This window comes from Cibotium barometz, chromosome 58 (assembly GCF_041138505.1).
Source record: "Cibotium barometz isolate CiBa-2024 chromosome 58, ASM4113850v1, whole genome shotgun sequence".
In the NCBI taxonomy this organism is placed as follows: Eukaryota; Viridiplantae; Streptophyta; class Polypodiopsida; order Cyatheales; family Cibotiaceae; genus Cibotium; species Cibotium barometz.
Genome location: NC_141103.1, coordinates 15,334,306 through 15,406,394, shown reverse-complemented (window position 1 = coordinate 15,406,394; position 72,089 = coordinate 15,334,306). Strand labels below are relative to the sequence as shown.

At 40.2% G+C, this 72,089-nt stretch overlaps 1 protein-coding gene across 3 annotated transcripts; it reads right to left on the bottom strand.

Annotated features, from left to right (window-relative positions):
- Positions 1 to 29,680: 29,680 nt before the first annotated feature.
- Positions 29,681 to 34,631, bottom strand: LOC147605950 (uncharacterized). Of its 3 annotated transcripts, XM_086792492.1 has the most exons (4): positions 34,283 to 34,631; positions 31,434 to 31,511; positions 31,154 to 31,180; positions 29,681 to 31,017 (listed from the first exon to the last, which is right to left on the bottom strand). In XM_086792492.1, the coding sequence occupies exons 2-4, from the start codon at positions 31,505 to 31,507 to the stop codon at positions 30,930 to 30,932; spliced, it is 189 nt and encodes a 62-aa protein (XP_086648618.1). In that variant the 5' UTR covers positions 31,508 to 31,511; positions 34,283 to 34,631; the 3' UTR covers positions 29,681 to 30,929. The 3 variants fall into 3 exon arrangements, with proteins under 3 accessions (XP_086648618.1, XP_086648617.1, XP_086648616.1); XM_086792491.1 differs by lacking the exon at positions 34,283 to 34,631 and having other exon boundaries at positions 31,434 to 33,258; XM_086792490.1 differs by lacking the exon at positions 34,283 to 34,631 and having other exon boundaries at positions 31,154 to 33,258.
- Positions 34,632 to 72,089: the final 37,458 nt, after the last annotated feature.

Sequence of the window (72,089 nt, the reverse complement as noted above, 5' to 3'; positions counted from 1 at the left end):
AAGATGGAATCACTTCCTCTTCGATGGGGTCAGGCATACCCTCACTAAACATTCTTTCAAGCAAAAAGGGTGTTTGCCCACTTCTTGATGTCCTATCCTCACTTTCTTCTCGAATGATACTAGGTATAGCTAACGGTTTATGGTTCCTGTGAGGCTGAACTTGCGTAGGAAACACTGTGTCTGGAATTTTGATTTTTCTCGGGTTTGGCTCCAATTCTCTTTGTGTTTCTTCCACCAAACCCCTTAAGTGTTGCACTTGTTCAATCTCCTCAACTGGGTTTGGGTAAGTTCCAATCTTTTTCTTGAGGGTTTTTGGCCCACGTGGCTTGTCTTGGGGAGTCTCAGTCAGTTTGGGTGGTCGAGAGGGCATTAACTGACTTGGTTGTGGGGCTGAGGAAGTTTCCTTCTGTTTTCCCTTATTTATGTACTCGCTTGATTCTCCTTCATTGTGAGCTCCCGAGTGGGTTCCTCCCTTATTAAGGTAGTGGCTTTGGTCCCCATGGTTTCTATTGAATCAGAATCATCTTTAGGATCATTCATATACACGGGGTCATCTCCTGTCCCTATGTTGGTCTTTGAACTGGGCTTGGAGCTCGTGGCATTAAGCGCTCTCTTCCGCCGTGTTTTCTTTTTCTTTGCCTGAGTGATTGATGCAGTATCCCTCTCTTCAAGAATGTAGTTTTGATTTTGAAGCATTGACCGTGTAACTACATTCGCGGGTACAACGGGTGTGGTTCCTCGTGCTTGGTTGGTGACCTCAACCAAATTCAATGGCGTAATCTTGGGTGCATTAGGATTATGTGGACATTGAGCAATTAAATGATCTATGCCACAACGATTACATGTAAGTACCAGCATTCCCGATGTGCTCCCTTGATTTGGTTGCATCTGAGTAGCGATCTTCTGTAGCCTATTAGGACACTCCGCTACACAATGCGGTCCACCACACTCGTAGCATTGAAGAGGTGGTCTCCTCGCCAAGGAATTAAGGTTTTGCCCTCTTGTGGCGAGAGCAGCCGCTTGATATACAGGCTTGACTTGCCCGAAATGATCCTCCATGTAGTACTGGGAAATCATTTCAAACGTATCAATCCCATATGGAGTAGTGGGGTCTATCTCCTCTTCATAATCCCCACACGTACTATGTGACTCACAACCCATCTGGTTTATTGGGGTAATCCTTGGATGTGGAGGTTGTGGTCCTAGCACTGGCAGTGGTAACGGCATAGACTGGACTACATTCGGATTCCTTAGAACTATGTGCTATGATGGTTGCTCGACAGGTTGTGCAGGCATTAGCGCGGGTACTTGAGGTGTGTTTGACCAGGCTAGTGGTGCCTGATTCGCCAACATTCGCTTAAGTACTAGGTAATCTTTAGATTGATGGCCATACTTATCACATGCATTGTAATTACCATTGAATTTGACTCTGAATGTGGGACATTCACTCGTGCTATGTGGTCCTAAGCACACTGAACACCATTGTTGCTCTCTCCTTGGATACATATGGCTATTTTGAGGAGCTCTCTGAGATCCCTATTCCCACCGAGCAACGGATTCGGGGTACTGGCAGCGGAAGTAGCACTTCTCGTGCGTGACAGGGGTCCCACATTCGGGGCCTCGCCCATGGATATCCGGACAAGAGACTAATCCGTCGGTTGTTCCAAAACCGAACCCGGAAAAACTTCCTTTACTGGAAAGCACGGGTGATTCCACCAGGATAACTTTTTACTCTAACGTAGTCGAGATCATTTCTGATCAAGCTGATCCAATTGCATCTATAAGATACTTGGTCAGATCAAGGAAGAAACTTGCACTTGGATCATTGGGATCAACGCTTTTTTTCCCATTCAAGAGGCACAGCCGTTGATTCCTATCCATAGAACAATTACTGTCCGGGATTTACTTTATCTATCGTAATAACAAAAGTTGAGTCTCGGTTTACGGATCCATCAGTCCAGCCTAACCCCATCCAATCCCATGGGTTAGCCAACTGCCCAACCACTATAGTGATGGGATCCAATTAGAAATTTGGTTAGGTTTTGTCCCGGGTACCAAGGAAAAGAGTTCCAAGGCCTCCTAGCCGGAAGTTCATGCAAAATAAAACTAGTCACACCACTTACACACCCAATATGAAATTGCCTTTTCACAGATTCAACCAATTTTAAAACAATCCTTTAATAAAACCATAGTATCACTGATCACCATCTTCCAATTTATCCGATTGATTCTTAATTTCCCATCATTCCTTCATCAGAGTATCTATGGCATCATTGGCAACTAGAACTCTCACCACTTGTGGGGCCGTTTCAATAGTTCCTAGCCCATAATACTCAGCAATATAATCACTTATCAAGATGGACTCTCGTTGAAGATCAGCAAGATCAACCAACAGATCCATATAAAAAGAGCCATGGACTCATCCGTTGAGGGACCAGCAAGGTCAGTCAACCAGATCCATGCCCGGTTTCAGAAAACAACTCTTACTCCTTGTTCCAATATCTTCCTCGACGCACGCGTGGGTATCCTGGGCAACCCAGAGCCCAAGCACCGTATGGTCAGCACCCTCTAGGATCCTTTGCAGGTGACCTAGCGCTTCACTCATAGGCCGCTTCCTTGGCCCCTTATCCACCGTATCGGAAGCTCACCATTTTAATCGCACCGAGGCTGGTCAAGACCTCGGCCGACCTTGCTACGCGAGACGTCCTCCATTGACTCTCCGTCTCAACAGTTGTAACTTTATCAGTTAGGTCTCCACGACCTTAATCACAAGATGGTCAAAATGCTTTCCCAGCATTCTTGACATAAAACAGTCATTTACAAACAGTATTTACAAACAGTCACAAAATACAGTTTCTATATCGAATTCCGTCTTTCCACATTATCCCTCCTCAATCCACATTACTTATTCCACATTCCCTTCATATGTACTCATTCTCATCCATTCATTCATATCAACGACACATTATTTCCCATACACATTCACCTTCATTATTCTTCATACACATCCATGCATACATCCATTTTCACATCCTTATTTATACATCCACATCCACATACATACATCCATACATACACATCCACATGCATACATTCACATCTACATGCATACATCCATACAAACATACATCCATTTTCTCATTCCCATTCACATAATCCCATACGCCTTCTCATCTATTCTTTTTCATCACATCCATTCTCACCCTATCACAACCCATATTCATCTTATCTCATCACATACACTTCTTATCTCATCCCATACACATCTTATCACATCTTAACTCTTCTTATCACATCCTAACTTATCTCATATGCATCTTATCACATCTTAACTCTTCTTATCACATCCTAACTTATCTCATATACATCTTATCACATCTTATCACATCTCATACACCCCTTATCACATTCTAACTCATCTTATCACATCCTAACTCATCTCATATACATCTTATCACATCCTAACTCATCTTATCACCTCCTAACTCATCTCATATACATCTTATCCCATCACATACACTTCTTACCTCATCTCATACACATCTTAACTCATCTTTTATGCATACCTCTATGCAAGAATTTCAATTGTGATAAAAGTAACACTTTTATGCATACCTCTATGCAAGAATTTCAATTGTGATAAAAGTAACACTTTTATAATAAAATAATCATTATTTTTTTTCTTTATAATTTTATAATAAAATATTTATCTTTTATGCATGCCTCTATGCACAAAATTCAATTATGCTAAAAGTAACACTTTTATAATAAAATATTCATCTTTTATGTATACCTCTTATGCATAAAATTCAATTATGCTAAAAGTAACACTTTTATAATAAAATATTCATCTTTTATGCATACCTCTATGCATAAAATTCAATTATGCTAAAAGTAACACTTTTATAATAAAATATTCATCTTTTATGCATACCTCTATGCATAAAATTCAATTATGTTAAAAGTAACACTTTTATAATAATATATTTATCTTTTATGCATAATATAAAAATTTAATTTTCTCATGATTACTATAAAATTCTTCAATTAATCTAGGATGATAATTCCTAGAATATGGTAGGAAATCCTCTTTTCATGCTTTGAAATGAAATTATTTTATGTGTAAATTTTTATAAAATTTTACCATAGCTCCGCTCCTATAACTAATAAATCTCAATTATTTTAAAAGATAGGTTATCTTTAAGGAAATGATTAGAATGATCCCTAATTGGATCATTAACCCTTAATGGATTAAATCAAAATTATCATAAACTAAAAGCATAGATAAAGAAAACTATTAATTTATTCTCAAGCATAGATTAATCTTGGATTAAGAAAAAGCTTTATGAACAGCTTCATTTGGATTGAGAATGGGTCTTGAGTATGACCATTTCTTAAGTGAGAGAGAGAAAAAACCATTAGAATTAAACATAAATAAAAATTTATGTAATTCTTTACTATCATTAATTAATTAACTTCAATAGCATTTCAAAAACCATACCAATTAAGCTTCTCAAGCTTGAGAGGGGTTGAGAAGAGAGAAACATTGAGAAATTATAGAAAAGATCAAAATTCACCATACTTACCTTACAATTTGCTTGATTCTTTGTTCACGGTAGAGGCCCCCAACCGATCAATTAGTTTATTATCTTTATGGAGCCACCAATGGGGATTGAAGAAAGAGAGAAGTGTCAAAAACTAGTGAATTATTAAAGAATTCACAGTTCTTGGCTTAGGTGGAGTAGAGTAACAAAGCATAAGACAGTATATTTTTTTCAACAAGGGAAGGCTTCTATTTATAGGAAAAATTAAGCTCCTAACCAAACAAACTGATTCTAGAATTTTCCAAATTAGTTTGGTCAATTTTTGACCATTTTTAGGTCAGTTAAGCTAACTTTTTGGAACTAGACTTGAATGAGGAGAGAGGAGAGATGAAATATCTCAATTTTTATGAGTTTAAAACTCATTCAAGCATGTGAAATATGCACCTCCTTTAAAGAACTCCCCTTCCTTACATATGTGTCAAAATGGAATCATTATACTCAAATATCTCATATTTTTAATATTGCTCATAGTTTTTTTTACTAATAAACCTTGTACATTTTTAACTCTTCATCTTATGTGAAATATGCACCTCCTTTAAAGAACTCCCCTTCCTTACATATGTGTCAAAATGGAATCATTATACCTAAAATATCTCATATTTTTAATATTGCTCATAGTTTTTTACTAATAAACCTTGTACATTTTCAACTCTTCATCTTATGTGAGCATTTACTCATTTTTGGATACCCAAAATATCTCATATTTTTAATATTGCTCATAGTTTTTTACTAATAAACCTTGTACATTTTCAACTCTTCATCTTATGTGAGCATTTACTCATTTTTGGGTATCTTCTTTTACAATTTGGATTCATCTCCTCCCTACACATGGATTGATGCTATTGACCCATAGGAACCTTAATTGGACCATAATCCAAAAATTTCTGAAAATCTAGACCCTTAGGCTAAGGTCCTTTATACCCATTTCCAATAAATTCTAATTGCACATTGGAAAGTTCTTTTTGAATTTCTCTCTCTAGATTAAAACAGTTAGAAATAAGGTCTTTATATTTCTGAAGAGGGATTGATTACAGGGGAAGGAATCTTACATTTTACCCCACTTAAAAAACGCGAGATGTCCTCATCTCGCAACTTGGGATAATTTCGCAAGATGCACGAATAAAGATTAACGACCAAGAAAAGTCTCAAAGAGAGTAAGATTCAAGACAAGAACAAGATTTAAACTTTATTCATTCTTGGAACATATACAGTAAAGATAGAAGAACTCTTTACACTTCCATAAGCCCGTCCATCATATGATCACAAAAGCAACACTCACAAGCTGCACATGTATAAGGTAACTCATCTATGGGAATAATTCTGTTGATTATTGCCGCACCTATCTCAGTGGTATGAGGTGATCTAACAAAAGGACCTCTGAGAGGTAAGCCAAAAACGGGGTAAAGGCATATCTTCTCATGAGGAAGAAAACACGCCAGTAAGAAGACCCGCTCAGAAAACCCAAGATGTCTTGATCTCATGACGCAGTAGTATCGGGGACCCAAACCCAAAGCTTCAATAACCATGGCCAAGCGGACATTGTTACGAAAGTGCTGCTGACCCCAGGGTGTTACCCTAGTTTGGCCTGAGCTACAGAAGTTCCCAAGTGAGGGAAAAGTGAGCGCTCATACTGTTCTATAAAATCCTTCTTCACAGACTCGCTTGCGTCTTGAAGGTGAGAAATCATCATGGATAAAACTAATTCTTGTTGCCAAGCCATGAAGGAGATTAAGAAAGAAGGAGATCGATGGGAGTAAGATTACTGTGAGTGACAAGTAAAAGTTACGACTTATATAAAGGAAGAGCTAGCGTAACTTAGAGGCCAACGGTAACTTGCCACCCACTAAAGTTTTACCATCTTTCCATGATTTGGGTTTGGCACAATTTTTTATAGAAGGCATTAAGAACTTTGAGATGAGGAGATAAAAGAAGCTCGTAAGCTAAGTCACTTACTTTCTTTGAATTCAGATAAGGCTCACAATATCTGGGGGATAACTTCTTAAACTCCCCAATAGATAAAGAACTTCTTTTGGGCCGTACTTGCATGAAGACCAAAACCTTGGTATCCAAAACACCGACTTTTACTTCTGAACTCATTGTTCTGAATCCTTAAAATAGGTGGAACTCTTGAGAAGTATTCTAGGGAAAGGGTCTTCCTTTTTTAAACAGAATCTTTCTTTTATTTTAGAGAGGGAATAATTATAAGATCAGAAAGGGAGATTCTTACTCCTGTATACCTCGAAGGCTGGGGAGGAATCTTACAAAGTGCGAGATGTCCTCATCTCGCAAGGTAGAGGACAACTCTTTTTCTTAAGATCCAATTTTATTCTGGGATTCCTTATATTCTGGTCAACCCAACAGAATACTGGGATAAATATCCCTTATATAGAACTCATAATTAAATAACAATTCATTCAGATCTTATCATTCATATCTTTAACATGATAATGGTCCATCAGACCGAAAAATTTCCTTCTGAACATTCCTCCACGGGAATTTCAGTCAAGCAAGTTCTCAATTTGTCATCCCTTAACTTGATCTACCGATCAAGTGTTAACAGTAATAATTTGACAGCACAACCCACTAATCTCATAGTGATTTGCTCAATTCATTATCATCATTCTAGTTATGAATATCATCACAGGGACTCTCCCATTTCTCCTCATTGTGGTTTCATTATATTTCAACTAAATTTCAGAAATCATCATTTTTCAATCAGGATTTTCAATCAGAATCCAAATCAATTCATCAATTCTCAAACAGAATTAAAAATCGTATCAACCACATTCGAAATTATCATCTGGATAGCATTGACGCTTATAATTTCAAGTCTTAGATTTACTCATATATACTGTCAGTAAAGAGCTGCAGTTATACTCTCGGTATATATGGTAGTCACGGCCCTTGGAATTATAAGGTAAATACCATCATGTCTAGGCCTCAAGCAAGTCAGGGATTCTATGTAATTGCGGTACTTCCATCTGAAGACCCAATTACCAAATTACAAATTTCAGTTTGAATATCAAATTGTATGAATTATATCACACAATTATAACCTTTTTGTGTTTCTTGATAAATTTTTGACATATTTGTCTTCTCAGTTGATCTTTATTAACCAAATGCTCTGATACCAACTGTGAGATCCCTATTCCCACACCGAGCAACGGATTCGGGGTACTGGCAGCAGCGGAAGTAGCACTTCTCGCGCGGGACAGGGGTCCCACATTCGGGGCCTCGCCCACGGATATCCGGACAAGAGACTAATCCGTTCAGTTGTTCCAAAATCAAACCCGGAAAAACTTCCTTTAACACCATATTAGTGAATTTGGAAATTTCCCAATTGCCATTTTTGAATACTTAAAAAAGGGGACATGGATAACATGTTTGTAAAATTCTCAAAACCCTATCATATGACCTATCGTTGGAAAGCGCTTGAAAAATGGAATCTAAAGAGCTATAAAGCGCTCATTTTGGATTAGTGGTGTTCAAGTTATGGTTAATCCAAACTTTTGACCACGTGTCCCAAACTTGTGGGAAATTCCCATATTCCCCAATATGGTGTTCTTTACCGGAAAGCACGGGTGATTCCACCAAGATAAGTTTTTACTCTAACGTAGTCAAGATCATTTCCGATCAAGCTGATCCAATTGCATCTATAAGATACTTGGTCAGATCAAGGAAGAAACTTGTACTTGGATCATTGGGATCAACGCTTTTTTTCCCATTCAAGAGGCACAGTCGTTGATTCCTATCCATAGAACAATTACTCTCCGGGATTTACTTTATCTATCGTAATAACAAAAGTTGAGTCTCGGTTTATGGATCCATCAGTCCAGCCTAACCCCATCCGATCCCATGGGTTAGCCAACCGCCCAACCACTGTAGTGATGGGATCCAATTAGGAATTTGGTTAGGTTTTGTCCTGGGTACCAAGGAAAAGAGTTCCAAGGCCCCCTAGCCGGAAGTTCATGCAAAATAAAACTAGTCACACCACTTACACACCCAATATGAAATTGCCTTTTCATAGATTCAACCAATTTTAAAACAATCCTTTAATACTAAACCATAGTATCACTGATCACCATCTTCCAATTTATCCAGTTGATTCTTAATTTCCCATCATTCCTTCATCAGAGTATCTATGGCATCATTGGCAACTAGAACGCTCACCACCTGTCCACTCAGGGGCCGTTTCAATAGTTCCTAGCCCATAATACTCAGCAATATAATCACTTATCAAGGTGGACTCTCGTTGAAGATCAGCAAGATCAACCAACAGATCTATATAAAAAGAGCCATGGACTGATCCGTTGAGGACCAGCAAGGTCAGTCAACCAGATCCATGCCCGGTTTCAGAAAACAACTCTTACTCCTTGTTCCAATATCTTCCTCGACGCACACGTGGGTATCCTGGGCGCGACCCAGAGCCCGAGCACCGTATGGTCAGCACCCTCTAGGATCCTTTGCAGCAGGTGACCTAGCGCTTCACTCATAGGCCGCTTCCTTGGCCCCTCATCCACCGTACCGGAAGCTCAACATTTTAATCGCACCGAGGCTAGTCAAGACCTCGGCCGACCTTGCTACGCGAGACGTCCTTCATTGACTCTCCCTCAGCAGCATGACCTTAATCACAAGATGGTCAAAATGCTTTCCCAGCATTCTTGACATAAAACAGTCATTTACAAACAACATTTACAAACAGTCACAAAATACAGTTTCTATATCGAATTCCGTCTTTCCACATTATCCCTCCTCAATCCACATTACTTATTCCACATTCCCTTCATATGTACTCATTCTCATCCATTCATTCATATCAATGACACATTATTTCCCATACACATTCACCTTCATTATTCTTCATACACATCCATGCATACATCCATTTTCACATCCTTATTTATACATCCACATCCACATACATACATCCATACATACACATCCACATGCATACATTCACATCTACATGCATACATCCATACATACATACATCCATTTTCTCATTCCCATTCACATAACCCCATACGCCTTCTCATTTATTCTTTTTCATCACATCCATTCTCACCCTATCACAACCCATATTCATCTTATCTCATCACATACACTTCTTATCTCATCCCATACACATCTTATCATCCCATACACATCTTATCACATCCTAACTTATCTCATATGCATCTTATTACATCTTATCACATCTCATACACCCCTTATCACATCCTAACTCATCTTATCACATCCTAACTCATCTCATATACATCTTATCACATCCTAACTCATCTTATCACCTCCTAACTCATCTCATATACATCTTATCCCATCACATACACTTCTTACCTCATCCCATACACATCTTAACTCATCTTTTATGCATACCTCTATGCAAGAATTTCAATTGTGATAAAAGTAACACTTTTATAATAAAATAATCATTATTTTTTTTTCTTTACAATTTTATAGTAAAATATTCATCTTTTATGCATGCCTCTATGCATAAAATTCAATTATGCTAAAAGTAACACTTTTATAATAAAATATTCATCTTTTATGTATACCTCTTATGCATAAAATTCAATTATGCTAAAAGTAACACTTTTATAATAAAATAATCATCTTTCATGCATACCTCTATGCATAAAATTCAATTATGCTAAAAGTAACACTTTTATAATAAAATATTCATCTTTTATGCATACCTCTATGCATAAAATTCAATTATGTTAAAAGTAACACTTTTATAATAATATATTTATCTTTTATGCATATTATAAAAATTTAATTTTTCCATGATTACTATAAAATTCTTCAATTAATCTAGGATGATAATTCCTAGAATATGGTAGGAAATCCTCTTTTCATGCTTTGAAATGAAATTAGTTTATGTGTAAATTTTTATAAAATTTTGCCATAGCTCCGCTACTATAACTAATAAATCTCAATTATTTTAAAAGATAGGTTATCTTTAAGGGAATGATTAGAATGATCCCTAATTGGATCATTAACCCTTAATGTATTAAATCAAAATTATCATAAACTAAACGCATAGATAAAAAAACTATTAATTTATTCTCAAGCATAGATTAATCTTGGATTAAGAAAAAGCTTTATGAACAGCTTCATTTGGATTGAGAATGGGTCATGAGTATGACCATTTCTAGTGAGAGAGAGAAAAAACCATTAGAATTAAACATAAATAAAAATTTATGTAATTCTTTACTATCATTAATTAATTAACTTCAATAGCATTTCAAAAACCATACCAATTAAGCTTCTCAAGCTCGAGAGGGGTTGAGAAGAGAGAAACATTGAGAAATTATAGAAAAGATCAAAATTCACCATACTTACCTTACAATTTGCTTGATTCTTTGTTCACGGTAGAGGCCCCCAACCGATCAATTAGTTTAGTATCTTGATGGAGCCACCAATGGGGATTGAAGAAAGAGAGAAGTGTCAAAAACTAGTGAATTATTAAAGAATTCACAGTTCTTGGCTTAGGTGGAGTAGAGTAACAAAGCATAAGACACTATATTTTTTTCAACAAGGGAAGGCTTCTATTTATAGAAAAAATTGAGCTCCTAACTAAACAAACTGATTCTAGAATTTTCCAAATCAGTTTGGTCAATTTTTGACCATTTTTAGGTCAGTTAAGCTAACTTTTTGGAACTAGACTTGAATGAGGAGAGAGGAGAGATGAAATATCTCAATTTTTATGAGTTTAAAACTCATTCAAGCATGTGAAATATGCACCTCCTTTAAAGAACTCCCCTTCCTTACATATGTGTCAAAATGGAATCATTATACCCAAATATCTCATATTTTTAATATTGCTCATAGTTTTTTTACTAATAAACCTTGTACATTTTCAACTCTTCATCTTATGTGAAATATGCACCTCCTTTAAAGAACTCCCCTTCCTTACATATGTGTCAAAATGGAATCATTATACCCAAAATATCTCATATTTTTAATATTGCTCATAGTTTTTTACTAATAAACCTTGTACATTTTCAACTCTTCATCTTATGTGAGCATTTACTCATTTTTGGATACCCAAAATATCTCATATTTTTAATGTTGCTCATAGTTTTTTACTAATAAACCTTGTACATTTTCAACTCTTCATCTTATGTGAGCATTTACTCATTTTTGGGTATCTTCTTTTTTATTTTGGATTTATCTCCTCCCTACACATGGATTGATGCTATTGGCCCATAGGAACCTTAATTGGACCATAATCCATAAATTTCTGAAAATCTAGACCCTTAGGCTAAGGTCCTTTATACCCATTTCCAATAAATTCTAATTGCACATTGGAAAGTTCTTTTTGAATTTCTGTTTCAGGGGAACTTATTTTAATAAGATGAGATAATTTTCTATCCAAAAATATTAAAAATTTGAATATTCTCTATCTAGAATATTTTCTCTCTCTAGATTAAAACAGTTAGAAACAAGGTCTTTATATTTCTGAAGAGGGATTGATTACAGGAGAAGATACTAGACATCAAAAGGGGGTTGGGGGAGGAATCTTACACAATTATAACCTTTTTGTGTTTCTTGATAAATTTTTGACATATTTGTCTTCTCAGTTCTTTATTAACCAAATGCTCTGATATCAACAGTGAGATCCCTATTCCCACCGAGCATCGGATTCGGGGTACTGGCAGCGGAAGTAGCACTTCTCGCGCGAGATAGGGGTCCCACATTCGGGGCCTCGCCCCCACGGATATCCGGACAAGAGACTAATCCGTCGGTTGTTCCAAAACCGAACACGGATATCCGGACAAGAGACTAATCCGTCGGTTGTTCCAAAACCGAACCCGGAAAGACTTCCTTTACCGGAAAGCACGGGTGATTCCACCAGGATAACTTTTTACTCTAACGTAGTCAACATCATTTCTGATCAAGTTGATCCAATTGCATCTATAAGATACTTGGTCAGATCAAGGAAGAAACTTGCACTTGGATCATTGGGATCAACGCTTTTTTCCCCATTCAAGAGGCATAGCCGTTGATTCCTATCCATAGAACAATTACTGTCCGGGATTTACTTTATCTATCGTAATAACAAAAGTTGAGTCTCGGTTTACGGATCCATCAGTCCATCCCATGGGTTAGCCAACCGCCCAACCACTGTAGTGATGGGATCCAATTAGGAATTTGGTTAGGTTTTGTCCCGGGTACCAAGGAAAAGAGTTCCAAGGCTCCCTAGCTGGAAGTTCATGCAAAATAAAACTAGTCACACCACTTACACACCCAATATGAAATTGCCTTTTCATAGATTCAACCAATTTTAAAACAATCCTTTAATACTAAACCATAGTATCACTGATCACCATCTTCCAATTTATCCGGTTGATTCTTAATTTCCCATCATTCCTTCATCAGAGTATCTATGGCATCATTGGCAACTAGAACGCTCACCACCTGTCCACTCAGGGGCCGTTTCAATAGTTCCTAGCCCATAATACTCAGCAATATAATCACTTATCAAGATGGACTCTCATTGAAGATCAGCAAGATCAACCAACAGATCCATATAAAAAGAGCCATGGACTCATCCGTTGAGGACCAGCAAGGTCAGTGAACCAGATCCATGCCCGGTTTCAGAAAACAACTCTTACTCCTTATTCCAATATCTTCCTCGACGCACGCGTGGGTATCCTGGGCGAGACCTAGAGCCCGAGCACCGTATGGTCAGCACCCTCTAGGATCCTTCGCAGGTGACCTAGCGCTTCACTCATAGGCCGCTTCCTTGGCCCCTCATCCACCGTACCGGAAGCTCACCATTTTAATCGCACCGAGCTGGTCAAGACCTCGGCCGACCTTGCTACGCGAGACGTCCTCTATTGACTCTCCGTTTCAGCAGTTGCAACTTTATCAGTTAGGTCTCCACGACCTTAATCACAAGATGGTCAAAATGCTTTCCAAGCATTCTTGACATAAAACAGTCATTTACAAACAACATTTATAAACAGTCACAAAATACAGTTTCTATATCGAATTCCGTCTTTCCACATTATTCCTCCTCAATCCACATTACTTATTCCACATTCCCTTCATATGTACTCATTCTCATCCATTCATTCATATCAATGACACATTATTTTCCATACACATTCACCTTCATTATTCTTCATACACATCCATGCATACATCCATTTTCACATCCTTATTTATACATCCACATCCACATACATACATCCATACATACACATCCACATGCATACATTCACATCTACATGCATACATCCATACATACATACATCCATTTTCTCATTCCCATTCACATAACCCCATACGCCTTCTCATCTATTCTTTTTCATCACATCCATTATCACCCTATCACAACCCATATTCATCTTATCTCATCACATACACTTCTTATCTCATCCCATACACATCTTATCACATCTTAACTCTTCTTATCACATCCTAACTTATCTCATATGCATCTTATCACATCTTATCACATCTCATACACCCCTTATCACATCCTAACTCATCTTATCACATCCTAACTCATCTCATATACATCTTATCACATCCTAACTCATCTTATCACCTCCTAACTCATCTCATCTACATCTTATCCCATCACATACACTTCTTACCTCATCCCATACACATCTTCACTCATCTTTTATGCATACCTCTATGCAAGAATTTCAATTGTGATAAAAGTAACACTTTTATAATAAAATAATCATTATTTTTTTTCTTTATAATTTTATAATAAAATATTTATCTTCTATGCATGCCTCTATGCACAAAATTAAATTATGCTAAAAGTAACACTTTTATAATAAAATATTCATCTTTTATGTATACCTCTTATGCATAAAATTCAATTATGCTAAAAGTAACACTTTTATAATAAAATATTCATCTTTTATGCATACCTCTATGCATAAAATTCAATTATGCTAAAAGTAACACTTTTATAATAAAATATTCATCTTTTATGCATACCTCTATGCATAAAATTCAATTATGTTAAAAGTAACACTTTTATAATAATATATTTATCTTTTATGCATAATATAAAAATTTAATTTTTCCATGATTACTATAAAATTCTTCAATTAATCTAGGATGATAATTCCTAGAATATGGTAGGAAATCCTTTTTTCATGCTTTGAAATGAAATTAGTTTATGTGTAAATTTTTATAAAATTTTGCCATAGCTCCGCTACTATAACTAATAAATCTCAATTATTTTAAAAGATAGGTTATCTTTAAGAGAATGATTAGAATGATCCCTAATTGGATCATTAACCCTTAATGGATTAAATCAAAATTATCATAAACTAAAAGCATAGATAAAAAAAACTATTAATTTATTCTCAAGCATAGATTAATCTTGGATTAAGAAAAAGCTTTATGAACAGCTTCATTTGGATTAAGAATGGGTCATGAGTATGACCATTTCTTAAGTGAGAGAGAGAAAAAACCATTAGAATTAAACATAAATAAAAATTTATGTAATTCTTTACTATCATTAATTAATTAACCTTAATAGCATTTCAAAAACCATACCAATTAAGCTTCTCAAGCTTGAGAGGGGTTGAGAAGAGAGAAACATTGAGAAATTATAGAAAAGATCAAAATTCACCATACTTACCTTACAATTTGCTTGATTCTTTGTTCACGGTAGAGGCCCCCAACCAATCAATTGGTTTAGTATGTTGATGGAGCCACCAATGGGGATTTAAGAAAGAGAGAAGTGTCAAAAACTAGTGAATTATTAAAGAATTCACAGTTCTTGGCTTAGGTGGAGTAGAGTAACAAAGCATAAGACACTATATTTTTTTCAACAAGGGAAGGCTTCTATTTATAGGAAAATTTGAGCTCCTAACCAAACAAACTGATTCTAGAATTTTCCAAATCAGTTTGGTCAATTTTTGACCATTTTTAGGTCAGTTAAGCTAACTTTTTGGAACTAGACTTGAATGAGGAGAGAGGAGAGATAAAATATCTCAATTTTTATGAGTTTAAAACTCATTCAAGCATGTGAAATATGCACCTCCTTTAAAGAACTCCCCTTCCTTACATATGTGTCAAAATGGAATCATTATACCCAAATATCTCATATTTTTAATATTGCTCATAGTTTTTTTACTAATAAACCTTTTACATCTTTAACTCTTCATCTTATGTGAAATATGCACCTCCTTTAAAGAACTCCCCTTCCTTACATATGTGTCAAAATGGAATCATTATACCCAAAATATCTCATATTTTTAATATTGCTCATAGTTTTTTACTAATAAACCTTGTACATTTTCAACTCTTCATCTTATGTGAGCATTTACTCATTTTTGGATACCCAAAATATCTCATATTTTTAATGTTGCTCATAGTTTTTTATTAATAAACCTTGTACATTTTCAACTCTTCATCTTATGTGAGCATTTACTCATTTTTGGGTATCTTATTTTTTAATTTGGATTTATCTCCTCCCTACACATGGATTGATGCTATTGGCCCATAGGAACCTTAATTGGACCATAATCCATAAATTTCTGAAAATCTAGACCCTTAGGCTAAGGTCCTTTATACCCATTTCCAATAAATTCTAATTGCACATTGGAAAGTTCTTTTTGAATTTCTGTTTCAGGGGAACTTATTTTAATAAGATGAGATAATTTTCTATCCAAAAATATTAAAAATCTGAATATTCTCTCTCTAGAATATATTCTCTTTCTAGATTAAAACAGTTAGAAACAAGGTATATATTTCTGAAGAGGGATTGATTAGGAGAAGATACTAGACATCAACAAAAGGGGGTTGGGGGAGGAAACTTACATTCTATCCCACTTAAAAAACGCGAGATGTCCTCATCTCGCAACTTGGGATAATTTCGCAAGATGCACGAATAAAGATTAACGACCAAGAAAAGTCTCAAAGAGAGTAAGATTCAAAACAAGAACAAGATTTAAACTTTATTCATTCTTGGAACATATACAATAAAGATAGAAGAACTCTTTACACTTCCATAAGCCCGTCCATCATATGATCACAAAAGCAGCACTCACAAGCTGCGCATGTATAAGGTAACTCATCTATGGGAATAATTCTGTTGGTTATTGCCGCACCTATCTCAGTGGTATGAGATGATCTAACAAAAGGACCTCTGAGAGGTAAGACAAAAACGGGGTAAAGGCATAACTTCTCATGAGGAAGAAAACACGCCAGTAAGAAGACCCGATCAGAAAATCCAAGATGTCTTGATCTCATGACGCAGTAGTATCGGGGACCCAAACCCAAAGCTTCAATAACCATGGCCAAGCGGACATTGTTACGAAAGTGCTGCTGACCCCAGGGTGTTACCCTAGTTATGTTTTGATAGGTCCACCATTTGGTCTGAGCTACAGAAGTTCCCAAGTGAGGGAAAAGTGAGCGCTCATACTGTTCTATAAAATCCTTCTTCACAGACTCGCGTCTTGAAGGTGAGAAATCATCATGGATAAAACTAATTCTTTTTGCCAAGCCATGAAGGAGATTAAGAAAGAAGGAGATCGATGAGAGTAAGATTACTGTGAGCGATAAGTAAAAGTTACGACTTATATAAAGGAAGGAGCTAACGTAACTTAGAAGCCAACGGTAACTTGCCACTGAAATTTTACCGTCTTTCCATGATTTGGGTTTGGCACAATTTTTTATAGAAGGCATTAAGAACTTTGAGATGAGGAGATAAAAGAAGCTTGTAAGCTAAGTCACTTACTTTCTTTGAATTCAGATAAGGCGGCTCACAATATCTGGGGGATAACTTCTTAAACTCCCCAATAGATAAAGAACTTCTTTTGGGCCGTACTCGAATGAAGACCAAAACCTTGGTATCCAAAACACCGATTTTTACTTCTGAACTCATTGTTCTGAATCCTTAAAATAGGTGGAACTCCTGAGAAGTATTCTAGGGAAAGGGTGTTCCTTTTTTAAACAGAATCTTTCTTTTATTTTAGAGAGGGAATAATTATAAGATCAAAAAGGGAGATTCTTACTCCTGTATACCTCGAAGGCTGGGGAGGAATCTTACAGCTCGATTCCTAAAGTATTCTTGGAGAGCCTTAGTAAGGTCGGTCAATCACACAGACATTTCGGATATCTTGGGCTCCTTGGCAATAGGTTTCACCGTCATTGGCTCGTGCCCAGATACTTGCGAACTAACAGATTTTGTCTCCGAAGACACCTTTTTACCTGCAAATCATCAAGTTGTCTTCTAACTGGATTGCATTGGTAGTGACTGCTTCCCACGTTGTAAGACCTCTAATGACTAGGCCATTGTATATATCCTCGTGGCGCAATCCTCGGATGAATCTATCGAGCAGTTGGTTGTTATTGAAGTGCTCTCATCGGGAGTGCAGCGAGAATTTAAATGCTTCAATCGACTTATAAAGTCTCTCACTGACTCCCCTTCCTCGCGTTCAGCTTTTTGGAGTTGAGATGCTACTCCCTAAAGCACACCCTCACGTATGTATTCTTTCAAGAACAATCTCTTGAGAGTGGGGTAGTGAGTGCGCTCTTCAACCCTTAAGGTTTGATACCAATCTCTTGAGAGTGGGGTAGTGAGTGCGCTCTTCAACCCTTAAGGTTCGATACCAATCTCTTGAGAGTGGGGTAGTGAGTGCGCTCTTCAACCCTTAAGGTTCGATACCAATCTCCAGCCTTCCCACTCAAGGTTAAGCCAAAGGCTTTACACTTATGCAGCTCATTGTGCTCTTCCAAGGAATCACACATGTGTTCAAAGACTTCAATGTGCTTCCTAACATCCTCGTTACCACTGAAGCTTAGCCACTTTTATTGCCTTGCTTCTAGGTTCTCTCTCAAGCATACCCCGCATGTTTTCCGCAATAGATCGTCCGATCGTCTGAGCAAACGCTGCGAGATCACCTAGGTGAGCAGGTATAGTTGGTGGAGGCACTTCTGGGATAGCCTGGCTGATAGGAGTTGGCGTTGGTCTGAGTATGTTGGCAAATGATGTAGGATATGATATGTGGCTAGGCCTAGCTCCTCTTGGATAAGGGTTGTGATAAGGCGATCGTGGAGCATACGCCATTGGCATACTAAGAGGCGTAGGAGCTACATGAGCATGAGTAGCGATAGGTACATAGGGTTGATAGGCACTGGCACGCACTGTTGTAGGTACTGTTCCACTAGGTAGTGATGTCGTACTAACTACAGTGGTAACAGGTGCGCTTTCTGTCATGCTCATCATTGGGGTAGGCATTGTGGATTCCTTAATGGAAAGTTGAGCCAAGGTTGGAAAGCTAAAGTTACTGCTCATGGGCTCAACCTGCATTGAGACTCCAGGCAAAACAACATACGAAGGGTTTATGGGACTCACCGAGGGAGTCTCCACGAGGGAGTCTCCAATTGTGATAGGGTTGGTTGTTTGGCCTTGCCTGTATCCAAAAATCTCATAGGGCCAGTGGAAACTAAGTTCACCCCTATTTTGCCTCTCAATTTGGATAATTCTATGAATAACCTCACATATCATTTGTTGTTGCTCCTCTAGATTAGTGGCGCTAGATGTAGATCGTAGGACTTCTAACCAACCTACATGGTATGTGTAACCCGTGTATAGGTCAGTTAAAGTCTCTGTGTGTAGATCATATTCCCAATTTTCATTGAGAAATATCCCATCCAGACTTGGTGTGCCAAACGGTTCTCTTGAAGTGGATGCAATGTCACTTCTTATGGATTGGCTTCTAGGGACCTCTACTTTAGGAAGAGCATCGGAAGGTGGTAGCTCAGTAGGGCCCTCATTAAATGAAGTGGGTAGAATATCCACATGGACACTCTTTGGGAGGGTAGGGTCTACATAAGATGTGAATGGCGAATCTACTACCCCTCCTTCCTCATTTACTTCGCTTGTCGCATGTGTAGAGTGTGTGGCTCTACTAAAGGTCTCTATTAGACGACTAAACATGCTAGATCAGGGTTGTGGGGCCCAAACTGGCATGTTTTGGCTTGTCTCCTCAGGGTTCTTGGTAGGGTGCCCTTCCATGGCTTTTGAGTCAGAGGACGAGTCACTATCCACTATTCGTGGATCTTGGGTTGCACTCCCTTGGGTTCCAGCCGAAGGCCAAGATGCTAACGTGGAGGGATGGTGTGAGCCTGCGTAGATTGAAACGCTTTCTAGTGGCTCAGGCTCTAGCACCCGACCAGAGCGTAGATGCATATGACGTGGGTACCCTACGGGCATTGGTGACTACCCTTGAAGTCCACATAAGTGGTTTCTTAGGTATTTCGCACCCCGTTTTTACTTGTTTTTAGATTGTTTTTAACTCGTTTTTGATCCCCTTACTTACGATCAAACTTGGACTAAGGCGTGTGATAGCTCAAAATGAGCGTATCGTTCAAAGGGTCCTAGCGTGCTTTACAGCACCATGTTCGCCTATCCAGAGCTCCTGTGGTCCTCAAAACAGTCTGTTTCGGGGCGAAAGCCTATTTGCTTGTTGTGGAGGAAAGGGTGAGGGCTTTATCCCACATGCTCACTTTACTCCTTGGGGAGTGGGCTACATATAGGGCACAACTTTCCATAAGCTCTCACTTGAAAGAAAGCTATGGAGGCTCACTCTCCTATATATATATATCAAGAGACCGAGACCGAGACTTGAGACCGGGGTTGGGGTCAATTGGGGGTTTTTCTTTTCAAAATTTTTTTCTCCAGATAAAAAATCTTTCCTCTCCACACGTTTTCTTTTTTCTTTAAAAATAAAATATTTTTTTAAAATTTTTCTTTGAAATTAATTTTTTCTTTTTTTTTGAGATAAGATTTCTAGGGTTTCTTTCTAGGGTTCAGCCTTGTCCGCGGCGCAATTCGCACACAGCACAGGTCTGGGGATTCAGAAATCCCCCCTCACAAGCAGAAAACCAGATAACAAAACGCACGCCCACACGTGGAGCGAAAAATAACAAAAGAAACAGAAATGCAGAAGACAAATTACAGAAACAGATTGCAAAACACGGAAACACCTCAACAGCAAACACACAGTCGCTTTCCTACAGTGTAAATTAAACTTCACGCAGCAGCCCGAGCTGCAAATTGGAGCTTGGTGCAGGGCAACTCCCCGACAGCGGCGCCAAAAATGTGCGCTTTTACCGCACAGGTCATAGCTGTTGGGGACACCGTATGCGAGCCACGAATGGCTGCAAGCATACAACCAGGGAAGGAAGCTCAAACAGAATGCAAAAGGTGTGTCACTCACCGCTCAACCGCCGCCTTGAAGGATTCTCGCGTCGCAGTGAAGAAGGAGCCGCTGTCGCCGCTCTACCGCCTCTCCGCCGTGCCGTGCCGCTACACAGTGCTTGATCGCTCTCTCACTCTCTCTCTCTCTCACATACGCAGGAGAAGGAAACCAAGGAGATAAGGCAAGAGCACTCTTGTATTCACAACACATGAGAATGAGGGTTTTAGGGTTACATTTGACTCTTATAGGTGACTTGGCCGTTCACATATGGACGCCCATACATGGCCGACCAATCCTAACCCTTACCTTGCTGATATTCAAGGTGTGCCTCTCATCGGCGATCACCCAATCCCTTTATCCTTAACATATGGTGCCGACAAGCCCGGCCCATGACTCACAATATTTAAATTAATGACGTAAAACATAGTACGTCTCAATGTCCGTCATAGGTTAACAGCCTTTCACCTAAATCTGATGAGAAACCTAACCACACAGCTTGCAAGGATTAACTTAAATATGGAAGAAGATGTATGCATTGCATTATTGTTAAAAAGGTTTCCCCATGAGGACTATGGCAATGTAGTCACACCCTCACCAACTTGCCTTCTCCAACACTAGTTAACATCAATGTAGCTCTTTTGGAAGAGGACAAGAAGATCAAAATGCAAAACACCACTAGCACCACTTTGCCTATATTCCAAAATGAAGCCTACTTCACAAAAAGGCACATCAACAAGGGATCTGCATCGAAGCCAACATTTAAAGACAAAGGAGAGAGTAAGTGCCACTTATGTGGTAAGACTAGAAACTTCGAGAAAGATTGCTACACCAAGAAGAGGCTATCTACAAACCTGGTAGAGGTCAAAGATGAAGAAGAACCTGTTGATGTTATGGACTCTCATGAGGCCAATTTTTTTGACATTGATTGGTCCCTCTAAGTGCTCATAAAATTAAGGATCCTAACTCATATATAAATCGCATATGCCAATTGAATCCTCTCATTTTGTAAACCAATAGACCAAATTTGGAGTGATATCATATTGGGGCTACGGTGCCCAAAAGAGTCTACTGCTATGCAACTGGGATGAGTATAAGGTTGGGGTCATATGAGTTAGTGTACAAGTGTGATCAAGCTATGTAGCTTCCCATGGTACTACTGTCAAGTTTGAGGATCATTAATTTGAGGGAGGGATTGTTGGATAAAATTGATGTATACATGGGAATGAGGGATAATATATGAAGCATAACCTTAGGGAAATAGGTGAAAATGTCAAATCTATAATCAACCAGCCAGTAAAACTCTCAAAAGAAAAATTGATGCAACTCGACAGGAAATCAAGTAGGAGAGAAAAATTGATGCAACTCGGCAGGAAATTAAGTAGGAGAGAAATCAGAGTGAGAGAATGTAGCTGATTGATATCTCAATTTACGGGCTAGAATCATGGAGAGAATATGAGAGAATCTCGTTAGTATCTTAAGCAATATTAGCATCACCTAATCAGATGTACTAAAAGCCTATATAATGAGGCTCATATTCATGAATAAAATAATCATCATGCTTCATATTATTATGTTGGTTATCTGTTAATTTCTTTGCTTATCCGGTTAATCACCGAATCATGTGCTTACTTAGGCTTAATCCGTCATGATAATGCTTGTGTTTAATCCACCATGAACTTCAACAATATTTTCCCTCTCAAAATGTATAAAGGGTGCCAACTACAAGAGAATCATTATTTTTCGATGCTTAGTTTCCACGCCTGGTCGTGTCGTCTCGATATGTGCGTCGAAATAGGCATCGAAATATGCATGGAAAAAGGCGTCGAAATAACAGTCAAAATATGCATGGAAAAAGTCATCTGAATAAGCGTCGAAATAATAATCAAAGTTTTTCTTTTTAAAAAAAATTCAATTTATATATAATATTTTCTAGTTCCCATCTTGGGATGTGTTTTTGCCTTCTCTTTCTACCTCTTTGAAAGCATATGTGTCTATGAGAGAGAGAGAGAAAGAGAGGGGGGGAGCCGAGGGAGAGAGGAGGGTATAATTTCCATCATGCTCTTTGAAGGAGAAAAAATGCTAGCTCCTTCTCCTCATCACTAAGGTGCAATTAAGAAAGAGAGGGGGGGAGCCGAGGGAGAGAGGAGGGTATAATTTCCATCATGCTCTTTGAAGGAGAAAAAATGCTAGCTCCTTCTCCTCATCACTAAGGTGCAATTAAAAAAGTGCTCTATTTTACAATGAAATTAAAGTTCATCAAAAAAGATTGTAGCAGGTAAGTTTGGATGACAATCATGACTTAACATAATATGTTAACAAGCTACAGTATTATCTGAGCACTTTTCATAGCCAGGCCAATCATGCATAGTCCACATAAGTATTCCTCTCAATGTTAGTGCACGTTGTTCAAACCTCTTGGAAATATCATGAACTTCAATGCCCTCCCATAGAACACGAAGCTCCTCAACTAAAGGGGCTAAATACACATCCATGTTCTTCACCTTGTAATTTCCAGGAACTATCAAAGACAATAAAAGTTGCCCTTTTTTTTTTATCGCTACCCATGGTGGAAGCTTATAGTTAACTAGACAAACAGGCCATGTACTCCGTGATGAACTTCGTAGACCAAATGGATTCACTCCATCCATTGCTAGTCCGAGTCAAATATGGAGAGCCCCCTCCTCCTGAAAGGCAACCCACTTCTCTTTAATGTGCTTCCATGCAAGGGAATTTGTGGGCACATGCATAACACCATCCGTGGACCTAGTGTTACGGTGCCAAGTCATCAATCCTACAATGGATTTGCACTTGAACATTGTTTTAATCCGAGGGATGATGGGAAAGTGTCGTAAAATTTTTGCTGGTACCATTTCTCCTTGCACATCTTGTCTGTATCTCAATGTACCACAATGTGGACATTGTACTGCGTTGTTATATTCTTGAATACAATCATTTGGACAAGCATGGTGTGTGTTGTAGTCCATTCCAATTGAGTGAAACATTGCTTTTGCTCGAGTACAGTCCACTGGCGTCTCATTATCTTATGGCAATATTTGATGTTTCAATAAGCTGTTACACAAAATAGTCAGGCTAAGAAAATGTATATAAAGGTACATAACTCACTAATTGCATATGATATCATCACTAACGCAAAAAGTTTTGATACGCTCATATCAGACTATCCAAAAAGTTTTGATACGCTCATATCAGACTATCCAAAAATAGATTGCAAGTTCAATATGGATAGGCAAGAGCGTAAAACAGACACATGTGCTCCACGATATAGAGGAAGACGAGCAAGCTTACGTAGCTGTTTCTCTTCTTGGGAAGCGTATTCCACACGTCGTGTGTTTTCTTCTACCCCTTCGTGTTCCAAACCTCGATCTACTGTTCCATCATGTAAGGCATTTATCATGTCATCCATGTCATGTTCTAGTATTTGCTCCGAATCCGCCTTAAGTTCCTCGGGTTGTTGGATCACCTCGTTTGTGGCTACTCTTGTTGGTCTCTATCGTTCAGGCTGGGTATCCACTGGTCCGTCATTGATAAAGCGTGCATTGCCACTAATTAGATGTTCCAGTCGCTCCACCGAAAATATTTCTCATTTTTTTGTATGATCATTGCAAATTCGTTGACGTTGAGCCACTTGGTATTTGCAGCGAGTACATGGGCAAAGTGTCTTCTCCTCTAAATCAACAAAATTTGAGGGTGTGGCGTCATCCATGGTTTCCATATTGATTTGCAAAATGGGAACAAATGCTTATTTTTAAAGGGGAATCCTCCCTTAAGTATTTGTGGAGGGTGGTAGTCGGTGATAGGTAATTTGAAATGTCGGGACTTGGGGGCGTGCAAGATCTAGAAAGATTTTGAATTTGAATGAAAAGTAGCGACTGTCAAAATAAGCATCGAAAAAGCCATTGAAATATACGTTGAAAAGAGCGTGGAAATTTTATTTTTTCAACTCTTCATTTCCACGCTATTTTCCACATATTTTTTGATGCTTTTTCCACTCTTATTTCGACGCATATATCGACGGTGCAGGTTTTTACTGTAAAACAGAACCTCTCTTTTTTTGCATTTTTTTCTTCATGCGCGTGTGTTTTGCTTGCTTCCTCACCAGGTATGCCTCCTTTTCCCTCACTCCCATCTCCTCACATGTACATGTGATGTACATGTGATGTAAAATGTATGTGTGTGTAATCATGAGTAATTTTCTTGTTTTTTTGCTTTCTCATTTGTTTTGCAGGTTCTTTCTCTCTCCCAAGCTCTTCTCCACCTCCTTCTTTGCCCTCCCTCCCCTCCCCTCCCCTCTCCTCTCCTCTCCTCTCCTCTCCTCTTGGTTGTTAAATTGGTGTGTGTGTGTGTTGAAGGATAAACCTCCTTGTGTATCCATGCTATTTACACTTTTAAGGTTTTGTATTACTAATTCTTTTCTTAACTTTTTGTTTTGTTTTGTAGGTCTTCTAATCCTCTCTTTCAACTTCACCAAAAAAAGGTAAATTTTTTTCTTTCTTTCCTCTCTTTTTGATTTTGTATATGTATGCATTAGGTTCTTAGGGCTTTTACAAGTATGTATGCATTACTAATCCTTTCCTCACCCTTTTGTTGGTTTTGTAGGTCTTTTAATCTTCTCTTTCAACATCATCAACAAAAAGAGGTAAGTGCTTTCCTCTCTTTCCTATCTTTTTATCCTCTCTTTCTTCTATTTTTATCTGCCAAAAAGAGGGGTTTTGTTTTGTAGGTCCTCTATGCATGCATTAAGCTCTACGCATAGAACTTAATGCATGCATAGAGCTTAATTCATCCATAGAGCTTAATCTATGCATGCATTAAGCTCTATGCATAGAGCTTAACCTATGCATGCATGCTTAATTCATAGTGTCGGGGTACGGTTCAATTTAGGATAGCGTGGCTTGCATAGTGCTTTATGCATAAGCCTCATGCATAATGCTTTATGTATAAGGCCTCATGCATAGCTTTATGCACAAGGCCTCATGCATGCTTTATGCATAAGCTTTAGCATCGCTTACATAGCGGCATAGTTTGCATAAGGCTTGCATAAGCTTTAGCATAGCTTGCATAAGCTTTTGTATGTATGCATTACTAATCCTTTTTCCTCACCCTTTTGTTGGTTTTGTAGGTCCTCTAATCCTCTCTTTCAACATCACGAAAAAGAGGTAAGTGCTTGTCTATCTTTCGTCTCTTTTCTCTATTATTATTACACCCTTGGATATGCTGTGGATTTGTTTTGTAGATTTGCGCATAACCATTATGCATAATGCTCATTCATGCTTTATGCATAAGCCTCATGCATAGCTTTATGCATAAGGCCTCATGCATAGTTTTATGCATAAGGCCTTATGCATAGTGCTTTATGTATAAGCTTTATGCATAAGCCTCATGAATAGCTTTATGCATAGGCTTTATGCATAAGGCCTCATGCATAAATGAATGAATGTTGAGGGATAATTCATGTGTATGCTCTTATTTTAAAGTGTCCATGTGGGCCTTGTTATGTGTGTGTAAAAACATGTCTCGCACTCCAGATGAGACACCGGCTTACTCTCCATCCTTCTCTCCATATGCCATGTTACCTGACCAATTTCATAGGTTTTTTAGCACAAGCCATGCCCGAGCAAAGAGCGATGGCACAACAATATTTTGGGAGAGGGGCGGGCACTTCGGTTGCACCATCGGGCACCAGCACCGCTAACCCTAGTTCACATGTAGTACAAACCCCATAAAGAGCCGCTAGAACCCCTCTCTCAAGCCCTCGTCCACTCACAGAGGACAACGCTTGAGTAGTGGAGGTGGAGGCGGTTGTTGTCCAAGTGGGAGCACGGATGGGTCTATGCCCCCACGTGAGCGTTCCCATTTAGCGCCAGAAGCACTCCACACTCACGATCATTCTTGACGTTTCGACACACACCCACACTTGCCGATGGAGAAAATTTTTACAGAATTATCAATGGCAATGTGGTTTTGGATAATGTCGAGCAAGAGATGAAGAGCCGTATCCCCGCGAGCTTTGCCACATTGTCTTTGCAAAAGACTTTATGAATTTATGGCCAAATTTGGATAAAGACAAGAAAGATAGAGTCATAAATCAAATCAAGGATGAGTACAAGAGCTGGCCGGCGGTAGTGATGTCGTCCCCATAAGGTGGATAAAGGGCCACATGGGGGACGTCATGAAACATTGGCGGGGAGATGTGACTAGAAGAGTGAAGGCAGGGGGTGAGAAGCCTTGGTACATGAGCACCGAGGATTGGAATGAGAAGAAGCAAAAGCATGCTTGAAATCCCCAACGCTACAAGCAACAAGAGGATGCGGCCGAATGGAGAGCGTAGGAAGCTTTCACCTTGGAAGTGGTGGTTGGGATGCATTCCATGTCTACTTTGTAAGTATCAACATTTATCTTGTATGTTTCATTTGATGTTATGTCTACTTTGTAAGTATCAACACTTATCGTGTTGTTTTGGTACTTTTAGAATTAAGTGGTTGGCCGGTCGACAACGGGAGGAGAAGAGGAGGACATTGCTCATCGCCGCCATAGCAAATACTTTCTTTTGGAGAAGCTTGAGAGAGAAGACACCAACCTCAATTGGGGGTGCATTGTAGATATGGTAAGTGCGGCAAGCCTCAACCTTATGATTTGTATACTTGCTTTGCCTTGTCATGTTAGATCGTTGTTTTGGTATACCAAAAAAAGCATCTTGTATGGTTTTTGCAGGGACCAATGCCTGATCTCCTGAGTGAGGGCTTCGCATAGAGTGGCCTTGCCCATGTCTTTTCCCTTGTACATACACATTTTGGTCAGCTCATATCTTTTTTTGAGCTTGTATAGATTAAATGTAAATTTTGGCTTATCTCGTCAGAGCTTGATATGTAAATTTTAATTTTGGCTTATCTCGTCAGAGCTTGATATGTAAATTTTAATTTTGGCTTATCTCGTCAGAGTTTGATATGTAAATTTCACATCTTGTAATATAATTTGGCCATTGTTTGCACTTGTATGAATTGTGTACCTACTTTGTAATGTCAAAAATGTTATGGCACTCTCTCTAACTTTTTTTAACAAATTTGCTTCGTTCTTCACATCAGAGTACAGTTGCCTTTGGTACTCTATAGATTTGGCATAATGGTGCATCTAGCTACAAGACAGCTGGATGCACCATTATGCCAAAAAAATTTAATACCTGCACGTGTCAAAATAAGCATCGAAACAAGTGTCGAAAGTTTCCTTCATTCGTCGAAAACAACGTCTAAATGATAGTCGAAATGATAGTCGAAATACGTATCAAAGTAGTAGTCGAAATGATAGTCGAAAACAACGTCTAAATGATAGTCGAAATACGTATCAAAGTAGTAGTCGAAATAACTGTCAAAATAGTAGTCAAAATGTTAGTCAAAATGTTAGTCAAAATAATCGTCGAAAAGGGCGTCAAAAAATGCATGATAAAATTACTTTTTTTGACTCTTGTTTCGACGCTTATTTTGACGTGTATTTCGACGTTAAAACCTTACCAACTCCTTTTATAGGATACAAGGAGTTGTTTACACATGTAACTACAACTCCTTAAGAAGTAGATTCAAGTCACTACAACAGAATGAGGGATGTGTAGCAGCGAAAATAGCAGTGCTTTTATAACTAGAAGGGTAAGGAGATATCGGGCCCATTTCATTACTAAAAAAGCTGCTATTTTTGCTGCAACAATGGAATCGCTACTCAACAGTGAAAATAGTAGCGAACTTTCACTGTTCACAAGCAAAAATAGTAGCAAAATTTCATAACTGAGCAGCGATATTTCACTGCTATTTTCACTATTGAGTAGCGATCAAACTACATGGAAAAAAAAAAACTAGGGTAGACTGGGGAGTCATCACAGGACTCCCCTATCTGCTCTAGCTTTTTTTTAATATAAATATAATAAAACTAACACAAGTTCATGTCCTACTCATCGTCATGGACACATGTAATGTAAAACTTTACAAATAAAAAAAAAAAGACAATTGCAACTCATGGTTGGCAAATGTCATAATTCTATTACAATACTTGGCGAAATTACATAAGTGTATGAATCCAAAAAGGTCATATACAAAATAAAGCATAATGAAAATCTATGGAGTTAGGGGCTACATTGAGGGGCTCTATATCTCATGCATTCAATAATTGTTGTCCCTTGCAGCTCCACCCTCTTCTCTCACATTTCTATTACTTCTTGCTTTCACATTTGCACCATTGTTTATAGTAACGCAGTTTGTAGTGGCATGATCCTAAAATATAATAAAACTAATACAAGTAAAAATTAGTTTACAAAAACAAAGAGGTTATGGTTTTAGGAATGTACTTACCTACCATGCTTTGAAAACATGTCCTCCAGTAATAACAATTGATGCTTTGTCTTGCACCCTTTCAAAGAGAGCTTCCAAACCCATTGTAATGCAAAATCATATTCATCTTGCATAAGGGGGTGGTCCACTACTTCAAGCTATAGAAATACAAACAAATGAAAATTGATTTTATGTCGTTATTTAAGGTAACCTTCTTTTCTTAAAAGAGAAGATACAGTTTGAGGCTAATATATAATTATAAAGATTGTTGGGATATATACTCCTCCTTCACGTGTAACATCGTGCCACAAGTTATTTGCAATCTATCCAAGAAGAAACATAAATACTTAAAACTCTTATGCATACTTAAAAATCTTAGTACTCGAAAGCTACCAACATGCATTGAAAGCTACTGGCATGCCACCCAGGTAGCACCTAACAGCTATTGCATGCCTAGGTAGCATCCGACATGCATTCAAAGCTACTGGCATGCATAGGTAGCATCGGTTGCATGCTCTTGGCATGCCTAGGTAGCATCGGTTGCATTGGAAGCTTCCTGGAATGCTAATGTATAGGCCTCATGCATGAGGCTTATGCATGTCTCATGCATATGGCCACCTCTTGAGAGATGCATTGCTCTTTAACAACTATGCATAGAGGCTTATGGCTAATGCCTAAGTCTCATGCATAAGCTTTATACATGAACCTTATGCATAAGCTTTATACATGAACCTTTGTGCACAACTCTCATGCATGTGGCCTATTCATAAGCCTCATGCATAATGCTTATGTATAAGCCTCATGCATAAGGCTTATGCATATGGCTAATGCATAAGTCTCATGCATGAGGCTTATGCACTAGCCTCATGCATAAGCTTTATATCCTAGCCTTTTATGCATGAGGCTAAGGCATATGGCCATCTCTTGAGAGAAGCATAGCTCTCAAAAGGCGATCCATAGAGAGCAAGGAAAAAATAACAAACCCTAATCTTAAAAGCCCTAAAACTTACAAACCCTATAACCTGTAAAAGCATAAAAGAATACAAAAAAGAGATCTCTTACCTTGTGAGGCTTGTATGTGTTGAAAACTTACAAAATCAAACCAAATTAAGAAAAAAAAAGTATTAAGAACAAACCCTAATCTTAAAATCTCTAAAACTTACAAATCCTGTAAATATGTAAAAGTATAAGAGAAGAAACATACAAGAAAGAGATATCTTACCTTGTGAGGCTTGTATGTGTTGAAAACCTATAAAATTAAACCAAATTAAGAAAAAAGAGTTACCGACATGCATTGGAAGCTACCAGCATGCCTAGGTAGCACCCTGGAAGCTCTCGGCATGCAGCACTGGAAGCTACCGACATGCCTAGGTAGTGCCTGGCATGTATTGGAAGCTACCGTCATGCATTGAAAGCTACCTGGTATGCTAATGTATAGACCTCATGCATGAGGCTTATGCATATAGCTAATGCATATGTCTCATGAATATGGCCACCTCTCGAGAGATGCATAGCTCTCTAAAGACTATGCATAGAGGCTTATGGTGGCTAATGCCTAAGCCTCATGCATAAGCTTTATACACGAGCCTTATGCATGAGGCTTTGTGCATAAGTCTCATGCATGTGTTATGCATATGGCTAATGCATAAGCCTCATGCATGAGGCTTATGCACTAGCCTCATGCATAAGCTTTATGTCCTAGCCTCATGCATGAGGCTAAGGCATATGGCCACCTCTTGAGAGAAGCATAGCTCTTAAAAGGCTATCCATAGAGCAAGGAAAGAATAACAAACAAAGCCCTAAAACTTACAAACCCTATAACATATAAAAGCATAAGAGAATACAAGAAAGGGATCTCCTATCTTGTGAGGCTTGTGTGTTGAAAACCTACAAAATCAAACCAAATTAAGAAAAAAAAAGTATTAATAACAAACCCTAAACTTAAAAGCCCTAAAAATTTTAACAAACCCTATAAACATGTAAAAGCATAAGAGAAGAAACATACAAGAAAGAGATCTCTTACCTTGTGAGGCTTGTACATGTTGAAAACCTACAAAATCAAACCAAATTAAGAAAAAAAGTACTAAGAAAAACTAAGATCTCTTACCTTATGAGGCTTTAATAATGGAGAGCTCTTAATTATGGTTTTTATATAGAATCTAGGGTTAGGGTTAAACTTCAATAAGAAGGAAAAAAGAAGAAAAAAAACACTTAAAAGAGAGGAAAGAGAAGGGAAATACTCAGAAGAAAGCTTTCATGGAAAGCTTGTTTGCATAAGAGATGAAGAAAAAGAGAAGACACACCTTGCTTGAGCTTGAAGAGGATAGGGTAGGAGGAGGATAGTATAGGAGAGGTAGAATTGATGGGGATACGACATAAACCTGCAAAAAAAACTCAAAGGACCAAGTTTAATGCATTGAAAAGATAAAAATAACGTTGTGGCAAAAGAAGCGGTATATTTTTACAGTATAGCAGCGTTTTTTGCTGCCAAGAAAGCTACTCAGCAATGTTTTTACAGCGAAAAAATACTGCTAAGTAGCGAAAAAATGTTGCTTCAAGTAGCAAAAAATGCTTCCGAGTAGCAAAAAAACATTGTTATTCTCCCAATGTGTTGTAGTGAGTGAGGAAAATAAATCACGCTGATAAGTATTGTGCTTACTAGTATCACTATCAAAGTACCAGACATGCTAATCTATCATCATGGACATGCATATATCATGGATAGAAGGATCATAAATGTAGTGCACAATGAATATATCACGGATATTTATATATCATGGATAGAAGGATCATCAATCATCCTATACATAGTTTGTTGACTCCTCCTCGATTTCACCCTCAACGGCAAACAACGCAACAAGAAGCCGAAGCAAGAGCCCGCACAGCAGCGCCAGAAGAAGAAGAAGCTGAAGGCCTCCCCCCTTCAACTCGACGATGATGGAGAACATGCGTACAGCATCCAGAGGCAAAAGATGCTGCAAGAACAGTACCCTCCCGAGTACATATCAGCAATCAGATCCCAACTCCTGCAGATACACATGCAAGAGCAGAAAGGCTTAGGGGAACTGCTGCCAGTGCCCGCCCCGGCGCTTCCATTCCTCTTGAACACTCATGTACATGACCAGCAAGGCATACAACAGGCAGAGACGATGCCAGTGCCCGCCCTGCAGGCGCTGCCATTCCCCTTGAACACTGTAATCTATCCTTTGCCCTTGAACACCCATGTACATGACCAGCAAGGCGTACAACAGCTAGAGATGATGCCTGCAAATCTACCTGCAGCACATGGAGAACAACAGCACTTCCAACTACATTTTGATCACTCGTGTGGAGGCAAGTTGATGATGATGGACGGTACATGGGATGCCTAACAGCAGCTATTCCAACCCCTTTTTGACAACTGCCAAAATTTTGACCAGGCCATATCAATGCAAGCAGGATGCGGACACATGCAGCCGGGAAATGACCAAAAATGGGATGTACAACATCAGCTCTTCCAGCCCCACTTTCAGAACCCCCAAGATTTGACCAGTCCATATCTATGCAGGCGGATGCCAAACAGATGCAGGAAGGGGGCGACCGGTCTTGGGAAGCGCAACAGCAGACATGGAATGCACAACAGCAGTTGTTCCAACCCCATGTTGAGTACTCCCAGCATTTTGAGCCCATATACATGCAGGCCGGGGACGCATAGATCATGAATGTACAGGGCGACAGCCAGATGATGATGATGGATTCATGGGATCAGAGAATTCTCACTGTGATGCCAGATGATGACAATATTCCAGAACTCAACACACAGTCTCCATCATTCGGCCTCGGGCAGCAAGAAGAGTCCTTGCCAGTGGAAGAACTGGTAAGGACTGTGATACCAGATAATGAAAATATTCCAGAACTCAACACACAGTCCTTCCCAGTGGAAGAACTGGCATATGTATGCCAACAGTCGCAAGAGTGGATCGACGTGGACATCATGGACAATCATCATGAAGACTTCACTGTTCAGAACGTTCAATCATGTCCAGTTACTCAGTCTCAACCGCCCGGACGAGCACTTGCTTAAGAGTGCAGCCAATGATTATCATGAATGCATACTGATCAAAGACTCAGAACCCACTGTTATCACCAGCTATGCCTTTGCAATGGAAGATCATCGATCACTAATTATAGCAGATAGCGCCCTTTTTATGGAGCTGCAGCCAATCGAGGCACCTTACAACCATGATGATGATGGGCGCATGGCCACCCACACATGCGAGCTGCAAGCCCGAGAACCAATGCATGTCTCAATCACCTGCAATTTGAATGATGGCATGGCCACCAACACGTTCGAGCAAGCGGCGGAAGCAATGCATGTCGCCACTGCCTGCAATATGAATGCAGCAGCGATGCATGTCCCCACCACATGCAGTCCTCATCACAACAATCCACAACAGGAGGCTGCTGCAACATATGGGGAGTCTAATGAAGAGAAAGGCAAGCAACAGGAAGAAGAAGTGGATGGACATGATGATGGAAAAGCAGAAGTTGCAGTTCAAGCTGCCAATCCAAGCTTCATATGTGATATTGATCAAAGACTCAGGACCCACTGTTATCTCCAGCTATGCCTTTGCAATGGAAGATCATCGATCACTTATAGCAGATAGCGCCATTTATATGGAGCTGCAGCCAATCGAGGCACCTTACACCCATGATGATGATGATGGGCGCATGGCCACCAACGCATGCGAGCTGCAAGCCGGAGAAGCAATGCATGCCCCAATCGCCTGCGATTCGAATGCTGGCATGGCCACCAACACGTTCGAGCAAGCCGAGGAAGCAATACATGTCGCCACTGCCTGCAATATGAATGGAGAAGCGATGCATGTCCCCACCACATGCAGTCCTCACGACAATCCACAACAGGAGGCTGCTGCGGCATATGGGGAGCCTAATGAAGAGAAAGGCAAGCAGCAAGCAAAAGGAATGAATGGACATGATGATGGCAAAGCAGAAGTTGCAATTCACAGCCACGATGAATATGCAGAGACGGCTAACAAAGCAGAAAATAGCTTGCTGTCATAATGGGGGAAGTGTGCATGGAAAAAGGCGCGGGAATTAATACACCATATACTATCAAGAGGACAGGGTATTGGTGCAACAGAAGCTGAACCTTAGCAGATTTGTCTTGGCTCTTTGTACTGGCTTGCGTATGGAATTAATTATTTTCTTCTGGCATTGTAGTACTCATTTCCGTTACTCGTGTAGGTATCCGAGGTATCCCCCGATTCCCACGTCCGGCAGCGCTCCGTAGCTTCCACTTAACATGGCTCTCCACTGTCGGCGTTGAGGTTTACGCCGCCTTTGACCCCACTCCTGCACTGGGCACCATCGCCGGTGTCAAAACAGCCGCTGCGACCACCAGTCGTGCAGATCTATGTCGCAGCCGTGGTCTTTATCTCACACGGGTTCTTAACGAGCCTTGTCAACTGGGATCTACGGTCACGGATGATCTTATCGTTCTTCTGGGACGTTGGATCTGAGTAGATTACGGAAGGTAAACTGGGGTGAGAAGTAAACTAGTTGATGATGATTATGGATTTGGGACAGTGATTAGTAAACTAAACTTTTGTAGTAGTAAACTAGCATGAGAATTTTCAGACGATTTGTATGCAAAAAAAAAAAAAAAAGAGTATACATGTTGAGATTCTAACTCAGAACATACCTAACATTGTGTGATAACTTTCCTACTCTCGCCACTTAACCAAGTAGTCATTGATATTGACCCTATTTTCATACTAGCCAATTAACCAAGTAGTCATTGTTACTAACACTACTACAAGATGACCCATTTTCGACACATGGGATCGACAGTTTCTGTGCCGTCGATATAGTTGTAGATATAAACATTGAAATTTATCGTCTAAATATTCGTCGAAACCAAGCGTCAAAATAAAAGTCCTGTCCTCAGCTAGATCCATGGCTCCGAATACATCTATGTCCGGAAATACCTCTCCATCTGCATCTTCGTCAGCCTCCATATCGTCCTCTTCTATTTCAGGCATTAGAGGTGGTTGTGTTGAAAGTTGTTCTTCTATTTCTTCTTCAAATTCCGGATTAGTTGTTGTGTTTGCTTCTAGTTCAAGTGATAGTAATTATTGAATTACTATACCTTCATTTGATCCTTCTTCTAGTTGTTCAATTGGATTAATATCTGTTTCTTGTGCTTCTTGAGTGGGTTTCTCAACCTCTACTTCATTTGAAATTTTTATATCTTCAAATATTTGTTTATTATGTGGATCAATTTAGATTACAAACAACCACCTATGATCTCTCCGAAGACGACCTGTTCACAATGCTCTAGTAGCACAAATGTGTCCCTTTGGTTTGTTCATATCTTTGTGGAGTCTACTTGAACAAATCCTCTCTTATCTTTGTGCATGGTTGCTTGTGGTCCTTAAGTTACTACCTTGAACCACTTCACATAAAAAATGAACATAGAAATTTTTCTAAACCCAACCTTGATAATGTCTTGTATCATTCCACAGTAATCAAGCATGCCAACTTCACTACTTCGATCACTCGCACTTAAATGACTTTCTTGCATTTAACACTGCAAGAGCAAATGTTGTTCTCTTCTTATCTATTCGCTCCACTCAAAAGTGACGACCGGTGACCAAAGTGCACCAAATTTGCGATACTGTAAGCAAAAGAAGATCATGAAATTGTATCAAGAATAAAAACTTATACAAGACTATGTCTTACGGTTTCTTGTGTACATATAAAAACTCACTTACACGGTAATCACAACCATATACAAGCTCCTCCTCGTCGTCGCTTATAACCTCGCCACTCTGTTTTGCTTATTGTATGGTTTGTTGAAGCCATCTACTAGAAGGAAATTCTAGAAGTTTAGCAAGTAAATCTAGGTATGGCAATGCTCTAGTTGTTCGACTCTTTCTAAAATTCAAACGATCTCAGTCACTTTCCCTCTTTGTTAGGTTATACCTCTCGATCCATTTCTCCATAGCACTTGAGTTGAGGATGCAAAATTTATCAATCTTCTATTGAAATTCCATATCCATTGTTTTCTGAAGCCCTTGTCCTTGAGGCTCTTCCCCAACAAGCCGATCATCCTCTTCTTGTGTCCACAATCGTGGAATATTTGGGTCTAACATACTAAGGAATTATGTTATGTATATAAGAGATTCTTGAATAAGCCATTCCATTGCCATACTAGCTTAGGGCGGGCTTTTTGACGAACAAAACCTTTCAATGTCTTCATAAATCTCTCGAGGAAAAACATCCATCAACTATGAACAACACCTGCTATAGCAACCTCATCAACCACATGAACAAGTAGGTACAATTGAATGGTCAGGAAACCTATTGGGGAAAGAATTTCTCCGCCATTTGTAACTGTTTCAATGGAGTTTAGACAAGTTGCTTCCAACGTATTTCTTCTAATCTCCTTCTTTGATATCCACCATACCACTACACTAATCTTGTATATTGTCGCTCTTATGTCTTTGCTGAGGCAATCCTTAATGGCTATTAGCAGCACAAATTGTAAGATTTTGTGTTAGTTCATGAGATTTCAAGCCACTAAGCTCTTCATCCTTTAGGAATGCTCCCTTTTAAGCAATACATACAAACTAGTGGGAGTACAAAACGCACTGATGCACTTCTTTACACGCCGCTGCTCTTCTTTGGTTAATACCCAAGGTGCTCTAGGGAGAATCACATTCCCATCAGGTCTGCTCCGTGGCCCATAAGTGTTGCACCACCTCTTGTAGATAATCCCTTTGTGTCTTGCTCGCTTTAGCACCTATGATGGTTTTCCAAAGCATATCGGTTATGTTCTTGAAAATGTGCATAGGGTCAAGAAGACGATTGACTAAAAGGTCACTCCAGTATGGAAGTAGATGGAAGATGGATACCCGCTTCATTCTGGGGAGTGAACAACTTGGATCCACTTCCCATGCCCTCCTCCAATCACTTGGCTTTAGCACACGAGGAGGCCTCTCAATCATGCATGGTCCACTTAAGTATTCCTCGCATTGTTGCAACCCTTTCTCCAATCACTTGGCTTTAGCACACGAGGAGGCCTCTCAATCATGCATGGTCCACTTAAGAATTCCTCGCATTGTTGCAACCCTTTCTCCAAACTGCTTAAACGCATCATGAACTTAGATACCATCCCATAACGTGCGTAGCTCGTCAACTAATGGAGCCAAGTAGACGTCCATGTTCTTAACCTTGTACTTTCCTAGAACTATCAAGGAAAGTAAAAGGTTCCCCTTCTTTATTACTAACCATGGTGGCAAGTTATAATTCACTAGGCAAACAGGCCATGTACTCCATGATGAACTTCATAAGCCAAATGGATTGACTCCATCCATTGCTATTCCAAGAGACGAATATGATGAGGCTCTTCCCCAAAGTCCACCCATTTCTCTTCGATATGCCTCCATGCTAGAGAATCGATGGGTACACGCATAACGTCATCTATGGATATGGTGTTTCGATGCCAAGTCATTAAAGATGCAAGCATGTGAAACATAGAGAGGGGAAGGGACATATACCCCATAAGTTTTCAAACGCTCGTATCAGACCACCCATATACTGATTGCAAGTTCAATATGGAGAGGCAAGTGCGAAGAATTGAAACACGTGTGTCATAGTAAAGTGGTAGACGGGTAAGCCTACATAGTTCTTTCATCTCTTGTCAGAGAAGCACGCTCCACATGTCGTCTGATGTCTTCTACGTCATGATGGTCTACTTCGTGGCTTGTGTCATGTAGGGCATCTATCATGTTGGCCATGTCATGTTCTAGAACTTGATCCAAGTCCATAAAAGCTTGCTGGTGTTCCTATCCCATTGAGGTTGCCTCTGCCCTTGCTCTTTTTCTCCGCTTAAGTTGGATATCCACCAGTTCATTGTTGTCTAGGCGAATGTTGAGGTCAGTAAAAAGTAGATGTTACAAGTGCTCTACTGGAAATATATCCCATTTTTTGGAATGCTCATTGCAAATTCTTCGATGTCAAGCAACTTGGTACTTGCAACAACAACTACATGGGCACAGCATTTTCTCCTCTAAATTGATAAAATTTGAAAGGTTCATAGCACTCACGGGCTCCATGTATGTTGAATACGCATGTGAATTTGGATCCAAATGAGGGGGAGGTGGAGCTTCTTTTATATTTCATGCATGGCCTTGTCGACATATTCTTGTTTTTTATGGAAAGGTGTCGGGCCACCAAAAAACTCAAAATTTGAATGTGAAAAGGAATTAAAAAATGAACTTAAGCGATCGTCGAAATAGGCGTCAAAATAACCATCAAAATAAGTGTCAAAAATAAAATCTATAGATGCGTATTTTGATGCTTTTTCGACGCGTATATCAACGGTTATATCGACAATTATATCGATGGTTATTTTGACACCTATTTCGACGGCTATTTTGACGATGGGGATTTTTAACAGAACCACAACGCCTCACTATTAGTGTTTTCGAAAACAGGTTTTTGCTTACTCTCTTCAAAAAATTAGAGGTTCTCTTCTCTCCCTTACCCCATCCCTTTCTTGTTTCAATTTTTTTTACATGCGTGTCTCTAATATACACCTTCTAATTGTGTCCTCTTCTTGTTTTAGTTTTTTTTATGAGTGTGTCTCCAATATGCAGCTTCTAATTGTATGTTTGTTTTATAGCTTCTAGTTTGCTGAGATTCTAGGTAGCCCTTCATCTTTCCTTGGTTTTGTTTGTTTATTGGCTTTGCTTTTGATAATTGCACCCTTGTGTGCTGGGGTTTAGGATTCTCTTAGGTTTAAGCATGCATGCATCTAGCTTAAGGCTATGCTTAAGGCTTATGCATAAGGCTTGAGCTTAGGCAAAGAGATTAAAGCTTATCCATAGAGCTTCAAGTTTATGCAAAGAGATTCTTGTTTCCTTTGCCTTCCCAAGATCTATTAATGGTATGATTTTCTTGTTGCTTTGCTTGTGTTGTGTGTATTTAAAGGTTTGCCTACCTATTAATGGTATGATTTTCTTGTTGCTTTGCTTGTGTTGTGTGTATTTAAAGGTTTGCCTATCTTTACACAATCTCTTCACATCTAGGTATGGACCATAAACCCTTGCTACTTTTGTTATTAAAAAAAAAAAAACTTGTATACAAGAGGGTCCAAGATGGGGAGGTGGGCAGAAAAAGCATGTTGTATAGGATTATTTCCTTGTATAGAGTTTATGCAAGAAGCTCATGCATAGAGCTTGCATAGGCTTTTTGCAAGCTTACTTGAAGCTTATGCATAGAGCTTGCATAGGCTTCTTGCAAGCTTATGCACAAATCTTGGTGGATAGACTTCTTACAAGCTTATGCATAAGCCCTTATGCCATAACCTTTTGCATAAGCCCTTATGCATAGGCTTATGGATAATCCCTTATGCATTAGGCTTAGGGTTTAGGGTCTATGCATAGACTTCCTTCATTTTATAGAGTTTATGCAAGAAGCTCATGCATAGAGCTTGCAGAGGCTTCTTGCAAGCTCTATGCATAGGCTTCTTACAAGCTTGCATGAAGCTTATGCATAGAGCTTGCATAGGCTTCTTGCAAGGTCTATGCATGGGCTTGTTGCAAGCTTACATGAAGATTATGCAGCATAGATCTTGCATAGGCTTCTTGGCAAGCTTATGCATAAGCCCTTATGCATAGCCTTTATGCATGTAGGCTTATGCATAAGCCCTTATGCAATAGGCTTATCCATAAGCCTTATGCATAGGCTTATGGATAAGCCCTTATGCATTAGGCTTAGGGTTTAGGCTTATGCAATAGGCTTATGCATAAGCCCTTATGTATAGCCTTTATGCTTATAGGCTTATGCATAAGCCCTTATGCAATAGGCTTAGGGATAAGCCCTTATGCACTAGGCTTAGGGTTTAGGGTTATGCAATAGGCTTATGCATCACTACAAGAGAATGAGAACATAACCGCGCAACATAGCCACGCAAACTAGAGAGAGATGGAAGTGAGAGAGGGGCCATGGGCGAATTTACGATCTGGCAGGGTTTACACGGCTATATGTGCGGCTATTTATGTGGCTATTTACGCAGCTATTTGCATGACTATTTGCATGCGCATATAGCCACGTAAATAGTCGCGGTCTATTATAATAAAAATTTGAATAATCCTATGTCAAGGACGCAACTATTTTTGCTTCCCCTCTGCTCCCTTTGCTATACATAACCCTAAGTTGTTGCAACCCTCTCTTCCTCATGATGGCTGCACCTCACCCCCTTTGTCCTCTCCTCACAAAGTCTCCTCCCCACCCTTTGTCCTCTCCTCATCAAAAGTCTCCTCCCAAGGAGGATTCCTTACAAGGTAATTGAAAGTCTCCTCCCAAGGAGGATTCCTTACAACGTAATTGAAAGTTTCCTCCCACAAGGACGATTCCTCACAAGGTAAGCTCTATCCCACTTGTCTCTCCCACCTCTTCATATATTCATGATTTTTGAATGGTATGTTTAGAATTAGGGTTTTTGATTGGTATTCTCCTCACTCTCTCTTTCTCTCTCTCTCTCTCTCTCTCTCTCTCCTCTCACTCTCTCTTTCTCTCCCTCTCCCTCTCTCTCTCCCTCTCTCTCTCTTTCTCTCCCTCTCCCTCTCTCTCTCCCTCTCTCTCTCTCTCTCTCTCTCTCATGTATAAGCTTCTTATGCTTAAAATTTTTAAATGGTATTCTCTTCTCTATCCCTCTCTCTCTCTCTCTCTCTCTCTCTCTCTCTCTCTCTCTCTCTTTCTTATGCATAAGCCTAAGAGGCTTATGCATAAGAGGCTTATACTTAAACCTCCTTATGCATAAGGCTTAAACCTCCTTGTGTATCCATTCTATTCACACTTTTAGGGTTTTGTATTACTAATTCTTTTCTCAACTTTTTGTTTTGTTTTGTAGGTCTTCTAATCCTCTCTTTCAACTTCACTTAAAATAGGTAAATGCTTTCTCTCTTTCCTCTCTTTTTGATTTTGTATGTATGCATTCGGTTCTTAGGGCTTTTGTATGTATGCATTACTAATCCTTTCCTCACCGTTCTGTTGGTTTTGTAGGTCTTCTAATCTTCTCTTTCAACATCACCAAAAAGAGGTACGTGCTTTCCTATCTTTCCTCTCTTTCATATCTTTTTATCCTCTCTTTCCTCTATTTTTATCTTCCAAAAAGAGGGGTTCTGTTTTGTAGGTCCTCTCTTCTAGAACGTACCTAGAATTATGTGAAACTTTCTGCTATCCCAAGTAGTCATTGCTACTAGCCTTTTCCACTAAAATGCATTTGAATCTTAAAAACATGCATAGAGACATGTATCTCCCTCCTTTACCATCCCTAGTTTAGTGATGTTTTTTAATTTAGTATCCTTAATTTAGTAATTCTTAGTTTACCCTTCCAAGTTTACTAGACTCCATTGCCTAGTCTCCCAATTTTCCTTGTATACAAATTTCTCTAGTTCGCTAGTCTATCTGCTTCCCCATAGTCATATCAATAAACCTAATTTACTTCTCGTTGGTAATCCTACTTTACCACCCCTAGTTTACCTTCTCTAGTTTACTAGGATCCAACGGCCCAAAAAATTACCAAGAGTGACAGGATCGTCGGTGAGTGTAGATCCCATTTTCCATGGGCAGTGGTGAATTAGACCTAAGGTTGAGCATCTCTTCCGACCATAGTCACTCCCTTGCCATGCACCCCTCACACTCCCAGCCTCAACTTCATCTATATCATCCTTCACACACATCAACAGATATGCTCCTCTCTCTCTCTCTCTCTCTCTCTCTCTCTCTATGTATGTATGTATGTATGTATGTATGTATGTATGTATGTATGTATCTATGTATGTATCTATGTATGTGTGTATGTGTGTGTGTGTGTGTGTGTGTGTGTGTGTGTGTGTGTGTGTGTGTACATATACTAATATATATATCATATATATATTTATATGTATATACATATTTACATATATATATATGTATGTATGTATGTATGTATGTATGTATGTAACATCACCAAAAAGAGGTACGTGCTTTCCTATCTTTCCTCTCTTTCATATCTTTTTATCCTCTCTTTCCTCTATTTTTATCTTCCAAAAAGAGGGGTTTTGTTTTGTAGGTCCTCTCTTCTAGAACGTACCTAGAATTATGTGAAACTTTCTGCTATCCCAAGTAGTCATTGCTACTATCCTTTTCCACTAAAATATATTTGAATCTTAAAAACATGCATAGAGGCATGTATCTCCCTCCTTTACCATCCCTAGTTTAGTGATGTTTTTTAATTTAATATCCTTAATTTAGTAATTCTTAGTTTACCCTTCCAAGTTTACTAGACTCCATTGCCTAGTCTCCCATTTTCCCTTGTATACAAATTTCTCTAGTTTACTAGTCTATCTGCTTCCCCATAGTTATATCAAAATAATATTTACATATATATATATATATATACATATATATATATACATATGTATACATATATATATATGTGTGTGTGTGTGTCTATATATATACATACATATATATATATATATGTATATACATATACACACACACACACACACATATACATACATATATATATGTACATATATATATATATATATATACACGCGCACACACATATATATATATATATATGTACACGCACACACACACACACATATATATATATATATGTATATGTGTGTGTGTGTATATGTATATACATATATATACATATATATATATATATATATATAAACACCATATTAGTGAATTTGGGAATTTCCCAATTCCCATTTTTGAATACTTTGTATTATTGTATGTATATACATATACATATATATATATATATATATATACATACATACAACAATACGTATGAATGTACGTTTGTTCCACATTATATAAATGGGTCCTTTCACACCCCCAACTTGAATGAGGTGTAAGGGTATCCAAATGTGCATGTATTCTCTTGAGAGAAGTGTCTTAACGTACATACATATGTATGTACGTTTGTTCCACATTAACTAAATGGGTCCTTTCACACCCAACTTGAATGAGGTGTGAGGGTATCCAAATGTGCATGTATGTGTTCTCTTGAGAGGAGTGTCCAATGTGCATGTATGTGTTCTCTTGAGAGGAGTGTCCAATGTCTAGCAAGCCTTAAACTAGTACTACTACTCCCCATTTTAATAGTGGGGAGCGTGGAAAGTCCTCAAAACCTATCATCCGAAAGGGGCACTGTCCACCCTAATTGTCTAAGTAGTATTCTAGAAGGTCTCAATAAAATTCTAATATCACATGAGTAGTTTAAGAGTTCTAATGTGTTCTTGTGTTATTTAAGTTTGAGCATTCATAAGGTAGACACATAATAGATCTACTTTTTAAGCCTCGTTCTTATAATGTAGACATGTGGGGAGATGATCCAGACTTGAGAAGCCCATGGGCCATCGTTCAGTGTCCATTTGTTGATGATCCGTACATGGAGCATCTCTCATCATTGACCTGCTAGTTTGTCACATCGGTATGGTAGAGAGAATGTGGAACATTTTTGCTCCACCCTTGTTATGGCTCACCCTAACAAGGGCTGCAACTATTGTGAGGATCTTTCTAATGGCTGAGCTCGTAACCCTTAAGGTCTCCAAGCTCTATAACTACAAGAGAATAAATTCCACTGCATCTCGCTCGCGAAGAGCGTTTTCACACTACCACATTGCACTATGTATACTCGTCCCTCCTCTCAGCTCACTTCACTCATGCACACTCACTAGCATGCAATAGGGAGAGTTTATCAAGAGGATTAGCAAGAGCAAGACCCTATTGCACAATGGGAGAGTATGTTGTGTTATGAGAAAAATTCACTTATATACATGCCCGTAAGTATTCACACTCACTTAAACTATGGCCGACCATGCACTTTAGGCTCATACGATGCCTAATGCTATTACAATGACTACTCTCATAATATATCCATGAAGTACATCACTTGGGACTTCATCCTACATGCTACAACATGCTCGTAAAGTGGGAATCACCATAAATACTCCGTGACACAATTACGGGAGCCCATTCAAATTGTAGATTTGGAAACCATTGCTTCATATCTTGAATGCATGACCCTTTGGTGTATCTAACTTGACTCCTTGATGTAAGACAATGGTGGTAGTTCTTATTAACCATAGGAATGGATTAACAACCCTCACTTCATTCCACATTTAACCCTACACCGATGGGGGGTACTCCAATGGGTGGTTCTACTCTTGGGTTATGCACTCCTATACCCATGTCCACTACCATTAGAGGATCTAGTCCTTTTCAAGGTGTTGGGCCTTCACAAGGAGGTTGTGAGCGACCAGGCCACTTCACTCTCTTTTGTGGCACCTAGTCCATGACCTTGTACCACAACCTCGTCAGATAGGAGGTTTGCCTCTTCTCGTCTTTCTAGTGGAGTCGTTGTTTTGGTGGGGGTGGATGTGAGGGTTATTTTGGGAGAAGTATAATAAATCTTCTTCCAATTTCCCATTAGAGGATGTGTTGGCACAATAGGTGGTGGATCCAAATGCCTACAACCCAGCGATGCTTCCTTACCATGTTAGGAGGGCAGATGGGTCGATCATTGAGGATAGCAAGGGAAAGCATGTCATAGCATGCATGAATCACCTTGTAAATCTTTAGTTTAGAAACTAGAGAAATCGAGACAATACAAAGAAGCAATACCATTTTAAGTGTATTGAAGACATAGTTTCCTGTGCCCCACTCCGACTTATAATTTAATGACCTTAAGATGTTGGATCGTATTCAAGGTCTTGTGAGTCACAGGAAATCATTGATTGCCAAGGCCATCAAGCGTGGTGGCATCAGGCCACCAGGAGAATTAGAAAAGGATTGGAAGAAGGCCAGAAAGACGTACCAAGAAAATCTTGATCTATTCAAGCAACCACAAAGAGAAGCATCTCGAGTACACATGCATAAAAGAGGGGCTTCTCATCTTGGATCGGGTGGAAGGCCATCTTTCCTCTCTCAGCTTATAAGTATTTGAACTCTTAGCATTTTGTATTCAAAACTTTAGTTTCCCAAAAAATTAAATCTTATATAAATTGTTCTTTTTTAATGTGTGTTTAACGTAGGGAAATATGGTGGGCCGTTCTCCTCAATATGTCTATTTGTACAAATTAGAACTATTGAGTGTCACTAAGTGGTGGAAATAGAGACGCTAATGTTTTTTATTAGCATTGTAGAGCAGCGAATATAGCGACGCTAATGTTTTTTGAGTAGTAAAAATAGCATGGGATATAGTGGCATTTATAGTGTGGGATATAGTGGTAGTTATAACATGGGATATAGCAGTGGTTATAATGTGGGATATAGTGGCGGTTATAGTGTCAAAAAAATAGCTTTGCTTATAGCGGTGCTTATAGTGATGCTTACGCCTCAACACTTTTCCATATCCTTTTATAAAAGCTACACTATAACCATCACTAACCCCTCTTTTTGTTGTAGTGCCAGTACCTTATACACCTCAACAAAATGATGTGGCTGAGAGGACGAGCAGATCTCTCATGGAGATGACACATTGCATGGTTAAAGGCTAGGATTTGCCTAATGTTTTTTGGTTAGAGGTAGTTTTGTGTGCCACTTTTATAATGGGCTAAACAGATGCCCCTCCAAGGCCTTGCCCTTATAAAGCTTGGAATGGCAACAAGCCCTTTGTGCAGGGATTTCATTAACGTCTTCACAATTTCGTGATCACGTTAACAAAACCTAGTGTTAACATATTAAAACTTGTGATCACATTGTATATTCACATGACCTGAGAAATGACCTGCCGGAATCCACTAGTCCAGTAACACCTCCGGGCTTCTATCTTTCCCGGCGGGCCCATCGGGATACAGGGTTTTCCCGGCGGGCCCGCCGGGAAAGACAAAAGCCCGGCGGGCCCGCCGGGAAAAATAGGAAACACCGGCGGGGTATTATTCTGTATATAAACACTGCCCGACACCCATCGTACAACTTTTGGGAAGATAGTCCTTGTTTTGGGGGCGTGATATCTCTCCTCAAAGTACTTGTAGAGCTCTCGAGTTGCTAGAAGTGTTCTCTTGGGAAGAACGTCCTTATTTTAGGGGCTGTTGTCTTTCCTTGTAGGCACTCCTAAGGCTATTGGGCCACTCGTCCTTAGTTCTTTGAACTGGGGGCAGGGTGTGGTTCGTAGCTAATACTTGCGGAGATTTAGGGACAAATTTGGAGTCATTCAGCTTTGCATTTGAGCCACGTACGTAATCTACCTACCTCATTCTGCTTTATGAATGGTTTGATGGAGCCAAGAGTCCTGCTTAGGGGCTTGTATTGGTTCTTGATACTTGATATAGTTTAGAGTAGACAAGGGTCTATTGTCCTATACTAGAGTATTGGGCAAGCATAGATCTTTGATTTTTTTTGTGAATGTTAGAGAAGGTCTATTGTCCTATACTAGAGTATTGGGCAAGCATAGATCTTTGATTGTATAAAGTATCCTTAATTGGGTACAAAAGGCATCCTTCATTGGGGGTGCAATGTGCATGATAGTCTCGAAGTAGTTTTGTAGTAAGACCTTGCAAGATAGTTTGAAGTAGTTTTATGTTATGTGATGATCTTTTGTATTTGTCAAGATAGTTTCGAAGTACTTTGTCTGCAGATGTATGTTTTGTCATACGTGAGTGATTTGTTGTTTTTTCATTTGTGTATTCATTGTTATATGCTTGGTTGAATAGGTTATTTGTTGAGATGGAGGACAATGTTGGATCCAGTGATACCTCCAATAGAGTCCAAATTTCAAATAGTAGAAAAAAAAAGGCACCTGGGATAGAGTGGCAATATGTAATTAACGTTGGTGATCGATTCATAGATTGGGAGTGTAAGCTATGCCATGCAGTAAAATCAGGTGGGGCGCCTCGACTAAGAGAACACTTTTTAGGCGGACCGAAGAAAAAGTCATGTACCCACCCCTCTGCACCTATAGTGGCCAAACGCATAAGAGAAGAAATTCAAAAGAAAGATTCAAGAAAACATGACACTCCTACCGTTAATGTATCAAGGCAGCAAGAACACTGTTGTTCTAATCATCAAACTCCCGCTACATCGCCTACTTGTACCCCGAACGGCAATGTGCAACCAGAAAGTAATCTACCCAGTGCATCTTCTTGCAAGCGAAACTTTGACGTAGGAAATATACCCATGCGTCAAACTTCATTGCAAGAAAGCCTACGTCAAGGTCGACTCGATGATGCACAACTCGTCCTTGCTGAAGCGATTTACTTTTCTGGGAGTGCTATGATGATGGTGGACAGTGAGCATTGGAAGAGAGCATGGAAGAAAATTGGTGAGTTTGGACCAGGGTTTTCACCGCCTACGTACCATGCTATGCGAAATGATCTATTAGAGAAATGTTATGCGCAGGTAAAAGAACGTGTACAAAGAATAATTCTTAGCAACTTTTTGGATGTAGTATAGTAAGTGATGGATGGTCTAATGTGCAAAGAAAACCATTAATTAATGTAATGGTTATTTCACCTAGAGGTGAGACTTTCATCCGTGCCGTGGATTCAGCTGGTTCAATCAAAACTGGGGCTTACATTGCTCAAGTCATTAGCTCTGTGATAGAGGAAGTGGGTGCCAAAAATGTAGTCCAAGTCGTCATGGACAATGCAAAAAATTGTAAAAATGCATCCAGAATCCTACAGCGACAATATCCACATATTTTTCCGGTAGGCTGTAATACTCATAGTTTGAATCTTGTATTAAAAGATTGGTATAAATCTGATGATACCAAATGGTTTGCCTCAATCGTCGACACTGCTCGTCGCCAGCTTGTGAAATTCATGCTCAAGAGACAGAGAGTTTTAGATATGTTTCGACCTCGCATGTCAGTTATGTTAAAGCTTCCAGCGGAGACTAGGTTTTGCACTCACTTTTACACTTTTGAGTCTCTTCTTAGAAATAAAGATGCAGTTTGTGAAACATTTACATGCATGGCATTTCATGACTGGGAGAACACTCAGCTTGAAAAAGTGAAAGAGAAAATCAAAGTCTTGAAGGGAGCACTTACGAGAAGAAGTTGGTGGAACAGTGTGATGGATGCATACCATGTAATGATGCCTGTTATGTATGCTGTACGAAGTCTTGATCAAAGAGCGCCTAATCTCGGAAAAGCATGGATGCAATGGTGGACTGTCCAGCGGAGTTTGGAGTGTCCTGAGAAATTAGAGCATTCAGTGGTGGAAAAGCAATGGCGTGTACCATTCTCCAGTAGACAAAGAAAAGTTCTGTTGAAGTACTTTCATGCTAGATGGATTGGAGCGCATTCACCACTGCACAGTGCTGCTTACATGTTAGATCCTGAATATTGGAATATGGATTTGATGTCCAACGTTGAGGTGGTGCAAGATTTTTATAAAGTGGTAAACACTTTCTATAATAATGATGATGATCGTGTACAGTGCATAAAGGAGATGACCTCATTTCGGTTGAAAGAGGGTTTATTTTCCAACTCCCTTGTTCAACAAATGGCTAAAGAGCAACCTGCATGGAAGTGGTGGATGATGAATGGTGGTGAGCATTATGCTTTATTGCGCAACCTTGCGATGAAGGTTCTAAGTGAGTGCTCTTCAAACTCAGGCTGCTCAGAAAGAAACTGGAGCATGTATAAATATATTCATAGTACTATTCGCAATCGACTTCTTGCAGATCGAGCAGATAAACTTGTTTACATGTACTGCAATGAAAAGATCTTGCGAGACATCAAAAGCGAAGAGTATGAAGAAGATATGCCCAGATGGATGTACAATTGTGAAGATGTAGTAGACGAGAACTTTGATGTTGGACGTACGTTGTGTACCACCCTTGAGATAGAAGACAATTTAGACATTGACTTAGATGAGCTTAATTTAGTAGACGAGAGAGTAAACGGTGAAAGAATTTTGGAGCAAGATACTGACATAGAGGAAGAAGTCACTTCATTAATTTAATAAAAAGTACTTGTACAAATGATCATATTTGGAGAAATTATCAATACAAAAGTAGAATTTGTTTTTCTTAGCTCTCATCTTGAAATAAATTGCGAATTGCACTAGGAGTTGCATCTAAAGGTCCTGGTGGTTTATATTCGCTAGCCATGCCGAACACTGTATAAATACCTTGATTTATTGGGACATTGCACAATGCACATGTGGAAGTATTTTGCATTTGTCTCACTAAACATATTAAGTGGTAATAGTGTCCACATGGTAGTATATACTGGCCGCTCCGCCCATCGAATACTTTGTAATATACAGGACATTGGGGGGTGGAGGAACTTGTAGCCTCAGCAGAAACTCCCACAAGATCAGGATGTATCAAAAAATGAGAGATGTGGTTTCCTTGGCACACAGGAGCAATACGTGAGGACATGCTCTGCACATCTTGGCTGATCTTTGTTAGCTGCTCTTGAATCCCTCTATTGGTCGGGGGAGGAGTTGACGCTTGAGTTAATCGGTCAGCTTCTTTCTCCTTCTCTGCTAGCTGTGCCCCTAAGCTTTCTTTGACCTGGTTTAACTCCAGTCCAGCGCCCTCCACCATGAGAGCAAGTTCTTCTCTTGTGAATGTCACTGTCTCTTCACGTATGTCGTGGGTGTTGACAGTGGCCTCTCTGGAGGCGAAGTCCACTGGAGTTTCTAGGATAAAGTGAGCATATAGCATTTTAGCAAAATAGAGTGGAGCGTCGGCGTTATGGAGAGGACGACCGTACACCTCCAAGAAAATGCGCTCGGCATTAGTTTTGATATCATTGTGAGTGCAACGAGAAATCTTCCATCTTCCCTTCTTAATCTCGCCATCTGGACATGGCCATATTTCCTTTATCATCTCTGTGGTGGTTACGCGTTTTTTTATGTCTTTCCATTGGGCATAAGTTGGATTTGTCCATTTCGATAACCTGCATGCTGTTCTTGTAGCTTCGCGGGCTGTCAGGCCATGTGCAAGGACCTTCATTCGCTCGTATGCCATCTTGGCTAACTCCTGATGCTCGTTCGCTTGCGCCTGCTCCATATCTGCATGAACGTAAATGACTTTAGGATTTTAATGAACTGTAAAGATCAACGTAAGATAAATTGACCATTACTCTCAAAATCTTGAAGTCAAACACCACGAGAGGAGATATGTATTGCAAAGACTCGATGAGAAATATCCACTTGACTCCAAAAACACTTCAAACAATGCTCGCACATCAAATTTTGAAGAGAAAACATAAACTTAAACACCACAAGAGGAGAGAGATGTTGCAAAGACTCAATGAAGAGAGAAACAAAATTTTGAAACATTGGACACATCAAATTTTGAAGAGAGAAACAAAATGCCATTCCTGAAACTTAATCTCTTGATACTGTATCATTACAAAGTTGGGGTGAATGCCACCGATAGCTCTACAAGAGGACGTTGTGCCCTCGTAGGGTCAGTCTTTAGTGATCTAAAAAATTCAACTACTTGCAAAATTGATTTTCGCTCATCGCGATTAGGCAGAAACATCCAATTTTTGACTCTATGAATAATAGTATCCATGGTAACTTTGTCATGGGAACTATTATCCATCCACAACTCTTGCACTTTCTGCCAAAAGTCATATAAAGTTTGTAATAAATATCCCAAGGCAAAAACATCAGATGCAGGAGTGTATGCATCTGCCAAAAATGGATCATAAAGCTCTGGGGCTATCCACGGCCGTTTATTTCGCTCTCTGTCTGCGTGGGAGACTGGCTGTGCCACCTTCTCGGGGTTCTTGTCTGCTTCAAAAACAAAATTGAGAGACACCCGTTTTTTGGGCGCTCTCAGCAGCAACCCCCAATCGATAATACCTATGTGTGGCTTTAGCTCTTTTGTATAATCCAACGCTACATTGAAAGGATGTAGGTCGGTATGTACAATACCTGCCATATGTGCTGCCGCTAGACCTTCCACTAGGGCATGCATAATATGTGGCATGTTTATTACTACCTCTTTTATTTTTGAAAGTTCTAGATGACTTAAAGGGATATTATCAGGTGGGGGTTGTCTCCATCCTCCATCCAAACGAAAAATGGCTCTGGTGAACTCACTGAATCTGAAGGGAACCTTCAGAAGAGTATCACCAAGAGCGCCGCCATTATAGTACGGGAAAATTGTGATCCAAGGAGCCTCTTTTGTAAAGGCAATGCATCGGACAATCGATGGATGTAGCACTTGCATACCCTGCTCTGCCTGGAAGCTCTCGAACTTCGCGCTGCCTTCTCCTTTGTAGTGCTTTCCGCAAAAAGTGATGTGCTCCGGTAAAAATGATATACCTTTAATTGCATACTCTTTTACTGTTCCAAACACGCCGGAGCCTATTGTTCGTCCTTCGTGAAGTGCTTTGTGCGGGATGCCAATAAGATGTGTGCACATAGAATTGTAGATGGTACGATTAATGACACTTGTACCACTTGCATCTGCCTGACTGGACGTTGCAGCGACGTCCTGGGCAATACGCACTCTTTTGGGGAGGGACTCTGCATCCAACGCCTTCATGCGCTTGCTCTTGGCTCTTTGCTCGCTCCATACAACGTCCCATAACTGTAGACGTTGCATATTGGCTTCAAGCGGGGCAGCATCTCTAAGATCACTGCATGCTACACGCATGCTCCCCAAAACGGTTCGTGTTATGTGCTGATGGTTGAAATCTGCTATCTTCTGTCTGTCTAGCAGCTCAGCGAAGCCGACGTTGTGCATTTTCCCATATTTGGTCTATGAGATCTCGCATGAGTATCTCAGACTCATTGATCTTTTTGACGACATCATCAGTACATTGTGATACTGTGATGACCGCTTCAACGCGAATTACTCGTAGAACAATTTTGCGCTCTTCGGGAGAAAGCATGTTGCTCGTCTTCGTAAATCTAGAAAATAACACTAAACACAAAAAAACAGAATATCAAACATTACTGAAATAAACATCAAGCAGACGTGAGAAAACAGCAACAAGTATATCAATATCGTCAATGTTCATACAAAAACGGAATATCAAATAATTATAATGAACTCAACATCATCCAATACATCATCAAACGTGAGAAAACAGCAATAAGTGTATCATTACTTATCAATGATCAAACAAAAACAGAATATATCAAACAACATTACTGAAATAAACATCAAGCAGACGTGAGAAAACAGCAACAAGTATATCAATATCGTCAATGTTCATACAAAAACGGAATATCAAATAATTTTAATGAACTCAACATCATCCAATACATCATCAAACGTGAGAAAACAGCAATAAGTGTATCATTACTTATCAATGATCAAACAAAAACAGAATATATCAAACAACATTACTGAACTCAACATCATGCAATACATTATCGAACGTGAGCCAACTGCAACAAGCGCATTATTACTTACGAAGTGTATACATTATCAAATGAGAGAGAGAGAGAGAGAGGGGGAGGAAGAGAGAGAGGTGTGACAGATAGAGAGAGGAAAAATTAAATGATATTTTTTATAGTTTTGTGAGTTCCTAAAGAGAGAAAAATAATGTTTTGTAATCCTAAAGCACTCCTCATCTACATACCTATCGTGATAGAGAGAGATGTGAAGTGTATCATGAGAGAGAGAGAGAAAGAGTTGTGAAGTGTATCATTGCGAGAGAGAGAGAGAGAGAGAGAATTGTGAAGTGTATCATGAGAGAGAGAGAGAGAGGAGAGGAAGAGAGAGTTGTGACAGATAGAGAGAAGAAACATTAAATGACATTTTTAATGTTTTTGTGAGTTCCTAAAGAGAAAAATAATGTATTGTGCCAATTTTTAAGTAAATAGAGGGAGAAAAAAGAAATTATTAAGAATTATGTATATTTTAAGAGAAATAAAAAAAATCATTATCTACACATCTATCGTGTTGTGAAGTGAATCATGAGAGAGATAGAGAAAGAGTTGTGAAGTGTATCATGAGAGAGAGAGGGGGGTAAGAAGAGAGAGATTCATATTTTTTGAGTTACGAATCACGATATTATAAAATAAAACGTTTAGACAATATGATGTAAACTTTGATCCATGAAATACTAATGCCGCGTTAAGTATCGCATGGATCAAACACAATAAAAACAATACAAGTCAAATCAAACAAATTTACGACATTTATTCGACCGCGTTAACGATCATATGCCGAAATACGCAAGCAAATTTACGACACTTTTTCGACCGCGTTAACGATCAAATGCCGCAATATGCAAAAAACATTTTATGCACTAGCGGACGACACCAACTTGCCGTGTTAACGACAAAATGCCGCCCGATTCTATGGGAATACCAATAGGATACGAACATACACTTGCCACGTTACCGACCATATGTATGCATTTGACAAAGGGAAGGGAAGGTGACATCGCCATAACGATACTATGCTTGCCGCGTTACCGACTAGTACCGCTACGGCGTGTCATACTTACCATAGGACACAGACTAACCGCGTTACCGACTAAGTGCCCCAGGGTAAGCACCATTCCGAAGAATGGCCTTACACACACACCAGTCTTGTGGCGGGCCACCCAAATCCTGTCGCGCATTGCGACAATGGGCGGCTGCCCGCACGAACTCACCCACACACACATCCCTCGTGTGGCGGACCACCCACATCCTGTCGCGCATTGCGACAGTGGGCGGCTGCCCGCACGAACACACCCACATACACACACACACACACACACACAAGTTTTCATTACCTGTGTATGCTGTCAGCAATGAAATCCCAAAGGGCCCCCCGGGCCCATATATATAGAAAACTGTACCCCGCCGGGCTATATGACGACCCCGCAGGGACCCGCCGGGCTTTGATTTATCCCGGCGGGCCCGCCGGGTATAGCAAAAGCCCAGCGGGATTTTTCCCGGTTACCAGGTCGCTTGCCACCGGCTTTTTTGAGAACATGTTAACATGTGAACATGTTAATAACATGTTCACATATGTTATTAACAAAAAACATTTTGTGATCATGTGAATATAAAATCAGAGCCTTTGTGGCTCATTTGTGTGTTTTTGGTTATTTTGCTTATACACTTGTGTTTACAAAATGTAATAAGCTAGATGATAAGGCAATAAAATGTATTTTTATGTGGGATATATCTAAGAGAGCAAAGGGTATCCAGCCACACAAAGTGGATTTTTGTGAGTAGAGATGTTGTCTTTGTTGATATATCAGATTAGCCCATGTATATTTTGTTTATAGATACAAACAAAGACATCCTGAAAAGCATGAAAGTAGAAGTATTGCATGGACAACAATTATCATGCGCTTGTTACCTTATTATTTAAAACAAAATGATAGCAAATTTTAGTGTATTGCTGCAAACACTAGTATGAATAATAGGACATGTGCTAAGGGCATATTTGACCTTTGATCAGTTATAATTTACATCGATAACACAATGTTATGCCTTGTCTATTGGCATAGGCTAATAAACACGATTCATACAAAACCCACTAAAAAAAAGTAAAATTTGACCACACAAACGGTATAATTACTCTCAATCAAGTCTATAATTTGTGTCAAATGAGTCCTTCACTCACTCTCATGTTATGTGTCATGTTATATTGTAGCATTTATATGGTAGTGATGTGTGGATGTAGGCTACTAATAAATCAGGGAACTTTTTTCCTCTTTAGGAGGTTTTTTCCCTGAGTATACATGTATACTCTTCACAAGTACTTTACTCATTCTCATAAATCTACTTTGAGTTTTGTGCTTCTACCTATCTCTCCTTGCTTACAAGTTGCATCTATGTGTGTATTGCTACATTGGTCTCCACTCTAACAATTGGTATCAGAGCATGTTCTCTTGGCTCTCACCCCCTTGTCATCTTCTCCTTGAGTTTCTCTTTTGATTATCTCAGATTGAGCTATCCTCTTAGGTGGAGAAGGTATACCATATAGTGTGTTGTTAACTTTGTAAAAAAAAATTTAAAACGTATTTTAGATGCATTTTGAGGCTATTTCTATGTTGTAAAGTTTCTATAGGCATCCCAAAACTATCAGTTTGAACTTTTTTTGTTTGATTTTGGGTTTTCTACACATTACAACAACATTTGGAGTGTAGATAGGCTCATTGTTATCTTTGTCATTGTATCATTGAGCTTATCTTTAATAACTTCAACAACATTGTCAACATTATTATCGGTTTATTTATTCATGCTAAGTATTTTTTCTACACTTTACAATTTTTCATACACTTTTTAGGTTTCCTTCGTCATCATTTGTGATCTGATGCATTAGCAGAGTAAGTGCTGAAAAGGAGTCAGCAAAATATGCATAGGATGATTGGGCATTAATTGTGCACTGCAGTTATGATTCTTCTATCTATGATATATACAACATTACTTCTCAGTGTGATTTATTTTCCTCACTTGAGTCTCTCTGCAAGGAGGCATAGTCACATGTGAAAATGACTCCATGTATCTTATAAAAGCAGTTGGTAAGGTTGTATTGATTGTTGCATTAAATGGTGGGGGGATAATCACTCTCTCAAAAGTCTTGTTTGCATTAAAAATAACTTGCCATTAGTCTCTCTTCCACTGCTAGGGGGCAGGGCATGCCTAACTGTCATATTTGTTAATAATAGGTGTACATTTCATGATCGGAGTGATGGAGACATCATTGTGGTACCCAGTACTACTCTATGCCATGGGCTTTACAAGTTGGATAGGTATGAGAGATTGCCAACTAATCAATTGTTGCCAATCCAAGTAGTAGAGGGCAAGTTCCAAAGTTCAGATGCAGTGGATGGAAATGGGTGAGCCACGATTCATAAGTTCATAACTATACCATAACTTGGTTTGGAGAGGCTACAGAGAGAGGATAAAGGTTAGGGTCATCCAATCAGGTCAAAGGGAGGAAAACTTGGGTGTTTGTTTTACCATGCCCGTGAAAGGATAAATGTCAGGGTCATCAAATCAAGTCAAAGGGAGGAAAACTTGGGTGTTTATTTTACCATGCCCCTAAATGTTATTAGATCTTACATAAAACCAAGGAGTTATCATGTTCTCAAGTCTTACACGGGTGTTTGTTTACATGCCCCTAAGTTATCAAATCTTATAGAAAACCGAGGAGTGATGTTAAATCTTAATGAGAGAGGACTAGGACTAGTGGCTACCACAATGGAATTTGACTATAATCCCTTCACCATTATCAATTTCCTCGACTCTTTTGATATAAATAATGATGCAAGAAAAGTAAAAGTGGAAGGATAGGTGGTGGGTAGAGGTAACACTCACTAAGGAGTTGGTGGCAAAAGTATTAGAACGGTCAATTAAGGATAAACTGAACAAACTGAGTTCAGAAGATATTGACCTTGGCTCTTATGTCCAAGGATAGCTAGCAAACATAACACTCACAAAGGAGTTGGTGGCAAAAGCGCTAGGACTACCAACCAAGGATAAATCAAACAAACTCAATTTAGAAGATATTAACCTTGGCTCATGTGTCCAGAGATGGTAGAAAAATCACAGCGGAGCATCTTTTGAGTCCACATAGGATGTAGACTTGGAAACTGCCAATTGAGAGCATAAAATATGTTGACACACGGGTCAAGCATATATATATGAATAATAGGATGATACCTCACTAGTTATATGTCCTAGCCCACAGAATTGTGGAAGGTTGGGCTCATCAAATTTTCAAGGATTTAAAGACATATTACAAGGATCACTAGAACATAGTAACCCTTTTTTGCTACATCAGATTTTTTTTTATATAGAGCTAGGATACTCTAGGTTTCCCCCAAGGCACGAGCCAAATGTGGAAGTTGCATTAAGAAGTTGGGAAGGGAGATGCAGTAATCGGTCCTACTAAAGAAGGGATATACAACATATCAAACAAAATATTAGATGTCTCACAAAGAAAAGTCAAGGAGGTGTGTAACCAAAAAGAAAAGGATCCAAAATGACATTGGTTAACTTAAGAAAATTTGTGAGGAATGGTTACAAGAATTAGGAGCTACATAAAAGGATAGGGATCATCTTAGAAACACCAACAAAGAGTTTTCTCTACAAATTGCTCAACTTCAAACAAATAAAGAGAAAGTTGTAGGGAAGCTTATAGATGAAAGGAAGAAGAATGCTTAGCTAACAAACCAACACAAAGGTAAAGTTTTTAAAGCAACTCCAAATGTACTATGAAGATGAGAGAGAGGCAACACACAAAGAGAAAAAGAGAAATATGAGCAAGCATATTGATCTAGAGGAAGCTCTTCAAGCTAGCTCAAAGGTACACAATTGAAGAAGAAAATTGCTAAAGAACTTGAATTAGTTCTTGAAAAGCAGGAAGACAATGAAGATACAAGCTTGTCTCCCAAGAAAACGTGTAATTTCATGGATTCCCTCTTCTTTCATGCTTCTTAGTTAGCCACACTAGTTGTTGCACCTAAGACCCATGAGAAAACTCAAGAATTTTTTACATCTACCTTATTGTTATCAATAATCGAAAGGAATATAGCTTTTTTATTACCCATTAGCCATGATGATGTAGAGTTTATGTACATAAGGTTGTGAAAAATGCATAACACCCACTTTTATCATAGCAATATTTCATAGGGATGTAGAACTACATGAACTTGATGATGTGTTTGAGTTTCCAATTCATCATGTAGTTCTTAACTTTAGGGCCTAGATCGTTGTACTAATGTAATCACAATATTTCCTTGATAATGATGAGCCCTTGAGCACTTCATTCTCAGTTTGGGGAAAAAAATATCTGAGGATTACCAATGTGTCCCACGGAGTTTATTTCTAATAGCCTAGTTTAGATGTACACTTATAGAATTTATGAAGCTATAAACTACTATTTGTACCTAAAGGTAGAACACAATGAGTCTTATCAATATACAAACTATTCTTAAATCTATGCTCACATGTGGAAACTTTGAAAAGTCTAGTTGGGTGGTTTGCAAGATGAGGGTACTCACTATCGTTCACTCTCTCTAAAATTGGGACATCGACGCAACTCGGGTGGAGTACCTCGATCATGATATCACCAATCAATTAAAACATGACACGTGCCTCCCAAACCTAAAGCCCCATATCTGGAATGAGATACCAACTAATGCCATGCAAGCAGGTCTGGGTTTCAAGTCACCTTCCATGTCACCAGTACATGTCACCGCCACCACGCGAGCAGGTCTGGGTTTCAAGTCACCTTCCATGTCACCAGTACATGTCACCGCCACCACGTTATCTCGATCGAGATATGTAGGCCCCTCGGATCCATGTCAATGCCATAGTGGATCCCCCTTGACTTGCCCGCTCAGATGTACATTCAGCATATTCAGTGATGTACATTCAGCATATTCAGTGATGCCATCTCCACCGTCCACATATTTCGAACGAGATAAGGAAATATCATCTCAACCATTCAAATCTCATTTTGAGGTATAGAGATGTGATCTCATTCGTCCATTATCTCGTTCGAGATACCAAGAAGTAATCAAAGTCATTGAAATACCTCAAATGAGATACATCTACACAATCCAAGTCATTGAAACACCTCAATTGAGATACATCTACACAATCCAAGTCATTGAAACACCTCAATTGAGATACATCTACACAATCCAACCCATCCATTCGCGCCCATTTCAAGAGATGCGCGATAACAACCATAACAACCATTTACATATCTCAATCAAGGTATGAAGTGAATCGCGTGACCGTCAACCATACCTCGATCATGGTAATCACTCAAAATCTAAGCCAACCATGTATCTTGAACGAGATACGTATTTCAAATCGCAACCTTCAATCACCACCAACCTTAAAATCAAATGCATATCTTGTTTGTTTGTCTCACTAACCCTAAAATCGCGTGTACATCCGGGGCATTGATCTTGCAAACCCTAAAATGCATGCCACCGAATCTTGATCGAGGTTATAAAACCGAAAAGTTTTTTTTTTCGCCTCATTCTCACACATCGTTTTCGCTCTCCTTGCTCTCTTGATTTGGATTAAAAATTAGTAGCCTCATTAGTATTATTTTATAGCTTCATTAGTGCTACTTAGCACTAAGCATTGGACCTTTCACATTGGCCTTTCACATTGACCTGCTTGTTTGTGTTAGGCTTAGGTTCTAGCATGGAATCACGTGAGAAGGGCCATGAGGAGGGCCGCTTGTCGATTGTGGACCTGCTTGTTTGTGTTAGGCTTAGGTTCTAGCATTTCACATTGGCCTTTCACATTGACCTGCTTGTTTGTGTTAGGCTTAGGTTCTAGCATGGAATCACGTGAGAAGGGCCACGAGGAGGGCCGCTTGTCTATTGTGGACCTCATCGGGGAGATAGACTGCGAGTTAGCGGCTATCCATAATAGGACTGCTAGAGACACACTATCTACATTACATATCGTGGTCCCTGAGGAAATACTATCATCCCTTCATAGCCTTCACAATATTGTTTATGTAGATGAGTGGATAGCTCCCATCGCATTGTTCTTGTGTCACATGGCCTGACATATCATCAGGTGTTACATATCCGTAACGCCGCTATACGGGCATTACCACAAGAGGGGACGGCCTCTGGCTCACCACCCAGTCATAGAGGAAGAATGAGGATTCCAGGCTATATAGTGTGGGGCCTGTCGTCCACACTAGCCTGGCCGCCCATGACTCCGCATGGGTGTCCTCTCCCACTGAACCCCAAACATGGCCATCCGGTCTGCCGTCGGTCACACAGGCATTACAGCCTACGTGACATTACCCCCCCCCCCTTAAGAAGAGTTTTCGTCCTCGAAAACAAATTGGGGAAACTTTTTGGAAATTGCACTACGGCGTTTCCAGGTTGCTACTCCTCATCCCTATCTGTCCATTTATTAAGTACCTCCTGGTACACTTTATGTCGGGTTTGTCTATCATCACGATACTGTAGAATCTTTTCAGGTTCATGTGGTATCTTTGGTGGCTCTATCAAGTCCACCAAAATCTCTGGAGAAACTATGTTCTCTAACCCGTGAGCTGATTTCTTCAGTTTACTGACATGGAAGACAGGATGGACTTGAGAACTCTCCGGTAACTCAAGTTTATATGCTACGTCCCCAATCTTCTTAAGGATTTTAAAAGGACTACAATATCTCGGAGAAAGTTTATCACACTTTCCCGTTTTCATGGTTTCTGACTGCGCAGGAACCTTGAGGAATACAAAGTCACCTTCTGCAAAGGTCACCTTTCTTCGTCCTTTATCCGCATAAGTTTTAGCGCGATCCTGAGCGCTACGAATGCTCTCTCGTGCGGCTCTGAGCATATCATTCATATCTTCAAGGAAATCCTTGACAGATTGAATCTTCTCCTTTTCTAGGCCTACAGCCATCGGAGATCTCAGCTGGAATCCATACATTAACATGAATGGTGTAAATCCAGTCGTTATATGCAAACTCCAATATGGGCAAATATTCTTCCCAATTTGATTGCTTCTTACTTACATAAGAACGCAACATATCCTCGAGTATTTGGTTAACCCTTTCTGTTTGACCATCAGACTCCAGATGGTCCGCCTTACTCATACTCAGAGTAGTATCCAACTTTTTTGAAGATTTCCCTCCAAAAATGACTGTTGAACTTTCTATCTCTATTCGACACTATATCTGCCCGGGCAGGCCATATAGCTTGTAGAGATGTTCAATAAAGAGTTTTGCCAACTCTGGCGTTTTTACAGTTTTCTTCGTGGCAATAAACTTTGCCATTTTAGTTAACCTGTCCACTACCACCCACACCGAGTCATTCCCTCGACGGTAAAACCTGTAATGAAATCCTTGGAAATGTTTTCCCATTTCCCTTGAGGAATCTCCGGCGAAGGGAGTAGTCCTCCAACCTTAAGACGTTCATGTTTATTGACCTGGCACTTACTGCATTTCAGCACATAAGTCTGGACGTCCTTAAACAAACTAGGCCAATAAAACTGTCTTTTTTACTAGTGCATAGGTCTTCTGAATCCCAGGATGACCCACACTTGGACTATCAAAACTATACCCCGAAGGCTCGGCTAGCCTCTCCGGACTAACTCTTGTCTCGCTACCCACCGCACCTACCGCCAGTCTCTCCGGACTAGCATTACGTGCCGGCAAGGAAGGTGGGCGCGGCTGTGACAAAGTGCGTACGCGTACAGCACGCCAGACCTCTGTAAAGACAGGATCATGCTCACACAAGCCATGATTTGGTATTTCAACCAAAATCTTAAGGCAAATTTCATGCCTTATTTTGTATCATGTCATTAGCACAGAAGCTAATGTACTGGAGAGCACTCTAGTAGCGCAAGTTCTTAGACTATGCTACTAGATATTTGTAGACTACGCTACCATGTTGCATCACCAACTTGTTAAAACTTCTCCTTAGAAAGCTCTAGAGCCATAGGAGAAATAAACTAGAGCCAATCTTTGCACAAGCATATGCTCTAGAATCTTGTTGAGTTTCTAACTACCATCAATCTACGGATGGTTAAACTCCACTGTAACTCAGAGTAAATGTAACTTTTGAAGATTTCCCTTCAAATATAACAATCAAACTTCCTATCTCTTATCACATACTATATATGCGGGTAGACCATATAGTATGTGGAGATGTTTGATAAAGATTCTTGCACCACTACGGGTGTCTCGAGTTACATCCAATCACTTACAACTCTTTGTTGCTATTACCAGACACATCCCTTCAAGTATTGTCTGGACTCACACAACTATTCGAGTTTATGTGATATTTGAGGATATTTCTCCTTTCCCTCAAGAAAGGTTTTTGTCCTCAAAAACTCTACTCTCAAGCGGACTACGCACTAGTGTCATAGGTCCAAGAACAAATCTAGACCGTGTTTAATATCATATGTTATATTCTTGAGTCTTCCAAGAAACTTTTAAACATCTTGCAACGAAGATGTGGTATAGTGTCTATGCACATATGGTGGTACTATTGATAAACTGCTTTGCAACAGATCAGTGGTTTCACACTTGTAACAAAGTGCTTCATTGTTGCATTTATTACCCTTCATAAGTGGTTACACACTTATGAATTATTTGGGTGGGTTGTACCATCTATCAAGAAAAATTTCAAACTACTAATAACCACATTATCAATCCACAGATAATGACTGAGCTTGCTGCGAAGCCATAGGTTGCTAGATAATTGATGGTAATTACACAAGCCCAATGTCTCATTACATCATGCATTCAATATAAATGCAAACATCACAGTACTTCGTGATGATGAACTTAGGAATTTCATCCTATCCCTGCTTGGTGTTGGTATGAAGTATAACTATGAGAACATTATTTGCTGCCTCCTCATTATAGCGGCAAAGCTACCTACCCATCATCACAGGTGGCAATCTCTACCAAGCTATAACCAATGACAAGCAAATAAACGAGTACTCTTGTAAGAACTTCATAACCATGTGTCACACCAAACTCATAATCACTACGGATTAAATGCCAGGGCTTGCAAAATTGAATGTTGTCTGATAGGTAGAGGGAATCATCAAACTACGGATGACCTTGACAACTCACTAGGACTAGTGATGTGTAACTTTTAAGTTACTCCACTCTCTTTGCTTATTCCATACCATCGAACAAATCGGTCCCTCGATTTGAGCAATGTCAATATATTTATGAGTACCTCGATACTCATGGATTGTGGTTCGGTAATTAAAATATTGATCTAGAGTATCTTTCACTCGAGGATCTTAATTTTATTAGCAGCTATGTATTAGTAGTGAGTAACTACGTACCCACTATCATCACACTAGTAGCTCCATACTAGTCTGTGAGTAACTCCGTACCCAATGGCGTACCTCCCCCGAGTGGGAGTACCATATACAACCATCTATAACAAGATGCTTAAGTCACTTGCTGCTAAGAAGTGACTACACAAATTGACATACCAGTCTGTGAGTAACTCCGTACCCAATGGCGTACCTCCCCCGATTGGGAGTACCATATACAGCCATCTATAACAAGATGCTTAAGTCACTTGCTGCTAAGAAGTGACTACACAAATTGACCCCTCCATTGCACATTGCAGTACAATTTTTGGTATTACAACACGAATTTTTGGACGTCCTTATCATAGAGGTCAACTTAAAAACTAGTGCATAGGTCTTGTGGAGTCTCGGCTGACCTAACCACACCACTGGTGACTTACTACAAAAAATGTGGCACCGAAGTCACCACCTATGTACTTTAACTCCGTAAAGTACATGGTCTTCATCTATCATCTATGGAAAGTTGTAAAACATTCCTGCGATGGATTTTTATCACCCTAAAATTATTGTGCACTATTTTAGTGTGAAGAGCTTTTTTCCTGGGTACCATGGTTCATCTGTTGCTAAATTCTCCGATTTAACAAAAGATATGTCTGCCTCCGAACACTCCAGTTCAGCCCCAAACTTTGAGTTTACTTCTTAACACTCCGGTTAAGTCAAAACTCACCAGATACAGTAGGATTTACTGCTAAGCTCTCCGGCTTAGCCTCCTATCCTAACTCAGCCCGATTTTATGTACACTACATATGTCGGATCCGATACTAACAACAACCAGGCTCATCTGGAGTGAGATACTACTCACTATTGCCATGTAAAGCCTTATTAAATCCTAGAAATGCTCCACTCATTCCCCAGGGGTCATACGACTTATAGGGTTACACGCACATGAACTTTGTAAGCAAAATAGCCTGTCATGCAATATTACAATTGCTTATGTAGGAAAGTAATATATTTCCCAAATTCATATGGTAGCAACTAAAATGTTCTCACAATCGCACATTATGTTGAACATAGGCAAGACTACGCTTGCAAAACGCTATAGGGCGTCCCCCATGCATGACATTGTCCAACCAAACTAGTCTTACTGCTAACCTCTAGATTTAGATCACTCCGAAACTAAATCACTTTGTTAGCACTAGCACACCATCATGGTCTTGCTACCTAGAGCTTCTCCGAACTCTGTAACTGGGTTTTATCCCAACTTATGGCTATATTTGGTAAATTTCAAAGTTCAAATTTTATCTTGCACACTTTATCACTACAGACAAGTGTACATACAGACCTGCCAAAGAGTCAAGTTACATGCACAAGCCTTGGCGTCCCATTCCACCAAGACTACAATCGATTCCGTGAGAATTTGATGTCCCATACCACCAAATTACCACCAAACCAATTGATGTGATATATAAAAAGGCTCTTTCCTCCCTCGAAAGATCACCACAAACCCTCGAGCAGTGGGATCGACGCATGGCAATAAAAAGAAGAGAAAACCATGCTAGTAAGTTTAAGAACTGTTCTCTTCGATCAACTTGTATAAGGGCATTGAGCATTACATCTCAAGACTATACCCCTTCAGATTTACCTTTGATTTCTACAAATCAATCCTAAATCTGATATTATTATCTAGGCGTATGCTAATCCCTCAGATTAGTACTCCTAGATAAACCAAATTGAGTACTGCTAGCAGCACTGCTAGCCCCTTTTTTCCAAGTAATACACACCTTAGGGATTACTTACAAGGCAATCGACGTGACTAAATCAAACTTAGTCATTACTCTCTAGGCCCAAGTAGTGACACTATTTTGTTACTACCAACAAGGGCCAGCTTGCTTCTACGGGCCAAAGCTCTCTTGTTGCTAACAGTAAGCAACTTGTTTGGAGGCATAACCACATCAAGACTACACTTGTACATGGTTCTCATTTGCCAAAGTTTATCACGATCTTCTAGCAACTGTTAAAAGATTGTGAAGGGTTATGAGCACTACGGCTCAATTAGGCTTACCTTGATTTCTCGTGATAAGTACTTCGTCTAATTTGGGCACAACTGACGCCATTGCCGGTCCTCTTAGCCCAAGTAAAACACACCACAGTTTTAGATTACACTATAGCCAAACTACGTGACTTTGATGGTCAATACTAAGTCTATGCTCAGCTTAAATTTAGTCTTTTGAACCAAATGTGTGATCACCACATATGCTACTTTCGAGGCGCTACAGCCATAGACGTGTTCACTAGGCACAACGGCCATAGAACGGCTCTCTCTCGAAGGACTCGGCACTACGGCCGTGGGATTTGTCTCTTTCTTAGCATGCGGCGTTACGGCCATGTGCGGTGGGTCTCTTTCGTAGAAAACAGGCACTACGGCCACACGGCGCGACAGCCGTGTTGGGTTTGTTTCGTGGGGTGTCTACAGAAGAACACATTTGTTTGTCACTACAGAACAAACACAAATTTGTCCGAACAAAAACTTTGACTCTAGCAAGACGACGTTCGCAAAAGTGTAAATTGAAATCTGGTGAGGCTACGCTCCCAGAGTCTTCATAAAAAAATAAAAATTGTCGAGAGGCTATGCCTTGCCGGGATTAACTTTCCTCCCCTTCTGCGACAGGATTCACTTGAAATTTTCTCATTTTTAATTACATAAAAATGAATAATAAAATATAAATAAAAGAAAAAATAGTTTTGAACTCTTTTCTTTTTCTTTTTCTTTTCTTTTTCTTTTTTTTTGTCTCGTGGCGTTTGCTGGGCTGGTGGCTGGCCGGCGTTGGCTGGCCGTCGTCGCCGCCGCCGCCTGGTTGGCTGGCTGGCTGGCCTGGCTGGTCGCCGCCGCCCGCCGCCGGCCGTCGCCTGGTTGGCTGGCTGGCCGGCTGGTTTCCCTCTCATGTCCGTGCTGTTTTGCGAAGGGCCAAGCGAAGCTTTGGGCGGGTGAGCAGCCTGCACACTCGAGCCGTCCGGGTGTGGTTTTCGGACCCCCCACACCAAACGTGGTCTTCGCCCCCACCCACTCAGCTGGGTCTGCTCCCGCAGTCGTGGGGCTCTTCAGACTCTTCAACGAACCGTGGGGCTGGTGTCCGCCGCCCCCCCCACACACACACGCTTTAGACTCTTCAACGCAGCCGTGGGGCTGGTGTCTGCCCCCCCCCCCACACACTCGTTTTTATTTAACTTCGTGGGGTTGGTCTGCGCCCCCCACCTCTACACAGGTTTCAATTCGCAAACGGAGAGGTTTTCGCAGCATTCGTAGCCATTCAACGAAGAAAACAAAAAGAAAGCAAACAAAAATTTTGCTTACCTGCGATGCTCCTTCGTGTGTGTGACGGGGAGAGAGAGAGAGAGAGAGAGAGAGAGAGAGAGAGAGAGAGAGAGAGAATTCTTCCCTTCCATTCTTCCATGGCTCCTCCCTCCACACCCTCCATTCGAGATAAGGGTGAGAAGATTGTGGATGAAAACCATCGGTTCCCCGTTCACGCGGCGCGGACTCTCACGATCCCCTCGAACCACGCTCTGATACCAGTGTTACATATCCGTAACGCCACTACGGGCATTACCACAAGAGGGGACGGCCTCTGGCTCACCACCCAGCCATAGAGGAAGAATGAGGATTGCCCCTCATCCCCCAGGCTATATAGTGTGTGGCCTACCGTCCACACTAGCCTGGCCGCCCATGACTCCGCATGGGCGTCCTCTCCCACTGAACCCCGGACATGGCCATCCGGTCTCACCATGCATTACAGCCTACGTGACATCAGGTCTGTGAGCTTGGTCCAATTAGGGATGGAGCCTACTTAAACCTTTTCCTTGATAGCCGTGGGATGCGGCCTGGGGTGGGGAAGCCCCTTACTATTTCATGGTGTTCGCAGTCTCGTATGGTGACACATATCTATAGTTGATATGTTGCTATGGGAGGATACTGAACAACTGCCAGATTCCCATATACTTCGTAAAAGAAATTATATGTGGAGTTTGTCTTAGGAGAGTAGATGGATTACACTAGTTATATCGGCCCAGTGGTGGTGCTGGTCAAGGTCGTCTCCAGGACCAGGGTAGGTGGCCTCCACCAACCCTTCGTGGTGTAGCTGCTATAGATCCTACGTTTGCGCCCTCATCGATGGTCAAGGCACTTGGCACCCAGGTGGGTATTGATGACGTACAGAGTACCACACAGAAAGCATCCAGCACGTGGTGCGCTTGTTTTCATAATCGATACCAACAAATGTTGAGGTATTTACACATATTTATTACTTCTTAAGGTTTTTCATAGTCATTTTTTTACATGTTTATATGTACTTTTATATATTTTTAAAATGAGCGACATGGTCGCTCATTATGTCACGTAGGGTCCCACACCTACTAGTGAGAGACTCACTCAAGAGTAGATAGAGGTAAGAGTGGAGATTGACCACCTTAGAGAAGCATTACAGATGACAGAGGTAGCCATTGCAGAGGCACGCCATGCAAGAGAGTTTAACATCCAGCAGGTATGTTTCTCTTGTATATGTAAAAGAGTTATAATTAAGGTCTAAAATTATAAATTTCTTTGAGTAATACCTAATCAGAAAGACTAATAAATTATTTGTATGCTTTACTTTTTGAGTAGGCCCAGATTGAGGTAGAGAGTTTTAGAGTTGAGGCGGAGCAGCACATGATTATGGATCAGATTGTGTAGCATAGGGCAAAGTAGTTAATGTTGCATGTTCGAGAGTTCTCTAGATCTTCAGACGTGATAGTGCCTTACTGGCCTCTATATCCACGGCCTATTATAGAGGTTTTTCGATGACCTCTCGCTCAAGATGCACCACCATTCCTTCACGAAGCCTGCTGCACTCTATGCCTCTAGGACATTGATAGTACTGGTGGGGATATGCTGTGGGATGTGTATATTTTTTCCATTTGTCGTGCATCACCCCCAGGAGCTAGTACGCTTCTCGTCGGCATGTCCCTCTTGCCGAGCACACATTGAGCTAGTGACATACAGAGTTCTCGACATTGATGATCTTCATCGAGGCTTCGCTTGAGTAGATGTTAGGACTGGTAGACCACTTGATTTTACCTCAACTACTGACTTAGGACTTGACGTTGCCCTGATGATAGAGATTAGAAGCCTGAGGTGACTCTAGAGATTAAGTGGAGTGCAAACGAGTTTAATGCATACCAAAGAGTCCGTTAGGAGAGCCAGCTCATAGCACACGAGCATGTGGGTGGTGCTGGTATAACAGTGCTGCTTCACATGAGCAGGATGACCTTACAGTAGAGGAGCTTACACGCATAGAGTGACAAGCACATACCACTGCCGATTATAGATTTTGGGTTTATAGAGAGATTTCTTGCAGTAGCATGACATAGAGAGAGGGAGAGGGTTGTAGCAGCTTATGAAACTCGAGAGCTCCCAAGTACACTAGCACCAGCTTATGATCTTGCCTTTGAGGTAGACCTCCCCGCCGCAGATATTCAATGACCACTACAGTCTCAGCATAGCCTACTCGACGTGCACAGTAGCCTCGATGTGCACATCGACCACCAGTCTCAGAGATAATGATATTGATTGGGTTCTCGTTGATAGTGACTAAACTCACACTAGCTGGGTTAGCTCACTTACATTAATTGTACTTAGATTTATTAGGCAACCTCAGACTAGCATAGCTCATTTTCATTATGCTTTGATCGATTGAGTTAGTGGCTAAAACCAAAGTAGTTGGGTTAGCTCACATTCTGATGTACTTAGTTGATGTTTATATCATTTTTGAGTTTTTTAATTATTTTGAGTTAGTGGCTAAAACCAAAGTAGCTGGGTTAGCTCACATTCTGATGTACTTAGTTGATGTTTATATCATTTTTGAGTTTTTTAATTATTTTGCATTTTAGTTGATGTTCACGGTTTTTGGATTTTTTAACACTTTGGCTATCATATTATTTGTTGAAAATCCCCATGCCATTGTACCTAAACATGCTCCGACGGTGATCAAACTTTATGAGTACGTGGGGGCAACCCACCCCCACATGCTCACAAAGTTTGGTCCCCATCGGAGAGCGTGCTTGGATTAGCAATTAGCACCCACCACTGTGGATTTTTCAAGTCTCTTGGTGCTTGAGAGGCCATGGAAAATCCCACTCTTCTCCATGCCATCATACCCAAACATGCTCCGATGGTGTTAAAACTTTGCGAGCATGTGGGAGGGACCCGCCTCCACATGCTCGCAAAGTTTGGTCATCATCGGAGCCTGTTTGGATTAGCAATTAGCTCCTAGTGCAGATTTTTCAAGTCTCTTGGTGTTTGACAAGCAATGGAAAATCCTGCTCTTCTCCATACCATCGTACCTAAACATGCTCCAATGGTGGCCAACCTTTGTGAGCATGTGGGGGGGGGCACCCCCATCGGAGCATGTTTGGATTAGCAATTAGCACCCAATGTGGATTTTTCAAGTCTCTTGGTGCTTGAGAGGCCAAGAAAAATCCCGCTCTTCTTCATGCCATCGTACCTAAACATGCTCCGATGGTGACCAAACTTTGCGAGCATGTGGGGGGGACCCGCTTCCACATTCTCGTAAACTTGGGTCACCATCAGAGCATGTTTGGATTAGCAATTAGCTCCCAGTGCAGATTTTTCAAGTCTCTTGGTGTTTGACAGGCCATGGAAAAACCTGCTCTTCTCCATAGCATCGTACCTAAACATGCTCCGATGGTGACCAACCTTCACCAGCGTGTGGGGGGGCCGCCCCCACATGCTTGCAAAGTTTGGTCGCCATCGAAGCATGTTTAAATTAGCAATTAGCACCCAGTGCAAATTTTGCAAGGCTCTTGGTGCGTGAGATGCCATGGAAAGTGTCGCTCTTCTCCATGCCATCATACCCAAACATGCTCCGATGGTGACTAAACTTTGCGAGCACGTGGGGGAGACCTGCCCTTACATGCTCGCAAAGTTTGGTCCCCATTGGAGCATGTTTGGATTAGCAATCAGCACCGAGTGTGGATTTTTCAAGTCTCTTGGTGCGTATAGAGGCCATGGAAAATCCCCGCTCTTTCCCATGCCATCGTACCCAAACATGCTCTGATGATGACCAAACTTTGCGAGCATGTGGGGGGGACCTGCTACTACATGCTAGCAAATTTTGCTCACCACCATCACAGTATGTTTGGATTAGCAATTAGCTCCTAGTGTGGATTTTTCAAGTCTCTTGGTGCTTGACAGGCCATGGAAAATCCCGCTCTTCTCCATGCCATCGTAACCAAACATGCTCCGATGGTTACAAAACTTTACAAGCATATGGGAGGGCCCACCCCCACATGCTTGCAAAGTTTAGTCACCATCAGAGCATGTTTAAATTAGCAATTCGCACCCAGTGTGAATTTTGCAAGTCTCTTGGTGCTTGAGATGCCATGGAAAGTCCCACTCTTCTCCATGCCATCATACCCAAACATGCTCCGATGGTGACCAAACTTAGCAAGCATGTGGGGGGGACCCGCCCTTACATGCTCGCAAAGTTTGGTCCCCCATCGGAGAATGTTTGGATTAGAAATTGGCGCCTAGTGCAGATTTTTCAAGTCTCTTGGTGCTTTAGAGGCCATGGAAAATCCCGCTCTTCCCCATGCCATCGTACCCAAACATGCTGCGATGGTGACCAAACATTGCAAGCATGTGGGGGGGGCGGGGTGCCCTCACATGCTCGCAAAGTTTGGCCCCCATCTGAGAATGTTTGGATTAGCAATTAGTGCTGAGTGTGGATTTTTCAAGTCTCTTGGTGCTTTAGAGGCCATGGAAAATCCCGCTCCTCGCCACACTGCGATGGTGACCAAACTTTGCAAGCATGTGTGGGGGGGCGACCCCGCCCCCCCACATGCTCGCAAAGTTTGGTCACCATCGCAGCATGTTTGGGTACGATGGCATGGGGAAGAGTCGCCCCGCCCCCCCCCCCCCACATGCTCGCAAAGTTTGGTCACCATCGTAGCATGTTTGGGTACGATGGCATGGGGAAGAGCAGGATTTTCCATGGCCTTTGAAGTACCAAGAGACTTGAAAAATCCGCACTGGTGGGTGCTAAATGCTAATTGATGGCATAGGGAAGAGCAAGATTTTCCATGGCCTCTCAAGCACCAAGAGACTTGAGAAATCCACACTGGGTGCTAATTGCTAATCTAAACATGCTCTGATGGGGAACAAACTTTGTGATCATGTGGGGGTGGGTTCCCCCCACATGCTTGGAAAGTTTTGTCACCATATTGGAGCATATTTGGGCACGATGGCATGGGGAAGAGCGGGATTTTCCATGGCCTCTCAAGACTTGAAAAATTTGCATTGGGTGCTAATTGCTAATCTAAACATGGTCTGATAGTGACCAAACTTTGCGAGCATGTGGGTTTGGGTTCCCTTCACATGCTCGCAAAGTCTGGTCACCATCGGAGCATATTTGGGTACGATGGCATGGGGAAGAGTGGGATTTTCCATGGCCTCTCAAGCACTAAGAGACTTGAAAAATTGCACTGGGTGCTAATTTCTAATTCAAACATGCTCTGATGGGGACCAAACTTTGTGAGCATGTTGGGGTGGGTCCCCCCACATGCTCACAAAGTTTGATCACCATTGGAGCATGTTGGGGTACGATGGCATGGGAAAGAGCAGGATTTTCTATGGCCTCTCAAGCACTAAGAGATTTGAAAAATCTGTACTGGGCGCTAATTGCTAATCCAAACATGCTCCAATGGGGACCAAACTTTGTGAGCATATGGGGGTGGTTCCCCCCACATGCTCGCAAAGTTTGGTCACCATCTGAGCATGTTTGGGTACGCTAGCATGGAGAGAAGAGTAGGATTGTCCATGGCCTCTCAAGCAGTAAGAGACTTGGAAAATCCGCATTGGGCACTAATTGCTAACCCAAACATGCTCCGACAATGACTAAACTTTGTGCGAGCATGTGGAGGTGAGGCCCCCCACATTCTCGCAAAGTTTGGTCACCATCAAAGCATGTTTGGGTATGATGGCATGGGGATTTTCAACAAACAATACGATAGCCAAAGTGTTAAAAAAATAAAAAACCATGAACATCAACTAACATGCAAGGATCCCCAATAATGAAAAAACTCAATTTGATAAAAACATCAACTAAGTACATTAGAATGTGAGCTAACCCAGCTACTCTGGGTTTAGCCACTAACTTAAAAGATCAAGGCATAATGAAAATGAGCT

Coding starts and splice junctions, on each gene's coding strand:
- LOC147605950 (XM_086792490.1), bottom strand. CDS start 32,829: ATGATCTATGCGTCCCCGGCCTGCATGTATATGGGCTCAAAATGCTGG.